The sequence below is a fragment of the Hemiscyllium ocellatum genome, chromosome 20 (assembly GCF_020745735.1).
Source record: "Hemiscyllium ocellatum isolate sHemOce1 chromosome 20, sHemOce1.pat.X.cur, whole genome shotgun sequence".
NCBI classification, from domain to species: domain Eukaryota; kingdom Metazoa; phylum Chordata; class Chondrichthyes; order Orectolobiformes; family Hemiscylliidae; genus Hemiscyllium; species Hemiscyllium ocellatum.
Window position 1 is genome coordinate 20497756 of NC_083420.1, and position 72089 is coordinate 20569844.

General features: G+C 41.1%; 1 protein-coding gene across 2 annotated transcripts; it reads left to right on the plus strand.

Moving 5' to 3' along the window:
• The first annotated feature begins 2625 nt into the window (after nt 1-2625).
• LOC132825167 (platelet-derived growth factor subunit A-like) lies at nt 2626-39534 on the plus strand. Of its 2 annotated transcripts, XM_060840191.1 has the most exons (7): nt 2626-3505; nt 4576-4672; nt 11184-11288; nt 21158-21345; nt 34689-34812; nt 36228-36357; nt 38684-39534. In XM_060840191.1, exons 1-6 carry the CDS (start codon nt 3446-3448, stop codon nt 36335-36337), a joined length of 684 nt encoding a protein of 227 aa, XP_060696174.1. In that variant the 5' UTR covers nt 2626-3445; the 3' UTR covers nt 36338-36357; nt 38684-39534. The 2 variants fall into 2 exon arrangements, with proteins under 2 accessions (XP_060696174.1, XP_060696175.1); XM_060840192.1 differs by lacking the exon at nt 36228-36357 and having other exon boundaries at nt 2638-3505; nt 38684-39530.
• The last annotated feature ends 32555 nt before the right edge of the window (nt 39535-72089 follow it).

The window sequence follows — 72089 nt, forward strand, 5'->3', positions numbered from 1 at the left end:
TGTCAAACGGGACAGTGGCTTCACTAGTTTGCAGGTGCTCACCACTTTGGCTTCGAGCGCTTGCAGCTTCCGCACATCCCGGGAGCCGCACGTGACACGGCCGGCGGGGGCATCCCCTGACGTCACTGCCCCGCGCTGGAGGGTGGGAGCGGCTCTGATTGGCTACTCACTGCGGCACGTCCCACGAGGTGGGCATGCGCAGCGGGGCTCGCGGCTCTTCAAACGGCCGTTTAACCCTGCGTCGCCAGCAGAGGGAGTATTTCGGGGATGGGGATTAAAAAGGGGTGAGGAGGTAAATAAGGGGTAAATAGGGACAAGGGGAGGGGCTGGAGGGGGAAGCAGGTGGGTTGGGGTTGGAGAGGGGAGGGGAGGTACTGGGGAAGGGGAGGAATGGAGATGGCGACAGTGGGGGCGAAGGAAATTGGGAAGGAGCAAGGAGGAGGGACAACTGTGGAGGAGATATGGGAGGTGGAGGAAATGGGGTAATTGGGGGAGGGGAAATTGAGGTGGGAGGAGGAGAGATGGGATGGGAGTAGGGGAGAGGGAAAAAGGAAGAGAATGGGAAATGGGGTGGGAAATGGCGAGGAGAAGAAGGGGATATGGGGTGATGGGGAAATTACAGGAGGGGGAAAGAGGTGAGGTGTAAAGGGGAAGGGATAGAGGGAGGAGGAAAGTGTGAGGGGAAATGGAATGGGGTGGAAAGAAATTTGGAGGAACGTGGGGAAGTGCGAAGGCATGAAGGTAGAGCATAGGGGTGGGGTTAGTGAGGTGGAGGTGTCAAGGCCTTGGAGACAAGGGGAAATTTCAGGAAGGGGTTATGGGTTCCAGGGGACTTGGTTGAGGAGAATAGACAATTCCAGTCCAATCATGATTAACCCCGAAGCTTGTTTTCACCCACCTCTGGGCAAATACAGATGGGTACAGGTCAGAATTCTATTGTGTTTTCCATTGTTTAAAATTATGAGGAAGAGTCACCCAACCCAAAATGTTAACACTGATTTCTGTCCATATACACTACCAAATTCAGCAATTTCTGTTTTTGTTTCTGATTTACAACATCCGCAGTTCTTTCAGTTTTTATTAAGAAATGTGGAAAACAGGAATACTATGGGAGTAGAACAATACTTTGCCCAAGGAGAATTTTTTTAGTAATATTTCTCCCACACCCTTCCACATTGTAATCGTGTGAAGTGAAGAACTGTGGGAAATGATATGTATGGAAAATGAACAGAGGCATTGACTAGATAGGCCAAGTGGCCTAGTTTTTCATTATAATTTCATTCTTCTGCTGTCATCTTTCTTTCCATTCCCTGGTTTTGCTGTCTCTTCTTCCTTCCCTTTACATTCTGGCCATCTATTCTCAAGTTTCTTGCCCCATTGCACCTTCTCCCTCCTTCCCATATTGCTCCTCCTCTCCACTATCTCCCACTTAATTCCTTTCCCCATTTCTCCTGCATCCATTATCTCCCTCCACGTTTCCATCACCTACTCTCATGTTCTTCCATCGCTTCTGACTGTCACTCCACATTGTCCTTCAGGCCCACACTTTCTGAACCTTCTTCCTCCACCTCCATTTCTCTCCATCCTGTCTTGCTTTCAAAGCCATCCTTGTCCTGACACCTCTCACTACTCCATATCCACCATCTCCTCCACCCTCTCTAATTTTTCAGCCACTTTCTGCCCTACCATTTTCCACTCTCCTGTCCACCTCCTCTTGCTGTCTCCACATTCTATCCGTGTAAAAAGTGAGGTCTGCAGATGCTGGAGAGCAGAGCTGAAAATGTGCTGCTGGTTAAAGCACAGCAGGTCAGGCAGCATCCAAGGAACAGGAAATTCGACGTTTCGGGCCAGAGCCCTTCATCAGGAATGAGGAGAGGGTGCCAGGCAGGCTAAGATAAAAGGTAGGGAGGAGGGACTTGGGGGAGGGGCGATGGAGATGCGATAGGTGGAAGGAGGTCAAGGTGAGGGTGATAGGTCGGAGTGGGGTGGGGGCGGAGAGGTTAGGAAGAGGATTGCAGGTTAGGAGGGCGGTGCTGAGTTCAAGGGAATCGACTCCACATTCTATCCCCCAATCCCATCTCAACCCTTCATCTACCTCTACCACTACCCAATTCACACCATCCCTCCCCCCCATCCCTTCCTGTACCACCTCAACTCTACCACATCCACCATCTTCTCACCCACTTGCTCCACCCACTGCTCCTCACTTCCTCACCCATTATCCCCTCCCCAATCTCTCCCTCCCACCTCCTCCCCTACTGCCCTCATTCATCCCCCTCACCCATTTACCACATTCTATATTCCCATTTCCCCCTTACCCATCTCCCCCACCCATCCACTCCCCTATTCCTCCATACCCATCCACGCCTCCCCTATTCCTCCTCACCAGCCATCCTCATCCTTATTTCCACCCATCCCCCTAATTCGGTCTATTCCCCAAATGTACCCATTCTTTCCCCCCCGGTCACCCACTACCCTCTCCGGGATTAGGAACCTAAATTCTCTGCTGGCCATGTACAAGTGAGTGGAAAGGCGGAGCTGGGTTTCCAGGCTTGCAGGGACCGGGCCGGGTCAGAGTGAGTCCGCCGCGCATTGCAGTGAGCTCAGCGTGTGCCCAAGGACAGCAGCCGCGGGCCGTAAGAAACTCCTGCCTGGGCGGTGACCGTGTGCGAGAGCCGCCTCTCGCTGCCCTCATCAGTCGCCAGTCGGCGGCTCGATGTGAAGCTGCCTCAGTCTGAAGCCCTTTCCAAGGTTGGAGCTGGGGGAGGGGGGTATGAGGAGCTCCACAATTAGCCTCTGTTCCTGTGTAAGAGTGGGACCATCCAAGGCGCTTCTGCACCGGCTCCAGCATTTTCCATCCGAAGTAGCAGAAATTTCTGAACCCTTTCTCCTTGGCGGACCGCCTGAACTTCAGCCGCGACCCTATAAACTGCAGGAATTAACACCTTGACCCCCAAGTGAATTCAGAATTAAATTGGGGGGAAACCCCAAGGAAAAAACTTTGCCAGATTTTGAGTTCTCTCTTAATCTGGGTCTTTAAGTGGGATCGTCCAAGGGGTGAACTTTCAAAGGAACGGGAATAAGTCGGATTTTATGATAAATTCTCTCTCATACAGAGTGTGTGTCCCATCCCCTTTTTTTGTGAGCAGCCAGACAGGTGATGGGCGTATCAGTCCGGTGCAGTGTTGACTCATGGGTTTTTCAGTTTGGTCTGATCTGAACAAATATGCAGATCTACCGGCTGGTCTGCTGCTGATGCCAGAGAGAGAGAGAGAGGGGGGACGGCAAGGAAACGTACAAATCCAATGTGAAACAGGGAAAAAAAAATCCTCACACTCTTAGTGACTTTTCCGAGGGATGGTACTGATTTTTTCTGCGACAGGGGCGCCGCTGAAGCTCCTAAATGATCGATTCTCGCTACAGGACAAACTTGAAGTGAAACGAAATGAGAGCCACGGTTTATTTCATGCTCAGCTTTTGTTACCTGACCTGTACATGTACAGAGGTAAGGTATTTCTTCACAGCACAGTAACTGTTAGCCTCCTCACGGGCTCCCTGCTAGCCATGCTCTCTGTATTTATGTTGAGTGATAGCGGATGGTTCTTCTGCTGTTTTCTTTGAGCTTTTGTGTGTGTGTGTGTGTGTGTTTTGAACGAGCCGTGCTTTTGTTAACCCAGTCTCTGTGCACTAGCAACTCGGCAAACTCTGCGCCGGGTTTTCCACCAAATGTGCTTGCAAATATTCCCCTCCGTTAAAATTGATCAAACGGTTCTGTTGCTTTTTGTTTTTTTAAAAAAAATTCCCTCAGGGAATGGATATTTGTGCTTTGCACTAACTTGGTGCATGACAGCATTTTTTTTTGCGGCAGGTCTTGGCTTGTGCTTCGAAACGCCTCGGTGTTCTTTAAGTGGGGTGGAGAGAGAGAAAAAATAAGGCAAAACAATCGTGAGCGGCCAGAATATGGTGACTTTTATTCCCTTCTTGCCGAAAGACACCAGATCTGGAAGGGAGGGAGAGCAGCCCAACAAATTATTGTTATCGCTGGAAGGCTGGGTTTGCGGGTACAGTGGCTGAGGTGCCTTGTTAGAGCGTGTGTGTGTCTCTCTCTCTGATCAAAGTCTCAGCCTGTGCGAGAGTTACAAGGAAACACAACACCAGGTGCTCCACACCGAGCCCACTAACTTTCTGGTGCGCTTGATTTAGCACTGCTACATTTTACTCGGCGGCTGACTGCGAATCAGTGAGAACGAGCGCAATGGTGGTTTGCAAAGTGATCTTGCTCCCTGTCGGTCACTTCAGAGCTGTTTACTGCGGGAAGCTGGGGCTGAGCATTCGACCTGAAGGCGACATGCTCACAAACTCAAGTGCGCTCTGGTTTTTCTCGGCCCCTTTTACACAGAGCGGGTCAGCTCTGCACTCACTCAAATGACTTATAAAGTTTCCAAATAACTTGGAGAGTTTACTCTTTTTCTTTAAAATTAAAACTTTTAATCGAGGAGGAGGATGCGTCATTTGTTTAGTCGATTATTCTATTTTTATGCCTATTTTCGCTTATTTGCCTCATTTACTTCCAAGGAAGCTGAATTTCCCCCCGAATTGCTTGAGAAACTGGCACACAGTGATATTACCAGCATCCGCGATCTTCAGCGCCTCCTGGAGATTGAATCCGTAGGTAAATTATGTTTATATGTATATATTACCTTCTTTGTCTCGCACATGGGACCACGTTATTGCCTTGTAATAGTAAACCGCACATTTCCCGCTGGCTGTCATGTTTATCAATTGTTTCTCGTGTAATGAAATGAGGTCTGTGAGGTTCAGAGTCCAGTTTTAAAACATTAATGCAGACAGGCTGCAAAGCAGCTAGCGACCGCTGTAACATTACAGCCCATGTGTGTGAACCGGGGCACTCCACTTTAAAACCCCTCCTCCCCACATACCCACGAAAATAAATTGTGATGGGCCTGGAACTGCATTTTAGGAGTCAGCTCGCGTTGGCACGGCGCGTCCGCCGTCCCACACCAAGCCAGGGTACATGATATTTAAGGCATTTATAGTGCAAAGACGGAACGGCTCTATATTTGCACAGTTGGGTTGTTGTATGTCATGTGAATTACAAGCGCCAAGACTGACAGCAAGCGCTTGAGACGCCCTCAGTAATGAAGATCAGCACATTGATCCGTTTAACCAGAGAAAGCATTGTTGTCCTTGATGCAGAGTATTAGTATTAAATACGCCTTCGATGTAGACAGCACCCCCTAACAACTATCCCGAGCGAGCTATTTGTGGAGATCATTCAGAAAATGTTAGGTGTTAGTCATAACACAGAAGCACTTGCAGACAGCTCAACTTCAAGTATATTTCTTGGTTGAACGTTTGATTTGAATTACTGTATAATGGAAGACGTGACATACTGCAATTAAAAGCTTCTAAATGTATCAAACCGTGTTCCAGTAATGAGGATAGACCTAGAAGGTATTCCATTTTAGTGGAAAACGGTGGAGTGAGTTATTGAAGTCCACCGTATTCTTGAGGCAGAACCGACTTGATCATTGAGTATTTAACGCATTCTGGCATTCCATGGGCTGTTTCCTTTCTAAAATAAAAGGCCATCAGAAGCTTAACAACCACTGATTCTTTTCAAAGCTTTTGGTCAATTTACAGCGATTGGACACTGAAGACAACTTTTGAAAAATATTTGAGCAAGGAAGAAAAGCATAATATTAATGTAGCACTTCACATCCATGGGGATATTCCGAAGGATCTCGCAGTCACCAAAGAACCTTTTCACTTCGATTGCAATATGGTATCCAATTTGTGTAGGGCAAAATCCCACAATAGTAATTACCAGATAGTTTGTTTTAATGATGTGGTTTGAGTGAAATTGCATCAAGGCATCCTGCTCTCTTTTAAATAGTTCCATGAAATATATCTGAGAGGGCAAGTATAAGATCTCTGTCTGAAAGACAGATGAGATGTTGCCACAGTGTTAGGATGGTAAATTAAAAGCCTACGTCAACAGAGCTAAGAATTCATGCCATACTCTGTGCTGACGTTGTAAATTAATTCATATGTCTGACAACATAGTTTGCAAAATTGAAAACATTATTAGCAATTCATTTTTTAAAAGTGCATGATCATGGCTTCACAAAGAGTCATACAGGAAGGTATTATACTATTATAATACATATTCCCAATGAAGGAGTTTTGCCCCGAAACACCGATTTTCCTGCTCCTGAGATGCTGCCTGACCCATTGTGCTTTTCCAGCACCACACTCTCCACTATCATAATACATAGTGTGTTCTTTCTCTCAAAGGGAGAGAGTGTGGTGGAGGTACCCAGCTTAGATACATTATCTGTGCAATAAAACATTCATAAAGAGGTCACCTGTTCCATCAAAATCCTCTTTCTAGTCATTGCATTTGTTGGTAAACAACAAAAACTGGCTTCTCAGTTTTTATTTTCCTTTTGTGGTCCGAATGACTTCAGACTGAATACAAACAGACCTGAACACCTGAGCAGGAGCCACATGACCTCCGTGCAGGTTTTGACAGGTCAGTGAGTTGCAGGCTTGTGATGACTGATTTTTGAAGTAATCCGTTGCATGGTGGCCAGAAGCAAGTCAAAAAAGCTGCAACACAAGTAACACATCTGATTGGATATAAACAAAACCCTGATATACTTTGATATGTGCATTGTAGTTATTGCCAACATCTACATACACAAAATGTAATGTTAACACAAGCAGTAACAGTATTTGCAAGTTAGTAAAATTCAGGCACACAGAAACCCTTAGAACAAGTAGATTAAATAAACAATGACTTCCATAAATGGGACTGGGGTAAGAAAACAGATTAACGTATTATTCATACAACTGCTAAATCAGAAAAATAAATGTAGAGGAAATTTTCGGAGTCTTTATCTGTTCAGACAGCAGTAGAATTGTTGCACCATACCTAAACTTTTCACCAAACCTCCACCAGTTCCCCCTCAAATAAAACCAAATAGCCCAGGTTTGAAAGGAGAAAACTCTCCCAGGATTTCTAGCTTGGTCTTGGTCCAGCAACTGCTTTTGAAGGGTAAGGGATGACAGACTCAACATTGAATTTTTTTCCCCAATAAGAGAATGGGAACTGAAAATAGCATTTTCAAGTTTCCGAGATATTAAAAAGTAAATTATGTGAATTTGCCTGCTACATAATTTAAGTGTCATACAACAACTGTGACCATTTAAGTTTTAGTAAGCTCCACAATGGCACATTTTTTAATTCATAAATTTATATTGGCTAAATGTGGTGAAGAATTGTAGCAGATAATACTGCTCTAGTGCTGTTCATTTGATGAGTTGGTAGGTACTTACATTCCCTGGAGTGGCACTGGCCTTACCAATTTAGGAAAAAACCCTCTGTTTTAATTGGACTCTGGTGGGTTCATTGATCTTAACTGTGACAATGGCCAAGATATTACAATAGGACTGTGTGTTCTCTGGTTAGGGCAGTGAGGTTTGTGTTTCTATGTTGGACAAGGCCAAGTTATGTTCTGCTGTGACTTATTCACCTTCACTATAGTAAAGCCAGCTGCAAATACTTGCTGTCAAAATTAAAAATGCTTGGACAAGGTACTGGTGGGTGCCAATGCCTATAGATTACAACCCAGCAAATAACAACAATTTGTACTTGTATTAGGCTTTTTAAGGTAATAAAATATTCCAAGGTGCTTCAAAGATGTTCTATAATATAAATATGTCACTAAGATATTTAAGGAGATATTAGGTCAGAATACTGAAGGCTTGGACAAAGGTAGGTTTTAAGGATTACTTTAAAAGTCAGAAAGCGAGGTAGAGAGATGTATAGGTAGGGAATTCCAGAACTTGGGGCCAAGATAATTGAAGGTGCAGTCACCAGTAGTGGAGTGATTAAAATTGGGGATACTCAAAAGGTCAGAATTAGTCTGCAGATACCTCAAATAGTTGTGGGGCTGAAGTGGATTGAACCAAAAGGGAGGAGTGAGGCCATAGAAGGATTTGAAGACCAGAATAAGAATTTTTAACATCAAAATTTAGCTTGACTGGGAGTTAGTGTAAGTTAGTCAGTCCAGTAGCGAGAGGTGAACAGGACTTGGTGTGAGTTAAGACATATGTAACATGGTTTTAAATGGTCTCAGGTTTACAGATGAGCATAATTGGAAGACCAGCCTGCAGTGTAGTAGATTGCTGGATTCTTGAGTTAATGAAAGTCATAGTCATAGTCAGAAAGTATGAGAGAAATGAGAGTTTCAATGTTACTAAGGTAGACTTAGAAATGGTGTAAATACGAGGTCGAAGGTTCACCTCAGGAGTAAAATATGACACCAAGGTTACAAACAAATCGGCTTGATCTTGGATTGTTGCCAAGGGCAAAGATGGAGCAGGTAGCTAGGAAATGGGATATTAAGTCAATGCACCTGAGAGGGAGGTTTCTAAACCTCCTTTGTACCTACTTAGTATTTTCTTTGACTTTCCTAAATAATTTTGTTCTTGTGTTCAGATGTCACTTTTCTCCTCGCTGAAATGTTCACTTATTTATTGAACACTTCTTAAATCTTTGTATTTTTATCCTGTTTTGCCAATTCCACTTTCAGCTCAGTTTATTTTATTATTTTGAGTTTCCTCTATTATTGTTGTTAATTTTTAAGTAATTGTCTACTTCTGCATGTTGAAAGCATTTTGAGTGCTTTCTGAAATGAGAACTGAAAAACTGTAGAAATTTTGGTGATTTGGGCCTTATTCTGGATCTGTAGGAGTTTAATTCACTGGGTTTATCATATTCCCAGCAAATGAGGAGCAAACTCAAAAATCCCTGTAATTCAGACAGCTTCAATAACTCTAACATCTGTCACATGTTGGTACATCTTGCAGTAGTCTTTAACTGGGGACTGACTTACTAATTATAAACAGACAGTGTAGCATGGCATCGTCAAGCTGCCAGTTCCCAGGTTGTGGGATATTGACAGAGGTGGCAGCAAGCTTTGTGTTGTTATTAAACCTGAGATAGTCTACTGAAAAAAAGATGTAATTAATTGCCTTGTTGGTTAAGCTTGTGTTATCATTCCTTCTCAGCAATAATTACTGGTTGGTGATTACTTATTCACATTATTATTTTGATGAGATTACCTACAGTGTGGAAACAGGCCCTTTGGCCCAACAAGTCCACACCAATCCTCCAAAGAGTAACCCACCCAGACTCATTTCCCTCTGACTGACACACCTGACCTACAGGCAATTTTGCATGGCCAATTCGCTTGACCTGCACATCTTAGGATTTCCTCCGGAGCACCCAGAGGAAACCCACACAGATACAGGGAGAACATGCAATTCCCACACAGACAGTTGCCCGAGGCTGGAATCGAACCTGGAACCCTGGTGTTGTGAGGCAGCAGTGCTAACCACTGAGCCACCATGCCACCCCTTGTAGGGTGTGTTGTTTTAAATTTAAAATACAGTAATGCTGTTCGTGTTAAACATGATCAATAAATGCTTATATTCACTTCTTAACTTTGATTACAAATTTGATATTTAGTACAAAGACAAAGTGAAATGTGTAAAGAGATCTGTTAAAGAAATACTGTAACTTTTCACCGAGTAATGTTTTGAAGTTCTATGCCATCACAATTTAAGGACAAAACAGATCTAAGTATCGAGAAATATTCTTGCTTGCTGTCTCACTATGGGCCTGTGGTTCCACATCTGCTGGATACCTTCCAGTGTTACATTTCAAAGTCCAATCTTCTAAGTGTGAACCCGAGCATGGAACCTTTAATACAGTTAAACCTGTTACATGCCCTTACTGATTGACCACACTTGCAACCTTTCTAAACATGGAAAAATGATCAAGCGTGGGACTCTCTGCCCCAGCATCAGTTTGTGAAATTAACTGTGGTACTCCTGCCTGCTGTTTTAGTTGAAATCATTATTTTAGCACACATGAGTAAATGAAATTGGAACTTTCTAGTTTCTGTGGCTCAATGCCACATTATCCTTAATCTTAAATATAAACTCCCCAAACTGTTCTCAGATATCACTTTGTTGTTTCAGGAAAACATTGAACAAGGTTCATGCATGGAAGAAAGTTTGTGTGGAGGATTGCAGTTTTACTAACCTGTCCAGTTTTTCTCTGTGCCATACCTATGTGGTTGATTTATTTCCAGATTTGTGAAACTTAACTGATCTCATGTGAGGTTGGTGGTGGGGATACTCAGAATGGCTGCAGCATCCCTACGACAATGAAGGGAAGAATCAATTAAGTTTTTCATTTGATTATTATCCAGCGACCCCTTCTGGAAATGTTCAGGTAGATGCCAGGATTACCAATGAAAGCTATTTTCCTTCTCCCACCTCAGCACACTAACATGGTACAAATGTGAAATTAGGCTAGTTGTTCATGTACAACTGGGAGTGGAACTCTTAAATGCTCAGAAATTAAGGAAAATGGGGGAGAAAAGTATTTTTAAATGTAACAATAATGATCACTGTGTGGAGAAAATAATTAATTGTATATTGTTAACAAAATACAACATGGGTGGGACTGGATCCCTGACTTTTATTTCTTATACAATGTCTGTGTTGATGAATGACTATTTTCGTGATTGGTATAATTATAGTAACATTTAACTTGTATCTCACAGTAGTTGTTGTACTTTGAATTAGCACAAATTGACACTCTGAGAGTCCTCAAGGGCGAATAGTGCATTTAACAGTATTCATATGTTTTATGCACTTTGCCATTAAAAAAAATTGTAGCTGTCATGAAAACTTACTGGATAAATGTACAATTTAATCTAGTACTGAGGGAAACATGCCTGGTGGATTGATTTCCATCTTTGGTAACTGTTACATCCTTGGTTTTCATGAGGACAAGGAATAGGTTCACTATACTTAACCTTAGAATCCATGGCTTTCAGCTTGGAACATCAGCATGTGCTTGGCTGTGATGATTCATGTAGCTAAATAGTATGCTAACTTGTGCTATGCTTTGAATTGAGATTGGATTATCTGTGAAATACAAATTATATTCTTTGGGTTTGATTGCAGGAATGATGACAGTCAACATAAAATATTGAAATGCGCATTTAATGTTAACATTGTACTTGTGTATCAAATGATATGGCTAGTTCTCATATATACAATTTATCCTTATATCACAGGGGATGATGATCACACAGAAGCTAATTTAAGGTCTCACAGTATTAATGCAGTAAAACATGAGTATACAAAGCGTTCAGCACCTATACGCAGAAGGCGAAGTATTGGTAAGTGTAGTTTTACCATTTTATTTTGTAACAGTATCTTTTAAGTATTGTATAACTTTATTTTTGTTATGCCGTAGTACCTATTTTGGATACATCAAGCAGTTTATGAGAGAGATTTACCAGGTCTAACAACATTGTGAAGATGGAAGTGATTACAATCTGAATTATTTAAAATTCTTTTGTATTAGACAATTATTTCAATATCACAGAATCTTATGGTGATACTGTAATCCTGACTTTGACTTAGAAATCAGTTGAGGATCAGATCAGATGTCATTTTATTTGGATGATTTCAGTGTGACAAGGAGTTTGCTCACTTTTAAAGTAATACTGATTGTCAGCTCATGTTCTCCTTATTGGTGATTTGAGGTGAGATGTACTATTCCTTTATATCATGCAGCGGTATAGATATGTCCTATTATTGTGTAGTTCATGTAATAAGACTGTTGAAACTAGCAAACTGTGTTCTGCCCCCGCCCAAACCATACAGAAATGGACTTGAGCAGCTCTGCACCTGTAAATGTTATCTTGAATAGCTCCAACTGTAGCTTGGCTCAAAGACATAGCACACCTTGCAGTTGACTTAATATTGACAAAGTGTTTAGATTTCTTGCTGTTTATTCTGTTACCTGAATTCCTTGATGTTACTGCCCTGTGATATGCTCTATGTAATTTCAGTAAAACTAATATAACAAGAAGGCCATAGTGAAAGGACTACACAATGTGGATTTTCTTTCAAATTCTTTTCTCTCTTGGTAGGATTCCACCCATCCCAGTAAATCTTCACGTGACTATTTCTCACATGCAAAATCAGATGGGAATTGTTGGCAAGCCATACAAACATTTTGTTAGGTGATTCTGCCACACTCAATGTTTCTATGGCTTGAACTTTTAACAGGGTACCTAGATAGCAAATAGCGACCTGGCTGATTTTGCTTGCATCTTCTCTTAGCCAGGACTGAACTAAGTTGTAAACCAATCAACTGAGCTATCAGAGCATTGTTTGCAGGTGACTGGGAACCTGCATACACTGTGCCGCTAGTCTTTAATTGTTGCAGGTCCATTTAGAAATATTGACATAGACCCTCTAACTTCCTCAAAGACAGTGGGGCAAACACATCAAAGCTGTGTACCCAGAGCAGGGCTTCATTAAATGGAGGCACAAAGTTATAAACTTTATAAAACTGATACTTTCTGGAACTGGCAAGGCTCTGTCTGTTACCCATGGAAAAACAATACTCTCATTACAAAAAAAATTGTGAATAAATAACATAAATATATTGTGCTAGAAAGTCAATAGGTACAGAATATGTGCCTGCTTATAGACTCCTATTTACCAATTCATAACTTTGTATCACTGCCAAACTTACAAAAACATACAATGCCAACTAGATAGAATATACTTAATAGCTTTAAATGTTGATTAATACTTAAATTAGAAAACATCTTATGTTTTCACTTTTGTTTACCCTGAGGTGTGCTACTTTGTCACTTTGTCTCCTCTAAATTGCTTAATATTGTATCTTTTGGAATTATTTCTGAATTATTGTAGTGATTCTATAATTTGTGGAGCCTCTACTCACAAGTAGGAAGGCATCAAAGAATTAGGAAGAAATGATAACATCTTTATTGTTGACCTTGCATAATTTTCCTGGGAGTCTGGTGGAGGCTTGTTGAATCAGCATTTGAAGATAAGTAATATAAATAACAGGCTGCTATAGGTGTAACATGTAAGTTACTGAATGTCAGGACCTGTCAGCCTGTTTTCTACTTCAAACAAATAGTTAGGTGAAGTTTTGGTTAGAGAGTGTGTCATTTTAGTTCATCTTAGCTGTCAGCTGAGGAGGAGCATTGGTCGAGGACTAAACAAGCTGCCTCTTCATATGGGAAGACTTTATTGTCCCAGAGCACTAAGGGATATAGATAATGTAAATTAGCCTAAAACTCTGATAAAGAAAGAAAAGCAAAGTTGACTTTGTTATGTGTTCATATTGTGAATTCAGATTAACTTGATGTTATACCTGGGCATTATTCTCACTGTCACTGTTTATGATCCCACCTGAGCCTGATCTTGACTTCTTTTTTGTGATGAACATCCAGGCATCAATTAATGTACATATAAGCATGGGTTCTTTTTCTCAGCAAATGTTGCAATTCAACATGTGAAATAAATAGCTTGGTACTAAGATGTTTTTAAAAAAGTAAGCAAAAGCAATATTCTGTGGATGCTGGAAATTTGAAATGAAAATGCTGGAAGTAGTCAGCAGGTTTGGCTGGATCTGTGGAGACAACATCAAGTATTTTGGTCAAATCTTAATGATCAACCTTAATGATTTTTATTTGAAAAAAATGGTCATTTAGAAATAGAATTGCCTGTAGGTATCTAATATTCACCATGTGCTTCTTAAAATTGTTCTACCAATTAAATCTTGTTATCCTTTCCTCTGTTCAAAGGATGAGATATGGTTCTATGCATGCTGGGTTTCCTCTGAAAGCCAGTCTTCATGTGCTAAACTGTCTTCGGTTTAATCAGTGTGTAACAGCAGGATATTTGATAAGTATCACAACTGAACCTGATCCATTCGTTGCCCAGTATTTACATGATTCCTCCTAGCAAACATCATTGGACAGTGATTAGGAGCAAGTATCCTGCTCATTCTCCCTCTTCTAGACTCTTGTAGTCAACTCTTGCCTTATAACTTACCATAGCAAGTTCAGACAACTTTTCACAGACCAGAGATTGAATGTGGGGATTATGTCAGTATAATTCAATTCCAGTTTAGCTAGTAGGTTTACTAATTGAGTAGGTTACACCAGCCTTGTAGTGTTTTTTTTTACACATTTGTTTACCTTAAATCAAAATGTAGCACTAATTATCTAAAACCCTGACAACTGTAGATTAGTACATTCAGACTGCTGAATATGTCATGGTCTATCCTTGAAATTTGTTGGCTCATGATTTAATCAAACCTTTTTTTATGAGCAAATTGGCAAAATAGCAAAATATTAGTCATTGTGTTAGTAAAATGAACTTAATCCTGTTATAGAGTTGTAATTCCAAATTACAGATTTCAAATCCTCATTTAAATCTCTAGATTTTCAAAATCCTGTTTAAAATCTAATACATTTGTGCTGATAGCTTGTGTAACTGTTGTTTATGTCAACCCTCTGTTAATCATACGGGCAATGACTGTTATGTTGCACAAAGCACAGTATTTCACTACTGATTCCCAGTAATGTACTATGAATTTTAAAGGTACATGAAATTAAATGGTCATTTATTAATATATTTTCCCTTTGACATTTTCTTTCTAAAGTGTTGTTGTTTGTACAGTTGAAACATACTGTGGAAAATCCTCATATAAGCAAACCTGCCCCAATACATTCTTTAAATTCAAATTCATGCCCCAACCTGTTGCAGAGAAGCTGAAGACACATTGTACTGCTGCAAAACGTGTTTATATCTGCATCAATATACCTAGAACAGTCAAATAACATGAGACTGTTTTCTGTCAGCTATAAAGATTTTCGCTCGTTACGTCTGACTTGAGCTGCATGGGTAGACAAAACTGGGATAGACTCCCACCCTGGCTGATGATCAACTGGAATAGAGACTAAACTGCTATGACATTTAATACATCCATGTATACTAGAACAGTCCGAAGAGCATTTGTTATACATAGGTAGTGTGTGATTTTTTTTGAAGTCCTGAATAATCGAACAAAAGTTGGAACAGGCATTTTCATATTCCATATCGATACTGAAGTTGTTTTTCACTGGCTTTTCATTTGGTCAGAAAGTGGAAACTTAACACCAAAGAGCAAATTTTGTTCTACAGAGCTTCACAATTCTGGGTAGCTGTAACAATGATTGAAAAGAAGCCTATAAAAATGGGCAGACTGCTTCAACCTGCACAAAGTCATGTCTGGTTGTGGCCTGGCTTGGGGAGTCATGTGAGAGAGAAAGAAATAATGGTGATATACAATAGCGCACAAAGTGTTGTACTGATTTTGTACATCTAGATGTCACTATTGTGCCTCTAAATAGTGGGAGTGTTTCTGAAGTTAGTGACATCCAATAGCAAGGAAAGAATCTTTAAATTAATATATTCTGCTGTTTCACTAATATTCAGGTGAATGGATCATTAACAGAGGAATTGGAATGTTCCTTGTTAGTTTTACCTCACTTGTTCCTCCTTATTCCTGCCACTTTTCACTCTTCCTGCCCTAAGTGCTACTTAGGGAGTACAATTTCTTGATGTGTAATGTTGACTCATGACCATTCTTTATGTGTGCGTCTGCGTATGTGCGTGTGTTCATGACTGGTTGTGGGGTTGGTGATAGAGTGAGGACAATCCTACCATTATCAAAGTACACTTTGCAGCAAGATCCATCAAATAGTAATTAGCAATGTAAACCTTAATCAATTTTTAAAAATTCTTTCCTTTCCAGTTGACCATAGAATTGGTCAACTCAGTTCACTTAACTTAAGCCAGACACCTCCAAACAATTGACTCAACCTGACTACGAACTTTTCTGCTTCGATGCTTTCTGATCTCAACTTTGATCAAAGGCAAATTGGACATCTGTTATCACCCATTATAGTAGTCTGGATTTCAAATATTTACTTTGTTATTTGCAGCTTCTAAAATTTAATATAAACATACTAGTTAGTAGCTGAAGTAGGCCATTTGGCCCCTTGAACTGTTCTGCCATTCAATAAAATTTTGACTGATCTAAGTGTTCTTTCCTTACCACCCTGATACCCTTAACTTTCTTCTCCAAAATGGAGAGATATACTTTCAGCATCCACCTATTTAAGTCCCATCAGGATCAATAAGGTCACCTCTCATTCTTTTAAACAGTGTGGATACAGATCCAACTTTTCCAACCTTCATAAGATAACCCTTTCATATTGGGAAACAATCATGTGAGTTTTTTCTGAACTGTTTCTCATGGAACTATGTCCTTTTTTAAATAATTGATACTTTGAATTATTTTGTCTTACTAAAGTTGAGGATGACACAAGGATACCAAAGGGATAGGTTCAGGTTAAATGAATTAGCAAAAATTATCAGATGGAGTATGTCAGAAAATGTGATGTTCTGCACTTTGGTAGGGAGAATAGAAGAGCTAAATATTATTTGAAAAGGGAAAGACTGCAGAAAGCTTCAGCACAGAGGGGTTTATGGATTCTCGTGCATGAATCTCAAAAAGCTAGCGGCCAAATTCAGTGGCTCATAGAGAAGGCACATGAACTGTTGACCTTTAGATAAAAGAGAATGGAGTATAAAAGTAGAGATTCTTGATTGTAGGGGATCAAGGATTTCGGGAGAAGCCAAGAGAATGGGTTTGAGAAACTCCAGAGCCATAGTCGAATGGTGGAGCAAACTCGATAGCCTCATTGCTAATGTATCTAAGGGTCTTATGGAAGTCTTGCTAAAACTAAAGCACAATTAGACCTCATTTGGAATACTGTGAACCATTTTGGTCCTCATCTCTAATGGCACATAAGTGGAGGCAGTCCGGAGAAAGTTCACTAGGGTATGCTAGCATGGAGGAATTTTATTATGGGAAGAGGCAGAGGAGAGTAGGTTGAGTTTGTCTTTATTGATGATAAGAGTGAGAGGAGACCTTGTTGAAACGCAATATTCATAAGGGGCTTTACAAGATCAAGAGATGTATCCCCTGGGGGGATAATCTCAGACTAAGAGGATGCCTATTTAAGACTGAGATGAAGTGGATTTTTTTCTGAGGGTCGACAATCTATGGAATGTTTACCAAAGAAGGCTGACAAGGATTGGTCATTAAGCATATGTGAAGCTGAGATAGACAGACAGGTTTCTAATCTGTAAAGGAATCAAGAGTTATGGGAGAAAAGGCAGGAACGTGGAGTTGAGTATTGTCAGATCAACTGTGATCTTGTTGAATGGCTGAATACTTCTGCTTGTACACCTTATGGTGTAAGTACATGGACTTCTCTTAGGCCTCATGTAGAGTCACTTCCATTGGCCCTTCTGTTGTGGACTTCTTCTGCACTGAAAGAAAGATATAGAATTAGAAATTCTGGTTGTTCAGAAGTATCAGTGGCAATGATGAATGTGTAAAATAGGAGCTGAAAGAGATCATGTAGCACGTTGAGACTGCTCTTTCATTCAATAAGTTCATGACTGATTTGTGTTTCAAATTCAAGTCCAAGTTTTCACCATCATTTGAGATAGGATTCCAAAATTGTGCAATCCTCATCTCTGTTCTTAAAGAATGACCCCTAATTTTAAAAGTGCCCCCTGGTTCTGGATGACATGCAAAAAGAAACATAGTTCCTATGTTTGTCTCAATAAGATCATTCAGGGTCTTGGACCTAGTCACCCCTCACTCCAGTGGACACTAATCCAGCCTGTCCAACCATCTCAATAGGCATCCTGCTTATTCCATGGATCAATGTAGTAACCTCTGTTTATCTATCTACAATACATTTACATGCTTAAACAGGGAGACAAAATTTCACAATATATTTGAGGTACGGTTTCAACAGTGCTCTGTATAACAGTAGCATACCACCAATTTTGGTTTCATTTGCAAGCTTACTAACCACACTTTCTGTATTCACATCCAAATCATTTATTAAAATGATAAAAGCGGTGGACCCAGCACCGATTCTTGTGGCACACCGCTGGTCACAGGCCTCCAGTCCAACTCTCCCCTGGCTCCCTCTGTCTCCTACCTTCAAGCCAATTTTGTATTCAGATGGCTAGTTCTCCTTATATTCCATGTGATCTAATCTTGCTAACCAATCTACCATGCAGAGTCATGTCGAATGCCTTGCTGGAGTCCACATGGACAATGTCTACCACTCTGCCTTCATAATCTTCTCTGTTACATCTTCAAAAAAAAACTCATCCAAGTCGGTGAGTCATGATTTCCCACATACAAAGTCATGTTGACTATCCCTAATCGGTCCTTACCTTTCCAAATACATGTAAAACCTGTGCCTCAGAATTCTCTCTAAGACATCACTGATGTCAGGCTCACTGGTTTGTAGTTCCCTGGCTTTTCCTTACCACATTTCTTAAATAATGGCACCGTGTTAGCTAACCTCCAGTCTTCTGGCACCTCACCTTTGGCTACTGATGATACAAATATCTCAGCAAGGGGTCCGGTAATCGCTTCTCTAGCTTCCCATAAAGTTCTGGGGTACATCTGATCAGGACCCAGGGATTTATCCACCTTCATGCGTTTTAAGAAAAGCACCACCACCTCTGTAATATTGACACTTTCCAAGATTCAATATTGTTTGTGGTGCATTTTTCCTGGCAGTACATCATTTCAAAATCTTCTAAAGAAAGAATGTGTCACATTTATATAGCAACTTTCATGATTTTAGATTGTACCAAAGCGCTTTAGTTAATTAAGTGTTTGAAAAGTGTAGCTACTGTTATAATATGGGAAATAAGACAGCCATTTTAGGCACACCAAGGTGTTACGAACTGAAACATGATAATGACCACATCACCTGTATTTGTGTTGACTGAATGTATATTGTTGACAAGGACACAAGAGATAACATGCCGAAATACCGATAGAACCTCTTGAATGGAATTGTGTGGGTTCTCCTTTGACAGCAGTTTTGGGCAAGATCCAACTCCTCTTTAATCCCCATATTGTATAAATAGAGTATGTTATTTAGCAAATAAATCCAAATAACATGAAGTCATTCATATAAAGCTTTCAAAGGGCATGTAAAACATAGTGCATCCTCACCTAGTTGTTCATGTTGTCACTATGCTACAGTATGGATTTTCTACATAGAGTACTGTGTAATCTGTGTCTTTCGTGTTCTGGGCTCTTAAGTTCCTTTGCTTATAAAGAAAATGTATTCTTGAAAAAAATATCTGGAAAAAGTAGATAAGTAGTGAAACTTGGGTATGGTTACAGAGTATTATGATAAAGAAGAGGCCCTTTGGCCCATCAAGTCATTTCTGGCCTCTCTACACTAATCCCATTTTCCAGAACTTGGCCAATTGTCTTGAATGTTAGGTGTCCAGTTATAAGTCTGTATTTGGTGCTGAAGGCAGGCAATGAGAAAATGGAATGACTCCCACACTTAAAAGTTGGATTGGTTAACATGCTACCTCATGCGGTAGTGAGAGATATAGATTAGAAATCTCTAAACTTTTATTCATGTTCTGTACTCTTAGTCCTCAAGCCAAGAACAGTTGGGTTATTCAGTTGGCTTCTGTATTTCAGGCCAGTCAAAGGAAACAGATCAGGCAAGGTGCCTGCTTCCAATTATTTCCACATGACCTGCACAATGGGAAAATACCGACTTGTGAATGAGTTTGATCTGCTAGTGTTTATAATACTATTTAAGTAGTAATTTATACCTTCAGAGTAGGAAGAATAACGTCATTTTAAAAAATGTAAAGAGAGGAACACGTTAGGGAGAGGGGAAAAGGTAGATTGGAAAGTAATCTGTGCACAACTGCAGTGTTGTAAGCCACTGGAATGAAAGCAGAGCTTCTCTGACCACATGTGTGTGGTGCTAGTTATGAATGGCACACTTCCATTGTATGGTTTCTGGGTGTGATTGTAGTGGTATGCAAGCAAGTGCAATGTACACATCCCTGCTGGCTGAATCAGAAGGTAATGATTAATGCATTTTAAAGTTTTTTTGTGTAATAATAGATATATCAGGGGACTTTATACCTGACCATTGCCTACTATTCAGTCTATAAATGACAAGATCTTAGAACAAATAACATTTTTTCCCCTGCAATTGTTTATTAGGTTCCTTGTGTAATTTTGTTTTGACCATTTAACATGTTCATGATATGCTTTCTTCAGCTAATGTCATTCTATTAAACAGAGACCAGTGTACTTTAATTGCAATTAGTTAAGATACTGAGACTAAAGGATGAATTTCAGAAGGGTTTAGGTGCTGTGCTTGATTTGGGCTTAAATGAGCACATTAGGCACAATGCCAACTCACCTTAGGCCCACTTCTGTATGGTGTTTGTTAGTTTCCTTTACCATTGGGATATTGGCAACAAACACTTTTAATGTTAATCACTGTTAATTGCATATGTAACTCCATGAGAAGCTGCACTGTTTTGCATGCTACTGACCTCTATAATATATTAAAGTGTGGCTGGTTCAATAGAAAATGCACTGTTGTGTGTGGTAGTGCCATATAATTACAAAGGTCCAAGGTTTAATTGCTAATTCATATTGAGTTAACTGAAGCAGGAACATGTTGCAATGGACCCACATGGTGCTTTTCAGGTTAAACTATTTTTCTTCATTAATCTGTTCAGAGATGGTATTACACAACTTTGGCGCAGGTTGGACTTGAATGTGGGCCTCCTGATCCAGGGGTAGGGATGCTACCACTGTACCGCAAGAGGATCCCCTTTAGGTGAAAGAAAGAAAGGATTAAGCAAAACTCCTTCTATTGATCTCTTTCAAATAACCCCTGGTGGAATGTATGGATGTCAACAGTTGGCAAGGTAGTTGAATAAATTGCTGACGCTCACCATGAGACTCATATGTGACTGGTTAGTTACATACCAGATGGTTGTTTTTGCTGTTGAATCTATACCTTCAGCAAGCCAATCTGCAGGAATGTAAAATAAAAACCCGGAAAATGCATTTATAACGAGGATGAAAAGTCCTGACTGTTTTTCTAAATATGTTTGCCAAGCAAAATTTCCCCTTTGTGCTTTAAGTTACTTTTTTTCTGACAGTAAATACATTTATTGACTCGAATGCTTTGTCTATTTTGAAACATATCTTACGAGTTCAAAAGAAATTGTTTTTCATACATAAAATATTTGAACCAATACTCAAAGTTACTTTGTTGAAATTTTTCAGAAGAAGCTGTTCCTGCAGTGTGTAAAACAAGGACTGTCATTTATGAAATACCTCGCAGTCAGATAGATCCCACCTCTGCCAACTTCCTGATATGGCCTGCTTGTGTGGAGGTCAGACGCTGCACAGGCTGCTGCAACACTGGCAGCGTCAAATGCCAGCCCTCTCGGATACATCATCGAAGTGTCAAGGTGAGGAAAAAGAACTTAACAGACTGGGTTACAATTGAATCTCACTCATCCATAATCTCATCCTATTCTTTAGAGGAGTGGGTGGAAGGGGGAGGTTGGAGGGAGTCCATGTTGGCATGCGTTGTGTGAAAAATAACTTGATATCATCTTATCCATCGTTTAATAAGCCTTAAAGTGATTTTAATTGGTTCTTTTAGGATCTGGAGAATACATTTTTGAAAAGAAAATAAACAATGATATGGTCTGTCTGTTCTTGGCACAAACTGAAGTAAATGGAAAAATAGCTCATTTATATCCTACAGTAGCTTAGCTGTTTTGGGGTGGGTGCAAAAAACTTCATTTTGACCAATGACTTTATATATTTTACTAGGAGCTAACTGCACTTCAGGCCATTATTAACAAAATTGAACTAGTATTGGAATAAAAGATTCAATATTTTGTGATCCTGTAGTCAAAATTAATGAATTATTGTGGCAAAGCTGTTATATTAATGTGGACTGCTGATGATGTTGAGGATCTGAAAATGACATATTTTATTCCTTTTAATATGAAGTAACAAGTATATTAAAGGCCAGCTTTAGAACACAAAACCCATTATGGGTGTTTCAAACAGACCTCATTGTTTTAATGGAAATGACAGGATGGGGAGTGTTTATTTGTTTTTTTCTGAATTGATATCGCCACATGGCCTTTGATGTAACTAATTGTGTTCACATTTGAATGGAACCATTTTGGTTTTTGGAAATGTATCTTTCAGTGAATGCTGGGGTTTATCAGAACTGGATGATTATTGTCTCAGTGCAATGCGGAGGTAATTTCCATGGCACGTGACTCATAAACAGATGAAGATGCATATGTTGGCAATTCTTGGAATGTAAACTGAGTTCTCCTTCAGTGACCAAATTGTGACAGCCAATTTCTTCAAGTGGGGAGAGTGTCCTTTTCTGTAATTTAAATTATGAGAAGACTCAATTTATCAACAAAAAGTTAGTGACTTATGCTGGATCAGAGTAATCCAGATAAAATGCCAGAGAATGCCAAACTGGTGACAAACTTGTTTTGATGCTAACTGAATTTTTTGTCCAGCTGTGAATTTGATGTGGGTTGTAGCTTTTAATCACTGAAAAATGTAACAAATAATTCATCTGATCATTGTGTGAACTAAGTAATCTCAGGCAACACATGTTGTCTAGCTGTGTTTTGAAAAGGAAACTAGAAATTGCTTGTCAATCATATTGTCTGTAATTCCAGGATACTTGGAAGTTACTTTGTTGAGCTAGCTTTATCTGCCTGTTAAAATAGCTTCAGCTCTATACTATTTATACAATTTTTATCACGTGCTAAATAAAGAAACACACATTTGGCTAAATACAAACTAGGAGGTCTTCAGTAAGTGCTCAGATGTTTTAATGGGAATTAACATTGGCCCTGGTAGACTATACTAAGAAAACCCTGTGATCCTGGTGGGTTAATTGTTTGTGGGTGATGTTCTTAGTAGGATTGTTACATGCATTAGCAGCTTTGGGCTAATGGGGGAAATAACCCAGCAAGGGCCTTTGTGTCTGACCTATTGCTGAAGCACTTATTGATTTGGATATTTTGAGACTTCATTCTGATTTTGTTAGCACTTGTTGGTTCAACTCATGCATGAAGAATAACCACTTTAGTGAGGCAAATGAATGAGACTGAAACTCTGAATCATTATTAGTTGGTATCATCTGATGAAGAGCAGAGAAGCTGGAGAGGCAAAGTTTCACAATCTTGAAAAAAAGTCCTTTTATAAAGTTTCTGTCTTTTTTGTGAAATGCAAAGCCAAGAAATAAAATATCTGGTGCAAAATTTGATCTTTTTATTGATACCACACTTTTAGTCTAGAGAAGAGCAATGCAGAGTCAAGCTTAGAGTGGTGCTGGAAAAGCACAGCAGGTCAGGCAGCATCCGAGATGCAGAAAAATCAACGTTTCGGACAATACAGATCCTATCGAGAATTGAATTTGTAGATTGGTGCTAATGTAAATAGCTCACTAATATGCATGTTGTCTGAGAAACACTTCATGGAATATAGAATAAATATATGGCAAGTTTATGGGATTCTCCTCATAACTGCATATTTTCCCATGGAATCTAAGGATCTTCCATGTTACAATGAGAGTTTTACTTCATTTTCTTAAAGTTTTGTCTGCATATGATAACATTTTTCAGCCTGTTGGTACAAGGACCTAATCATATGTACCGTGTACATGATTAGAACCTTTCTAGATAAAGATCTCAAAGCTTTGCCTGTTCATTGACTGACTGTAAAAAAAATTTGGACCAATGATGACTTCAGTTGTTAATTATAGTCTCCATTGCAGCAGCAGGTGTTTCAAGGGACACATTTCAAGAATTTTATTGTGTTTTGCTGTGCTTTGACTTGTAAAATGAACTGTCTGAAGTTCTATATAAATCTTCTTCTCCAAAACCTATTTGCCTAAAGGGTCTGCAAGTATCTCTGTTTTCAGTTATAGGCTGAGCAGGAGACATCTCTTGACTAACAGGATTCTTGCACTCTCACCTGAACAGTGTGAACAGATACAAGGTCATTTTTAAAAAAACTGTTAAAAGGACAAACATGTAGTTTTTGCCAGTGAGGTCAATTATCAAGCTATACAGAGATAACATGAGATGAAACTTCACACATTACTACGGTGCGAGCTCGACCAAATGGTTTTGTTAATTAGAAGCACAAATACAAAATTAAGCATCCCTTGATAAACAATGATTGTCTTAGACTTTAGGGAATCTATTCCATGTTTGCCCCTTTTGCAAGTGTATTCATGCTCCAAGTAACCATAAGGGTCATTTAATTGTTTAGTTATTCCTGATTTTAGAGGCTGAAAGGTAAGTACCATAGGTTGAAACAACTAAAAGGGGAAAACTATATTAATTAGCTGTGATTGTTTGTTTTAAAATCCTGAAGATTGTTGAAGGGAGGAAAGACTCAAGAAGATTAGCATTTTTGAAATTCTATGGGTGAGGGTGGGGGAGGGGGAACAGCAAGTTGAAGTGTAAGATTGTGATACATCCAAAAGTGAAAGGGTATTAGGCTAGAAAAAAACAAGATAAAAACATCCTGGAAACAATGACCATATGTAATATAATTTTACTTTATTCTGGCAAATAAATTCTAACTCCCGTACTACTTTCCATTATTGCTGTAACAGTAAACTAATTTTCAATTTCCTGAAGCTGAAAATTTGTAGAATTTGAAGAAACTTGAAGCCAAATACTATAAAATTGAGATCCAGCAAACCCAAACATTTGCATGTGCAGATGCACCAAATCAGCAATACATATAGATAGCTGTAGTAATACTGAGATACTGTGGATGAGTTTGTGCTTTCATTTGGTCAACTCCAGCAGCAGCAGCAGGTTTAGGACTTGAGAGGCAAAATAAAGGGAAGAATTCACAAAAAGCAAAAACTAATGCAACAGCTGTAACCTAAAAGACCTCAGAGTTAAACCTCAGACAATTGCCTAAACCATTAACAGCTTAAAGACTACTCAACTGCTTAAGGCTATTTCAAAAGTAAATGGGTGTGCTGTGGAGAATACAAGAAAGTGCTGAATACCTTCTGAATTTTTCTGAACTAAAGATTACACCATCAGGCGCACATCTTTTAATTTACACAACCCACTCACTGCCTCATTTTAAGCTTCTGGGATTCAACTGTTTAATAGTTTTGTAACACTTAAACGTTGGAGCCAAATCAATCTCACATTGAACCAGGGGATGTTTCTTTTTAGACTTTTATTAAGACATTGTGACAGGTATATTCTATTATGTGAAGAAAATATCAATGCAAAAAGCCTGTGCAACAAAATAAAGAGCCTTTCAACTTGTCTATTAAGTGTCTTGCAAGCACAAAGTCTTAGTAGACATGGACACAGGCTGGAAACATGCCTGAAATGTTGTAGTTCTTGATTTGCAAACCCGTGTTTGAAGATAATGAGGTTCAATGGCAGTAGCAAAGTATCACCGTATACACACAGAACTGAATACAAGTCATATTGGACTCAAAGTATTGACTATGTTTCTCTCTTCCCCACAGATGTTTTCAGAACTGTTGAGTTTCTCCAGCCCTGTCTGTTTTTAAATCACAGTATTACGTGTGCCGTAAGCACAACTTGGTTGAAATTGGAAAGTGATATTGGTAACACATACATTTGCAAGTTTAAATAAAATTCTTCTATCCACCATTTTCATCTAAAAGTGCTTAGGTAGTGCAGAGGGGTTTCATATGTTCAATTAGACCTTGTTAAATCTTAACTACATTTACTGGCTAATATTGTATTTATACCATTCGATTGTATTATCACAACTAGCCCCAGCCATCAATTTCCTGCGATCTGAATGAGACATTATCATATCAACTTATTATTGTGATTCCCATCATACATTGATCTAAAAACAAATTATACCATAGGATGAATGAGTTAATGAGCAGACTGTTTTGTGCTGGAGATGACAGAGGGAGTAATGAATTGCTACAGAAGATTAATTCCTTTTGTTTTAAGATTGTTTAATAGCTGGAGTATGTGCAGTATGGTAATCTTATTTAAGGAAGGATGAAAACACATTGAAAGCAGTTCAGAGAAACTTACGAGACTAATACCTGGATAAGTGGATCTGTCTTATGAGGAAATGTTGGACTGGTTAGACTTGAATGAAATACATAAGATCCTAAGGCATGGTAGATATGGAGAGGACATTTCTGTTTATGGGAAAAACCTAGAACTGGGGGTCACCCATTGTAACAGAGACGAGGTAATTTGTTTTCGTTGAAGGTCCTGTACTTTGCTGAAAGCAGAGACTTTGATTATTTGTTAGAGGTGAATAGGTTCTTGCTAAAGGTAAAATGGTCTCTTGGGTAGGTAGGTATATACAATCAGAATAGCCGTGGTTAATAAATGGCAGGGCAGGCTTGGAAGGCTGAATGGCTTGCTCCTGCTTCTTGTTCCTGTGAAATCTGACATACATTGTTTTAGTGAACCTGATTTCCAATTAATGACATTTAGTTAATGGTCTGTCCTGAATCATTTGGCAATTATGCTAAATCCACAACTAAACTAATTGGACTTTTAACAAACTCTTGAAAATGGCAGGATTAATTCATTCTTCATGTTTTTGACATGGTTCTGGGTCTTGATTTGTCATGGGAAACTTGCAAACTTGTTGAAACATTGTAGGATAGTTATAAGTAGAATTGGAAAAAAAATCACTGGACTTGGTTGAAAGGACAGGTATGATGGTTTTAATTTTGTAAACATTACATCCAAAGAAAGCGTGAGTATTTTTCATCTCCCTTTTGTTTCAGCTGTCGAGATTAGTTAGGGCTCCACCATTTGATCTACTGGTTCAGGACAGAGCAAATACCCATCCCAGATGACAATTGTTTGCATAGCTCTTTAATTTTGATAATGTCATTTCTTCTGTAAGGCTAATTGTCCTTTAAATTACATCACATTAGTGTTGCTGATCCTGAATTCAGTCAGAACTACAGTATCAATGTAAAAAGTTTGGACTGAATGGGGGTTGTGAAGAGGTGTGGTGCTGTTGTTAGGTTTGCATTTAGTGCCACATCTCAGTTTTTCAGGCTGCTGTCAAATTGCAGATAGGCCAAGATTCTGATGAAAGATCGCAGACCCAAAATATTAAATTTGTTTTGCACTCCATTGATGCTGCCAGATTGCAATTATTGTAGTGGTTTTGTCTTTATTTCAATATTTGCAGATTAACATTACTTTTCCATTGCTGAACTACCTAAATCTTTCACAATTGAAGGAGAGAGCAAACTTGAATCACTATTAGAACTTGAAAGCAACTACATATTCAAAAGTGCAACCTTGGTTCTTTGAATTAAATGTAAATGGCCGTAGGAGAGAGCATCATCTATTGCAAAGAGAAGTTAATGTAAATGTGTCATAGCACCCATCTAGGGAGTGGTCTATATTCACCTTTGTTGGTTTTCTTTGTCTTTGTTCATGCTGTCTGGTCCTGTTGGTGCCTTAGATGAATCCTGTCACTGTGGCAGAATTCATCTAAGGTACCAACTGTAGGTGTTCTTTGTTCGTTTTTCACAATAGAAGTGATTTGCCTTTTGAAGTTTTCCTTCTCACACTGAATTTGAGTTTTGTCATGCTAAGAACATTACCATTATCACCTATTTTTGTCATCCAGAGAGGTGACTTTCCAGCAAGGGTTTCAGCCATAAAAATATTTCAATGTGTGAGTGTGTGTATATGTCTACTAATGACAAATGAAGCTTGTTTCTGTTCCTTGCTGAGAGATTCACCAGTGATTCTATAGGCCATAAAGATAGTTTGCAGAGGACTAATGCAATAAAATAGCAGAATACCTTTTAATAGCTTTAAACTGAATTCTGCAGCTCTATATATCTCTATATATTTTAAAATATGTTTTGAGAGTGACTTTACATATCTGCACTGCCAGCTTGAAAGCAACATATCAGAAATCCAAGCATGTGTTACTGAATGACTTTGTTTCCACTATTGAAAATAATTTTATTTTATTTATATTATTGCCTTTATATTTTATAAAGTCTTTTATTTATATATTGTATTTAGTTAGATATTTTCATCCAAGCTAAAGGCCAGACAATAATTTTCCAAAATATGTCTGGATTAGATTTTCCTAAAATGTTGAATATATTTCTTTTGAACAGGAATACAGTAATGATAGACTAAAGTTGTACACAGGCACAAGAAAGAGCCTCTTAGTTCTCTCGTTGTGTTTTATGGGGAGCTGCTAAATGGGCAAAAAGAACTAAAATTATTCATTGGATGTATGTAATCCTAGATTTATTGCCCAGCCCATAGTGATTGTATAACTTTATGATAAACTGGACTGTTAGTCTACCAAATCCAGTAGACTCGCACTTAAACAATATTGAATGGGGATAATGGGTTTCCTTCTGCAAACAGTAATAGAAGGCCTTTTGGTTTATTTTTATGATGCCTCAGAATCTTTCAATGTAACTTTTCTCCTTTAATTATGAATTGCTAAATGGAAGTCAAATTTTTTAGCTTTGTGTAGTGTGATTATCGCCTGCTAATTCATTATCAGAATCATTATAGTGGCAACAACTTGCATTCACATAATTCCCTCAGTATAGTAAAGTATCCCAGGAGGCTGGGGAGATGGGAACTGGAATGATGTGTGTATTCTCTGCAGTTAATTTATAAGAGGGAATTATTGATATTCACGATCTAGACATCTTCTGAAATATAAACGTTTTGTCAGCTCAAACTTTTTTAGCTGGGGGAAATCAGCAGGTCTGGCAGCATAGACTCATGGTCATAGAGATGTACAACACGGAAACAGATCCTTCAGTCCAACTTGTTCATGCTGACCAGCTATTCCAACCTAATCTAGTCCCATTTGCCAGCACTTGGCCCATATCCCTCTAAACCCTTAATATTCATATACCCATCCAGATGCGTTTTAAATGTTGTAATTGTACCAGCCTCTACCACTTCCTCTGGCAGCTCTTTCCATACATGCACTGCCCTCTGTGTGAAACAGTTGTCCCTTAGGTCCCTTTTATATCCTTCCCTCCTCAGCCGAAACCTATGCTCTCTAGTTCTGGACCCCAACCCACCCCAGGGAAAAAGCATTGTCTATTTATCCTATCCATGCCCCTCATGATTTTATAAACCTCTGAGGTCACCCCTTAGCCTCCGATGCTCAAGGGAAACAGCCCCAGCCTGTTCAGCCTCTCCCTATGTCCCAAATCTTCCAAACCTGGCAAAATCCTTGTAAATCTTTTCTGAACCTTTTCAAGTTTCACACCATTCTTCCGATAGGAAGGAGAACAGAATTGCATGCAATATTCCAAAAATGGCCTAACCAATGTCCTGTACAGCTTCAACGTGACCTCCCAACTCCTGTACTCAATACTCTGACCAATAAAGGAGAGTATACTAAATGCCTTCTTCATTATCCTATCTATGTGCAACTCGTATTTTCAAGGAGCTATGAACCTGCACTCCAAGGTCTCTTTGTTCAGCAACACTCCCTTGGACCTTACCATTAAGTGTATAAGTCGTGCTAAGATTTGTGTTCCCAAAATGCAGCACCTCGCATTTATCTGAATTAAACTCCATCTGCCACTCGTCAGCTCATTGACCCATCTGATCAAGATCCCATTGTAATCTGAGGTAACCTTCTTTGCTGTTCACTACACCTCCAATTTTGGTGTCATCTGCAAACTTACTAACTATACCTCTTACACTCACATCCAAATCATTTATATAAATGACAAAAAGAAATGGACCTCGTAGAGATGTATAGCACGTAAACAGACCCTTCAGTGCAACTTGTCCATGCTGACCAGATATCCTAACCTAATCTAGTCCAATTTACCAGCACTTGGCCCATATCCCTCCAAACCCTTCTTACTCATATACCCACCAGATGCCTTTTAAATGTTGTAATTGTACCAGCTTCCATCACTTCCTCTAGCAGTTCATTCCACACACGCACCACTCGCTGTGTGAAAAAGCTGCCCCATCGGAGGGTCAGTGTGGACTTGTTGGGCCAAAGGGCCTGGTTCCACACTGTAAGTAATCTAATCTAATCTAATCTCCTACTAGATTTTCCCACCCCAGGGAAAAGAGCTTGTCCATTTATCCTATCCATGCCCTTGATAATTTTATAAACCTCTATAAGGTAACACCTCACTTTCCGACACTCCAAGGAAAATAGCCCTGCTCTATTCAGCCTCTCCCTATAGCTAAAATCCTCCAATCCTGGCAACATCCTCGTAAATCTTTTCTGAATCCTTTCAAGTTTCACAACATACTTCCAATAGGAAGGAGACCGCAACATGACCTCCCAACTCCTATACTCAGTGCTCTGACCAATAAAGGAAAGCTTACCAAATGCCTTCTTCACTATTCTATCTACCGGTGATTCTACTTTCAAGGAGATATGAAGCTGCACTCCAAGGTCTCTTTGTTCAGTACTCCTTAGGACCTTCCCATTAACTGTATAAGTCCTGGTCTGGTTTGCTTTTCCAAAATGCAGCACCTCGCATTTATCTAAATTATCTCCTGAGCCCAATGGCCCATCTCCTATGTTCACATCCAAATCATTTATATAAATGATGAAAAGCATTGGACCCAGCATCACTACTTGTGGCATACCACAGGTCACAGGCCTCCAGTCTGAAAAGCAATCATCCATCACCATCCTCTGTCTTCTACCTTTGAGCCAGTTCTGTATCCAGATGGCTAATTCTCCATGTATTTTATGAAATCTCACCTTGCTAACGAGTCTCCCATGGGGAACGCCTTACTGAAGTCCATGTAGATTATGTTGACAGCTCTGCTGTCATCAATCCTCTTTAGTTAGTTCTTCAAAAAATTAAATCAAGTTTGTGAGACATGATTTCCAATGCTCAAAGCCATGCTGACTATCCTTAATCACTCCTTGCCTTTCCAAATACATGTAAATCCTGTCCCTCAGGATTCCTTTGAACGTCTTGCCCACCATCGATGTCAGGTTCACCGGTCTATAGTTCCCTGGCTTTTCCTTACCACCTTGCGTAAATAGTGGCACCATATTTACCACATCAACCTTCTGTGTTCTGGCACCTCACCTGTGACTATTGATGATATAAATATCTCAGAAAAGGGTCCAGTAATCACTTCCCTAGCTTCACACAGAGTTCTAGGGTACACCTGATCAGGTCCTGGGGATTTATCCACTTTTCTGCATTTCGAGACATCCAGCACTTCCTCCTCTGTAATATGGACATTTTTCAATATGTCAGCATCTATTTTCCTACAGTCTATATCTTCCATGTCCTTCTCCACAGTAAACATTGATGCAAGATACTCATTTAGTATCTCCCACTTCTTCCTCGGCTCCACACATAAGCTGCCTTGCTGATCTTTGAGGGGCCCTATTCTCTCCCTAGTTACCCTTTTGTCCTTAATGTATTTATAAAATCCCTTTGGATTCTCCTTAACCCTATTTCTGCCAAAGCTGTCTCATGTCCCCTTTTTGCCCTCATGATTTCCCTCTTAAGTATACTCCTACTGCGTTTATACTTTTCTAAGGATTCGTTCAATCTCTTCAGTCTATACTTGATGTATGCTTCCTTCTTTTTCTTAACCCAACCCTCAATTTCTCTAGTCATCCAGCATTCCCTATACTTACCAGCCTTTCCTTTCACCCTAAAAGGAATATACTGTCTCTTTTCTCTTGTTATCTTCTTTCTGAAGGCTTCCCATTTTCCAGCTGTCCCTGTACCTGTGAGCATCTGCCGCCAGTTCTTGCCTACTATCGTCAAAATTAGCCTTTGTCCAATGTAGAACTTCATCTTTTAGATCTGGTCTCTCTTTTTCCATCACTATTTTAAATCTAATAGAATTATGGTCGCTGGCCCCAAAGTGCTCCCCCACTGACACCTCAGTCACCTGCCCTGCCTTATTTCCCAAGAGTAGGTCAAGTTTTGCACCTTCTCTAGTAGGTACCTCCAAGTACTGAATCAGAAAATTTTCTTGTACACACTTAACGAATTCCTCTCCATCTAAACCCGTAACACTATGCCAATCCCAGTCTGAGTTTGGAAAATTAAAATCCCCTACCATAACCATCCTATTATTCTTACAGATAACTGAAATCTCCATACAAATTTGTTTCTCAATTTTCCTCTTGACTATTAGGGGGTTCTATAATACAATCCCAATAAGGTGATCATCCCTTTCTTATTTCTCAGTTCTACACAAATAACTTCCCTGGACATATTCCCAGGAATATCCTCCGTCAGTATAGCAGTAATGCTGTCTCTTGGAACATTAAGTTGCCAGTCCTGACCATCTCTGGGCTAAGTTTCTGTGATTGCAATGATATCCCAGTCCCATGTTCCTAACCATGCCCTGAGTTAATTTGCCTTACTTGTTAGGCTTCTTGCATTGAAGTAAATGCAGTTTAATTTATCAGTCCTACCTTGTTCTCTGCTTTGTTGCTGCCTGTCTTGCCTGTTTGACTCGCTCCCTTTCCCAACTATACCAGTCTCAGATTGATGTCTTTCCTCACTATTTTCCTGACTCCCACTCCCCCACCTTACTAGTTTAAATTATCCAAAGGACCTCTAGCAAATCTCCCTGCCAGTATATTAGTCCACTTCCAATTCAAGTTCAATCCGTTCTCCTTGCACAGATCACTTCTACCATATAAGAGATTCCAATTATCCAAAAATGTAAACCCTTCTCCCCTGCGCCAGTTCCTCAGTCATGCATTCATCTGCTCTATCCTCCTATTCTTACCCTCACTAGCTCATAGCACTGGGAGTAATCCAGATATTACTACCCTCAAGGACCTTTTTTTTTAAATTCCTGCCTAACTTTTTATATTGTCCCTTCAGAATCATATCCTTTTCCCTTCCTATGCCATTCGTTCCAATGTGCACAATGGCCTCCTGCTGGTCTCTCTCCCCTTTGAGAACATTCTGCACCCTCTTTGTGACATCCTTGATCCTGCCACCAGGGAAGCAACACACATTCTGTTTTTTAACTGTTGGCCGCAGAAACCTCTATCTGTGCCTCGGACTAGGAAGTCCCCTATTACAGTTGATTGCTTGGAATACAACATACTCCTCATTACTTTGGAGTCAGTCTCGATAGCAAAAACTTGGCTGTATGTGCTACATGCCCCTGAGAGTCCATCACCCCCTAAATTTTCCAAAATAGCATGCTTTTCTGAAATGGGGATAACCACAGAAAACTCCTCCTACCTTTTTTTGCAGTTAACCCATCTATCTGATTGTATCTGTAGCTTTTCTGCCTTCCTATAACTGCCATCCATCATACTCCCTAGCTCTTGTAAATTCCTCTCAATGTCACTCAAATCAATCCATGTGATCTGACAGGATTTGCAACCAAAGACACTTCCTGCAGACATAATCATCAGTAACATGGAAATTCTCCCTAAACCTCCACATCCAACAGGAAGAGCACATCACTTTACTAAAGGCCAACTTTCCTTCTTCACAATCTACAGACCCAGAAGATAGCACTATTGTTTTGCTCTAAAAAAGTGTTCCTTTAATTTTTGCGGTTTGTATTTTTAAAATATAATCAAGAGACAGATCTCACTAAAACATATAATCAAGAAAGGACCCACTCTACTCACTATTGGAGACTTACAACAAAGCTTAAAAACTATGCATGTATCTGTTCCTGTGCTGTGAGCTCTCCCACACAGATTCTTCCAAGGTCAGCTGTGAATTTCGCTGTTTGTTAATTTTTTCTAGATGCACTCCAATGTCCAGAGATACATGAACTCAAACAGCAAAGGAAGTAACTGTGCAGATTAACTGCTGTCAGTTAGCAGTGTAGGTTTCTTTTTCTCTCTCCCTCACTGACCATGTGGTTGCAGCCTTTTGTCTGTCTTTCTCCTTTTAAAAGTGCTGTTGTTTTGATCTTTCTCCCCCAAAGTTCCCAAACAAAGCAACTGCATATAAAACAGTAGTTACTGCTCCTCGGATTGAAGAAAATCACCTCCAACAACTGAAATTCCTCAAAAAAGGAGCAGCTCTTACCCCATGAGCTTTATCCCATGATCCAACTTGGATTGTGAATTGCACTTGCTGACTAATACCTGTGTGAGAATACAAACTGATCTTCTTTTATAATCTGCAGATCATGAAAAGCTGTCTGCTTTGAACAGGTAGAAATTTAGTGTTGATGCAGAGAAGAGGCCCAGTGGAATAGCATTTAAAGGTTTATATCACATGTACTGTCTAAACTTTGCTTTACAGTATTGCTGTTTTTTGCATTTACAATTTTTTTATGACTTAAAACTGAACTTATACATTTGACTGTAGATTTTAATCTATTCTTATTCACACAATATTAGTGCTTTGGAAAACTTTATTGTAAAGCTGCTTTAAGTGCTAGATTAATACAATTGACTAGAAGAGGTTAATGACTGTGTTCGAACAGTGGACATATTCCACTATTGGAGGGAAGTGCTGTATTGATTGATTTTCATTGGGGTACTGTTGTAGGTGATACTTTTTTTTGGTTTCTGTACTTTCATCTCAGTAACCCTAAATCCAATATTGTATTTGTTGTTCCTACAGTTTGCCCATGGAAACACAAGATAGTTTTGATCTGTTTTTAAATATGAGGTACATTACATAAATTATGTTGGAAATATTGAATCCATAATAGTGAATGTTTTAATTCCCATGAACTGAATTCATTCTCTCCATTATATCATGTAGTAACTATAGGATAAGACTATTAACATACTTTTTGTTGATTTACAGGTTGCAAAAGTGGAGTATATAAGGCGCAAGCCCAGATTAAAGGAGGTTATAGTGAGGTTAGAAGAGCACCTGGAATGTATGTGCACATTACTACATTCTAATTCAGAACACAGAGAACATGAAGGTACTTGACTGCATCTAAAGTGCTTTGGTTTATCTGTGTTTAGTGTTATTGTGAAAATGCCTTAGGATGTTTTGCTATGTTAAAGGTGCTTTTTAAAGAGATGTTGTTGTTAAACTATTTCACATTATTAAACAGTACATTTGGCAATATTAAAATATAATTTGCAGTTTCTTCAGCAGATGCATTCTAACATTGTTAAGTTCTTACTGATAGAGTTGCTACAATTGGATGACCAGACTACTTAGTTTTGAAGGTCTGTCTTGCAATTGCTAAATTGTAAACCAGATAGTAGGTCTTAATTTTTAGTATGGAGATCTACAAATCATCCCTCATTTGATCATCTTAGCAAAAATTTGGAAGTTGAAGCCTTGAAATTGGAATGATATTTTGTGATATCACTAGCAGACATTAATGTGTTTGAGTATTATTAGTATGCTGTTTTAATGAGGACTAAAGTTAAACAGAATCAATATCTTTGAAATAAGTTTTTTGCAGTTATTTTGATCAACCATGTTAGCACATTTCCAGAGCTGAAAATGTGTTGCTGGTTAAAGCACAGCAGGTTAGGCAGCATCCAAGGGACAGGAAATTCGACGTTTCGGGCCAGAGCCCTTCATCAGCCCTTCCTGATGAAGGGCTCTGGCCCGAAACGTCGAATTTCCTGTCCCTTGGATGCTGCCTAACCTGCTGTGCTTTAACCAGCAACACATTTTCAGCTCTGATCTCCAGCATCTGCAGACCTCACTTTTTACTAGGACATTTCCAGAGCAGGTTGATCTTGAATCAAGACCTTCTAGCCCAGAGTAAGAGGTTTTGTAAGAACAAGTTAATATTTGAAGCATTAAGCTTCTTATTATCCACAAAAACTGATGCAGGAACAGGACTGGTCGCTTCAGCCAGTTGAGAACTTTTGTCAACCAACTTTTTAATCCCCATTCCTGCCCATGTACTTTGATAATCATACTCCCTTTTGATATTACACTGACTTTCTGAGTCACTGTATTTCACATTTTTCTAACTCTAAAGTTTTTTGATCCAGACCTGCTTTTAGCCAGCTTAGTTCAAGACTTAACCATTGCTGATAGTTAAAAGGCTTATTGAACAAAGTAAGTAAGATAGGAAAATGATAAAATTGATTTTTTAAAAATTGAACTTCTTAAAATTGAGTTGAATAACTGAGCTACTGTACACGTGCACTAATTCTCTTGTTGAAATTATTCTTTCTTCCGATAAGTCAAACCTCCTGCCCCTTCATCAGTTTGAGACTGAACAAAAAGATGATATCCCTGCATTTAGTGGTCAATGAAGTATGATAAAGCTGCTGAGTTAGTAAGATTGTGATCTGTTTTTGGCTAGAAACAGCTCCAGTACTTGTTGATATCTGTATAAATTCCAACACAAGTGCATTTTCTTAGGGCCTTTCACCAGCCCAAAGCGCTTTAAAGGAAGAAATAGTGAAAAAATTAAAAAACGGAAGCGTAAAAAGTTAATACTGGCACCTGACAAGGATGTGTTTCCAACATAAAAGCTCTGGGATGCATTCAGGTAGGACCTGCTGTGCTGATAACTGATATCAGCCTGCATAAATCATCAGCAAAAATTAATAAATAGATGCTATAATTTAACACAATCACATTCCAGTTTGTAGCACATATCACCTTGAGATTGGGTAGAAATAATTTTTTGATGGGCTTGATTGATTCTGCCTTTGGGGAGTTATGCTTCCTGGAGCTGATCACTGCTGGATGTTTCACACCTTCACTGCTTATTTTACCTTTCACTGATTTGAAGGGCATGCACCTGCACAATCCTAGCCTGACCTTTTCCTGCACTATTGCTGATTGTTGACTGCTTGATTTCTTGTACAAATCTCAATGACTTGCCCTGTGTGAATTGATTTTGTGTGAAATGACTGCATTTTTATAACTTTGTTTGTTTATAAATGCATTTTGTGTTCATGGTTAGATCAAACGAAATATTTTGTCGGAATAAGTAAGGTTCCTCGGTTGTTCTCACCTCACACTACCCTTACTCATTTATTTACTGTTATCTTCTTATTTATGATTCCGTTTTTGGCTACTTCAGCCAATGTTAGGTAGTGGTTGGCCTGTTTACATGAAGGATATAACAGGCAAGTTTCAATCTGTTCCCATTTCCTTTCAGTATGTAAGAGGGCCCTTTGGATAACAGTCAGGTCAGAAATGGAAACGTAAGTTCCTCTCAACACTTTAGCCCAGAAACACAGGAGCAGTTTGTAATGCTGTGCTACTCTGACTAAACTGAGCACTGGCAAGGAAGTTTCAGGGCTATGTGATTTAATACATTGAACGGTGCCTTTATCCACTGGAGAATTGGGAATGCTACTGAGCAATCCATATGCGGAAGTGATGATTGTGGACTGAATGGAATGCTCAGTTGCTGAGGCGATGATTACCAAACACCATTTAGAGCCGAGCTTGATAATTGGCTGCTCTGCAAATCTTTGTTTTAAAATAAATCTTGTATCTGTGCAGTGTCGTGCTGCAGTTGCCTTTCCTCCAGTTACTTGATTGGACACTGTTCCTTTAACCATTTACTTCTCAGCATTACTGTTTTGAACTCCAGTGTCACTAATATTGTGCTATTTTTGATTATGACATTTTAGTCCCAAAAATGTCACCGGTTTTAAGCTGTACCTCACAGTATTCACCCCAACCCAAACTATCCCAAATGTTATTCTGGATCTTGCGTGAGCCAGTCTTAACAGGGCTGATATCTTCTCAGTCCGTCCTTGCATTGGACAGAGGAAATTCTGCAGGATTGTGGGGTTTTTTTGTTATTTATTCCTGGGATGTGGGTATTGCTGGCTAGACCAGCATTTGTTGCCCATTCTTTGAGGAGCATTTAAGAATCAACCACATTTTAGTGTATCGGAAATCATATGTAGACTAGACTAGACCAGATAAGGAGCATTAGTGAAACAGATGAGTTTTTACAACAATTAGCAGGGGTTACATGTTCGCAAACTTCTTATTCCATGATTTTTATTGAATTCAAGTTTCACTATCTATGTGGTATGATTCAAACCAATGTTCCCTGAACTTGAACCTGATGTTCTTGTTTACAAGTTCAGAGACATTATCACTTTTCCACGACTTCTCCAAGATAGTGTTTCGACCTAAGTCCCCTCTATGATTTTTTTTCCTGCATGGACCTCCGAGGTTCCTGGGTGTCAGCAACGGAAATCAATATATTGGCACGTCGATAGATGTGTGCAGACCCTCAGAGCAACTGCACAGTGTAGTCCCGACCACTAGTCAGGGATTACTGCTTAAAATTATATGTTCGGAAATTGAGCAGGGATAGAATTTGTCTCAACTGAATAGGTCCTTAATGGTGAATTGATGACAGCAGTTTGCTTTTTTCTAACTATACACAGCTGAAAGACCTATTTGGAACAGGAGTTGGAAGCAAATTGAGTGGAAAGGAACAGTTACACACTCGTGTTGGTTTAATGTTGATATCCAAAAAGCACATATCTGTGCACAATCCTTCAGCTATGTACGTTTGATTGCAGACAAAAGAAGCTTGCTAATTATATTTTTAAACAAGTGGTTGAAACTTACAACATGATCTGCTGTTAACTGATTGTTATGTTTGCGATCATCAAATTCCTTTACTACAATGCCGACACATGTGGGCTTGAATGAGTGTCTTGCCAAGAAAACATTAGCAAAGACTTTGACATTAAGATGTCACTCTCGATTTAATAAACCACAATGTACACTAGACCCATTTCATACTGTGCTCAAAAAAGGATTGATTGTTTGCTTGCTATTTACTCAAGATGCAGTAATGGTCTTATTTATGTTTAATCTTCCTTCTCTTGCAGATGTGAGGTGAAAATAAGCTACATGAGGACTTACAGTGGGGGGCATGCACGTACATCTCTTTTGTTACATGCCAAAAGCCTATTGCCAAAGGTGCTTTTTCTCGACTGTTATTTTCCTTTGCCCTCATTAGAACTGTTTTCCCAGCAAATTGAAAATGGACAAAAAAAACTGTCTTAATTCCAAGGCAATCAGGAGGAATATTGTGGAATGAGACTGCTCAGTGAACTGACGGGAGGCATCTTGATGTTTTATATACATTGAAAAAAAAGGCATTCAAATAGATGGCAAGAATGTCTAAAATGCTGCTGAAAGGACATGGTTTCAAGTGAATGGAGAACATATAATGAAGAACTTTAAAAATGGTGCTGTTGATTAATAGGCTGTGTCTCCCTAAAGCCTCAATGGGACTTAACACAAATGAGAGGCACGGACCATTTGAGAAGCCTCTGCCAGTACTTTCTTTTCCAGAGCTTATCCACAAGACTGTGGGGCAATCTTGCACATTGTTCTTGTTTTCATATGAACTACGCAGTTCCTTCAGAGGGGATCGGGTGGGGAGCCTTGAAGACGGATGTTGAGTTTATTCTCACACCATTGAGCGTATATTAAGCTTGCTTCTACTGTATTCTTTTTAATGTTTTATTATTCTGTGGACTACTTGTATATTTTATTGCATTTAGGAGACTGCAGGTATGTCTTTCCAGCATATCATTGATTTATTTTACTGGAAGAATATGATCTTTAACCAAGCTGTTCAGAAAATTGCGTTCTTGTAAAATAAAATCCCAGTCTTTTCAATATGTTCCTTTCTTTCCCCTCCTTTCTAATTTAAAGCATTTTAAGTAAAATTATTTTGCATTAATAAATGATACAAAAAGCTGGAAAATAACATTTATTTCTGGTCTGTACAGTCTGAAAATGTTTTTTTTGCCTGTTAGTAATAGCACATTTTTGTGAATTCCATCTTTTGAAGGAAAAGCATTTTCTAACTTTTATTTCACATGTGTGATTGTCTGAAATGATCAAGAGTATATATGGCAATGAGAACCATAAAAATATGGACAGTGAGCTCTACAAGAAAACCTGATGTTCTACCAGAAAACCTGATCTTTTTTAAAATATGTGGTCACAATAATAATTAAACTTCTGAATATATTCAAGAAAGTAGTGCTGTGATTTACAAAAAAGACTATTGGTCATTCACTTAATAGGGGCTTCCATTATTCCACTTTGGTCATGCTTTACAATTTATCTTTCCATTAGGTCATTTCATTGGCTGCTACTGAGCCAAACCCCTAAATTCAAACCATCCCCATTCCTGTTCTGCTGATTTAACAATAGCAAGGGTATGCTGGCTGTCCATGTCTCCTGTTCTTCTTTATCGACCATTCGACCTAAATGTCTACTGCTCAGCTTTGATTTGGGCAGTTGTACGGTTGTGACACGGAATGAGGCTAGGGGTGAACTTAGCTTTGCTGATGTCTTCAATCCTCACACTATCTTGACTTGTTACTATGTCACCATTCCTTTACTATTGCTAGGTCACAATCCTGGAACACCCTTCCTAATAGCGTTGTAACTCCATACTTCTCCTGGACTGCAATGGTTCAAGAAAGCAGTCTAGCACCACTCTATGCAGGATGTTTTGAGATGGACATCGAATATTAACCTAGCCAATAATGCCCATATCCAATGTATGAATAAAAAAAACCTCTTAGACATCCTATTCCCTGGTGCAGTTAACACACAAACAATATGGATACGGTTGTATAAGTTGTTATTGGAATAATGATTCCGAGGGCAAGATTCCATCATAGTAATCTGAGAATTTTAATTCAATCTTGAAGGTCTGCAAATAAAATAATTTAATAAAACTGCCAGGTTGTTTTTAGAAACATTCATTAGTTCATGAAAGCCCTTGAGGGAAGTGAAACCTGCTGGTCTGGTCTGTTGTGATTGGAGTCCTACAGCATCATCTTTAGCTTTTAACTGGCATTTGAAATGACTTCAGAAGGTGCTCCACCAGCTCCTTTTCAAGCCAGCCACGGATGGGTAATAAATGCCAATCTTGCCAGCAATACCCACACAGAGAATGTTTTAAAAAATTTGGACTTTGAGGTATTGGAGGCGTTTGCTGCCAAGGGTACTGTAATTAGTAGAACCTAGTATATTAAATAGCTGCTATTTTTTGCATAGTTTGTCATTTATCTCTGTGCATCGCAAAAGCCTAATGATAATTTCTGTTCAAGAATTATAAGATTCTGCAGGGCAGAACCTTATATTATTCATACAAATAGTGATTGCTTCTTTGAATTATATTTGCCTGTAATTCTAAAGTTTTAATATATCAATGCATGACATCAATCACATTCTTGATTTTTCACATTTGATCTGTAAAATATTCAATATTGTTTCAAATTATGTTTCCAAGCAGCAGAAACCCAAAGTTGCTTTTATTAAATGTTATTGATGTCTTTCTGGTCATTTCTTATTGGATGATATTTACCATGGCACTCTTGGGTATCTTGCCAACGTGTTCATCATTTTGAGCTATTTGACTGAATGCTGCATCATGATAAAGCCCAATTCTAACATTTACCCATTCACATTTTCAATGATCAATATCAGGGGCCATTTTCTTTAGTGAGTTCCAGCTGAAATAAGCAAGTCTAAAAGGGAGATTATTGAGCCCCTGGCAATTGTCTGCTTCACCCTACCACCATTCAAAAGTCTTGGAGGTATAGTGAAAGTTTCTTTTGAAATTGCTGTTATATTCTTCTTCTAAATTGTGACAAGAAAATACTTGAATTTCTAGGATGCCTTTCACAATCTCAGAACATCCAAAATGTTTCAGATCCACCAAGAACATAAGTATTAGGAGAGGGACGAGATCATTCTGCCTCATGATTCTCCTTTGCCATTCAGTAAGATCACTGCTGACTTATCTCGTTTCCATCTCCCCAACCAAGTTGTTTATCCTTTGGTTTCCCCTTGGGTCTTAAAAATCTATTTCACTCCTGAATTTACTTTGCTGAGCGTCCACAGCGGAGGAATTGGAGGATTCCAAAGATTTATAACATTCTAGGTGAGTCGTTGCCTTTCCTTCTATGTTTTAAATGATCCACCCTTTTATGCTGAAATCATATCCCCTTGTTCTAGACTATCTATCCTGTGAAATCTGGGTATCAATCCTTAGACAAGGGGAGCAATATAATTTAGCAGATCTGGTCTCACCAAGCCCTCTATTTGGTGGCAAGGCTTCCTCTTGCAATAAAAGTAAATAACATTTGCCCTCCTAACTGCTTGCTATACGTGCAAGATAACATTCTGGCAGAACTTTCAGGTCCTGCCAATGACTGGAATAGAGACAGGTGGGATCTTTAAGAATCCAGCATTGACTCGAGTATGAGTTTCTTGCCTCTGGTCCTGGTCCCAGCCATTTTAGGGAAGGCAGATTCAGGAAACTGACTAATCAGCCAGAGTGGACTGCCAATTAGACTCGTTTTAAGCCTTTTTAATGGCACTTATTGGGGGGGGGGCAGGGGGGGTGACCGGAACTTCTAGTTGATCTCCAGTTGCCAATTGTAACAGGCAATTTAGTGGGGGTGGAGTGGGCGGGGGAGTAGAACCATCTGTACTGATGGGCCTTTCACGTCTGACTAGTTAAGGGTACAGGTAAAGGACACCCTGGAGAGTGTTTTCCCCTCACCTCATAGCGATGGCCTGATTGCCATTTCTAATTTCACTAAACTTTTTAAGAGTTGAGAGTGCGCCTCCATGTTGAAGTTCTGTTAATTATCCTTCACCACAACCTATTGTTGATCAAAAGCTGGAAGATAAATGATAAATAATTTCAGCCGATGGCCCCTGCCCACCACCCTTAATTTGACAGGGAGCCCACATTTAATAAAAACAACTTTGGGTTTCTGCTGCTTTGAACCAGAATTTGAAAAAAAATATTTTCCAGATTACAATGTAGTCCTGTGAAAACTCAGGTCACTAACTACCCCACCACCCTATTAGATTTGGGTTGTGAAACCTCAGCCTTTGAAGGGAAAATTCTGCTTACAAGTGTCCCTCCATAAGGACGCCCAATTTTGCTGGCACTTTGAAGTTTCTCATTGTTTTATAAAATATTGTGTTTGTAGTTCTTCCTGCAATATTTTCCTGCATTTAGACCCATTTGCTGCCTTATTGCCCAGTCTCTTTATTTTTCGGTGTGCCTTTGCTTCATTTTGTATTGTCATCAAACTTAATGAATTACTCCTTGTCTGTTCTACATGAGAACCTTTGAATTGCATTAACTGTGGGAAATACATGGTAATAGTTGGATGATGAGATTTTTAGTGATGTTACTTGAGAGATATGAACTGGCTGGAACACGGGAGAATATCCTTCTTCAACAATGTACCATAAGACCTTTTACATTCACATAAGAGAATGGCTTTGATGTTAAATGAAAGTTTCATCTGAAAGAGAGCACATCCAACAGTACTGCAGTAATTTCAATTCCACCCCCGGTGGAGTTTGCACATTCTTCCCGTGTCTGTGTGGGTTTCCTCCCAACAATTCAAATATGTGCATGTTAGGTGAATTGGAGTCAAAAAGTGTCGCGTTGGAAAAACACAGCAGGCCAGGCAGCATCCGAGGAGCAAGAGAGTTGAAGTTTTGAGTGTAAGCATGAAGAGCTTATGCTCGAAACGTTGACTCTCCTTCTCTTCGGATGTTGTCTGAGTGGCTGCGCTTTTCCAGTGCTACACTATTTGACTCTGATCTCCAGCATCTGCAGTCCTCACTTTCTCCAGGTTAGGTGGATTGGCCATGCTAGATTACCCATAGTGTTCAGGAATGTATAGGTTAGGTGTGTTAGCCATGGGAAATGCAGGTTTTCTGGGATAGGGTAGGGGGATGGGTCTGAGTGGGAAGATCTTTGGAAGGTCGAAATGGACTTGTTGGGCTGAATGGCCTGTTTTCACATAGTAGGGCTTCGAAGGATAATGAGGAAATCATCCTGGTCTTATACTGGGAACTGGAGAGGAGGCTTATACACAGATTCTTCTGATGTGTTTGTTGCATTTCTAACTTTCCAATACTTAATATGGAAATACGTGACATTTTGTTTGATGAGTGCAGCCATTTATACTTTATTTTGCTTTGATCTTCAATACATTGATGTGGCTGAATTTCCCCAGCTTTATCCTCATTACCCATTGTAACCTGCAATGGAAAATAAACAGAAGCCAGGAGCCTCCACTGTGGTTACATAATCGCAAAAAAACCTGATTAAGAATTCAGGAGAAAGGTCATACCCAGAATGCGATGATACTACAAACCGCATCACCAGACTTGTTGAAGTGACTAGCTTGGATGCATTTAAAGACAAGTTGAATGGAGGAGAAAGTAATATAAAGATACGTCACTGGGCGATGCTTGCTGGTGTGATCTATAAATACCAGCATAGACCAAATGGGCTGAATACCCAGTTTTGGTACTGTTACTTATGCTAAGGTATAAGCTGTGCCTTGGGTCAGTGTAGTTCATTTTAATTAACGTATTTTGAACAGATTTTGGGCAATGTTACTAGCAAACCATACAGCCTTGAAAACTGAGGGATTTTTTTCAGATGTTTTAAGATACTTCTCATACAGTAGAGAAAGTAAACCTGGACCAATTGTTACACATACATCAGAACAAGGCATTGATTGAAGATTTTGCAAGGCATGTGCAGGGGTGAAAAATGGATTTCTTCACAGCAATTGGTGATTGGAATAGGTAGCTAAAAAGCAAATAAGGTTGGTTGAGATGTAAACCATTTAAACCACGTTAAAAACCACACAACACCAGGTTATAGTCCAATAGGTTTAATTGGAAGCACTAGCTTTCGGAGCACTGCTCCTTCTCAGCACTCCGAAAGCTAGTGCTTCCAATTAAACCTATTGGACTATAACCTGGTGTTGTGTAATTTTTAACTTTGGACACCCCAGTCCAACACTGGCATCTTCAAATCACTTAAACCACAGCTGACTTCACTCATGGTAATGTGTGGTTGATACTCTGGAAGGATAAGATCAAATGGGCTGAACACTCATCTTCACTCAAATCTATCATATACCCAGTTTGGTATGAATTATTTTTATCTTGATATATATGGAACATGTTTTCTTAGTTTTACTAATTTTAAAATGGGTGTTCCCCACTTTGTACTCATGTCTACTTGAAAATGGAGGAGAATATGTCCCTATAATTTTTACATGTACTTTGAACATGCACTCCCCCTAATTTTCCTTCTGCTTTGAACTGTATATAATTATTGGGTTTTCTTTCTTTACCTGGATGAGGCACGGCACTTCAATTATTGGCTGCTGTAAAGTTAAATTCCATCATACAGTCATTGCATTACAACAGAGTCTTTATCTGGGGTGCACAGGCATATGTTTTAATCTTTAAACTAAAATAGAAGTAAAAATTGTAGGGCCTCGAAGCAGGAATTAAACATTCATCTCCAGGAAACTATTGAGGAAAACTATGAGGAAGTATCATTGGGAAATTTAACATAAAGAACAGTTTCTTTATTATTTTATTGGTTGAAAAACACAAGAGTTAAGGTTAGATTCCCCACAGTACAGAAACAGGCCATTCAGTCCAACAAGTCCAAACTGACCCTCTGAAGAGTAACCCACCCAGACCCTTTCCCCTGACTAATGCACCTAACACTATGGGCAATTTAGCGTGGCCAATTCACCTAACCTGCACATCTTTGGATTGTGGGAGGAAACCCACACAAACACAGAGAGAATGCTTAAACACCACACAGACAGTTGCCCAAGACTGGTCCCTGGTGCTGTGAAGCAGCAGTGCTAACCACTGAACCATCCCTTAAGGTGTTGCATATACTGGTCAGACAAGTATCATCAATTGGGATAGTGAAGAGCTTTTGCTTTCCAATTGGCTGTGAACAGGCAATGGATATGCAGTACTGGACAACCAATGGGGCTGGAATGAGTGTGGGACAAGTGGGGGGAAGCCATCAGAAGCAATATCATGAGATAAACCTTTGGAAATCGATCCAATCACAGTTAGCAACCGTAGGTCATCGTGTGCACTTGGATTTAAACCTGCGTGTCAGTTGAAGACCCCTAGCTTCTGACAGTAACAGGTTATACAAAGACAAAGTTGTAACAAGCAGCAGCATGTTTCCCAGATAGCTATGATAGCTGTTAAGTAGTAACAGCTGCTAGTTTGTGCTGTACAAGATTCCTGGTCCTTTTGCTGTTCATTATATAATCCTACTTCTAATGTGGTGGGCTGGAAATAAGCTTTTCTTGAAAATCCAAGACCTGATTTGAAAAGAAACTCAGCATTTTTTGGCTCAATAACGTAACTTATTTCAATCATATATTGGCAAGAAAGAAAAGTAGCCCTAACATAACATTTTTCATCACTGGGTGATGTCCCAAAGAGCTTTACAGCCAATGAAGTCTTGTTGAAATGTTGTCCCTGTTGGAATGCAGGAGATGCAACATAAATTTTCATGCAACAAACATCCACAAACAGTAATGTGATAATGAGCAGTTAAGTCTTTTTCAGTAAGGTTGATTGAGTACCATGAAATCTTCTATGTCCATTTTAGAGGACAGAAAGGAGAGCTGATTAATATCTCATACAAAAAAATGCAATCTCCAAGAATGTAGCACTTTGTTCTCACAGACACCAGAATTATAGCCTGGATTTTTTGTTCAATCCTCTGGAAAAGGGCATTAACTCTAGACTACCCATAGTTGGATTGAAAAGTGCTGCCAAATGATTAACAGAAATGTAATTTTGCGATTCTGCCGCTGTGGATTGTTAATGGGTAGATGAGGAGCATTGTAAATGTTAACAGATCCGGCAGTGCTAGAATTAATGAAGTTGCAACAAACCAGTTTTGTAGTACGTCCCATCAGAGTAGGCCAGTGTTGGCAGGACAACTATTTTCATTCTCTTTTTTTCCCACAAGTGGTGGATTGGGAGATGTATGCTCTGTGTATTGTACAACATGCGCATATGTCAGTATATGCCCTTCCTGTCCTTGAATATAGTAAAACCAAATGTAAGATCACAATCTGCTGATTGGAAGCTATTTCTATGTGGCACATTTTGCACAGGGCACAGGTTGGGCATCATCTCATGCCAGGGTTTTGAATGTAAGCTTGTTGTTATGCTGCTAAAAGATGAAAATCTGTGAATCTTAATATGAAAAACTACCTTTGACAAAAAAAAGGATGAGAATTCCTTTTGTATCCATCTGCTACATGCCAGGAATACATATCATAAACTGCTCCTGAATTCTAAACCCAAAATAATCTCAGGGAAAGTACAATTTTGTCATTATCGGTTCCTGATGCGGCCTAGGAAGAGGTGTGTCAGATTATTTATCCAAATATCCACAGTGTTTTTTTAAGAAAAGGTACAGGCAGGTAAAGCACCAACCGGCCTAATTAATGGCCACTTCAAAGTTTGCTTCCACCCCTCCATGTGTGCCTGGAGAAGATGGAATACAGAGGCTAGTCTGCTACTTTAACATTTCAGGAGAAAAGGTGCAAAGGAAAAATGTCGCCTGCTTTTATGTAGGAAAGGGTAACCTGTGTGCACCAGGGGCACCCTGCCACCCCATCCCCCACCCACGGGATGTTACCCTCTGTGCCTCCAAAACCCAAAGTGCACCCAGCGCTCCCATTTGTGGGAGTCCCTGTCCTCCCCTGAAAGAGAACACTGAGCTCATCTCAAAATCCATATTATCTTCTCCTGAGGGCTGCTGGGACTTGCCGGCAGCTCCCAAGGGTAGCACTTGCCTCAAATGCTATGTTAAGGCTATTCTCGGAGGTATAGGGCAGCCTTTTGTAAGGCGCTTTAGTTGCTGGGCTTACAACTACTGTTTCAACTGGGCCGGGGGAGATTGCTGTACGCCCCAGCCCTTACCCCCTACCCCACCACCAATAAAACTCAGCCCTGAAAGGAGGTCACTGCTGGAGTCCAAACTAAAGATGTCAGGTGGAATCTCGCACCCTAATCTGTGGTGAGTTCAGTGCGGTGTACCCAATCCAAAATTTGGAACAGATAATGTAACCCAGGGTACCTACACTCCCACCAGACAGTGTAGGAGAAAGCTATTAAGAGTAGACACCAGGAACAAAATGGATAGATTGATCTCAGTGGTGGAAGTGGGTACTGCAGATGCTGGAGACTCAAGTCAAGCTTAGAGTGGTGCTGGAAAAGCACAGCAGGTCCAGCAGCATCCAAGGAGCAGGAAAATCGACGTTTCAGGAAATCATGGAAGAATCCAGCATAGGAGGGCATTCTGCCCATTGTGCCAGTGCTGGCTCTGGAAGAGTCAATTAGTCCCACTTTCTTGCTAATGATATGAATCATTAAAACTTACAGCTCAGAAGGAAGTCAGTGAATGCATGATGTATCTAACATTTTAAGGGTTGTATCCACTTTAATCCAAAAGTAAAATACTGTAGATGCTCAGAATCCAAATTAAAAATTAAATTTTATGGGTGACAGCCCAGTGGTTAACACTACTGCCTCACAGGGCCAGGGACCTGGGTTTGATTCCAGCCTCAGCTGACTGTCTGTGTGGAATTTGCATATTCTTCCTGGGACTGTGTGGGTTTCCTCTGGATGTTCCAGTTTCCTCCCACAGATGTACATGTTAGGTGAATTGGTCGTGCTAAATTGCCCACAGTGTTCAAGGATTTGTAGGTTAGGTGCATTAGTTAGGGGCGAATGTAAAGTAATAGGGTAGTGTAATGGGTCTGTGTGGATTACTCTTTGGAGAGTGAGTGTGGACTTGTTGGGCTGAATGGCCTGTTTCCACACTGTAGGGATTCTGTGATTTCTATCAGCAAATGGAAATGCTTGTAATTGGTGACAGAGTTAACATTTCAGGTTTGTATTTCTGGATTCTGATGAAAGATCTTAGTATTTATATCATTTTTGGATCTACTTTAATCCAGCTTTATTACCCTCACCCTCATATCCCTGATGTTGATTTTACTGATTGATAAACATTGGTTTCTCTTCTTGCACACACCCCTTCCCAGATTTACTACGTGATTGCAAATTTTGCCTGAGATATGGCTTGACATAGATAATTCTTTCGGTTCCATGATCTCAGATTGACATTATGATAACTGCAGTTAATTATGTAATGTTTATCTACTGGTCCTTCCCAGCCTTGGAGCAAGGACATTATTGAATTCCAATCCCTTGGTATAACATTGCTTTGTTATTTATCTGTCACATTATCTCAGATGTTGATGCAAAGGGAGTTTATTTTTCTCACCTCAGATTCCATAGTTGTTGTCCCACTCTCTCCCTCTCTTAGGTTTTTGATTCTGCTTGATAATGTGAGTCATATCTTTGATTTGGTTGCTGTCCACACCTCCACGCACCAAGCGAAAGCATTTCTGGAATGCCCAGCACCGTTTGATCCAGTGGGTTTATTGACATTACAAAGAATTCTCTTCTGAAGGATATATTGATAAGTAACAGTTTGTGGAGTTACAGAATCATAGAATGATCAACAAAGGAAGGCAAACAGTCCGTCAAATCTATGCCAGCTGTTCGAAAAAAAATTGCATTGATATAGCACTTTCAATGATTGCAGAACATCTCAACATGTTTTTCAGCCAATTAAATGCTTTGAAGTGAGTTACTGTTGTAATATAGGAAACACAGTACTCAATTTGTACACAGCAAACTCATCAAAGGTAATGATCAGATAACCTGTTTTTGTGATGTTGATTGAGAGGTGAACTGGTCAGAACATGAGGGAGAGTAGCAGCAAGTGTTAGGCACAGAGGGGGTTAGTATTAGTGTTAGGGTTAGAGTTCTTAGTGTAAGGGGGGTCGCAATTTTAAGACTGAGTTGGACATAGAACATAGAAATAGGAGCAGAAATAAGCCACTCGCACCACTTCCCCCCCCACCCCCGCCATCGACCACCCCAACCCCCCAAGCTCCCCCACCCTCCCCACCCTCCCCTCCACCTTAAGCCTGCCATTAAATGATATGTTCCAGGCCTCAGCTCCTCTCTTGTGCCAGTTCAGCATAGCTGTCAACTCCCTGATATTCTAAAAGTCTATCTATATCCTGTTTAAATAGTTTTGGTGATTCATCCTCCACAATTCTCTGGGGTAGAGAACTCCAAACATGCACTTCCCTATGGGAAAAGAAATTCCTTCACAACTCTGTTAATTGAGTGTTCCGTTATTCTGTAATGATGTCCCCAGTTTGAAATTCCCTCACTAGTGAAAACATCGTCTCAACATTTACTCTGTCAAACCTCCCTCAGAATCTTAAATGTTTCCCCTCATTCTTCTAATGAACAAAGGCCTACCCTGTTTGACTGTTCTTCATGAAGTCAATCCTTTCATGTCAGAATAAGCCTAATGAACCTCTCTTGAGCTGCCTCCATTGTTATTATGTCCTTTGTTAAATGCATGGACCAAAACAGTTGCTGTATTCCAGATCCAGCCTCGATAATGCCCTGTACAGTGATAACAAGGATTCCCTAATTTTAAACTCCAACTCCCGACCATTAAAGGGTAAAATTCCAAACACGTTCTTGATTATTTGCTGCACATTCATGCTTACATTTCCCGTTTCATGCACAGCGTATCCTAATCCTTCTGTGTTGCAGACTCTCTTACCACTTAAATAATTGACTCTGCCTCCCAAAGTGCATGACCCCACATTTTCCTGCATTAAACTCTAACTGCTAAGTTTTTGCATACTCATTCAAACATTCTATGTCCCCTTGCCAATTCCTTATGTCCTTATCACAATATACCTTCCCTCCTATTTTTGTACCCTCAGCAAATCTGGATACATTACACTCTGCCCCCTCCTCCATATTTTTAACCTAGACAATAAATAATTGAAGGAAAGTGAGGACTGTAGATGCTGGAGAGTCAGAGTCAAAAAGGGTGGGGCTGGAAAAGCACAGCAGGTCAGGCAGCATCAGAGGGGCAGGAGAATTGACGTTTCGGGCATAAGCTCATGAGGAATGTGGTGATGGGGGGGGAAATGGGGGTGCTGAGAGATAAGTAGGAGGGTGGGAGTGGGGCTGGGGGCAAGGTAGCTGAGAAGGTGTTAGGTGGATGCAGATGGGGGATGATTGTGGTAGGTTAGTGGGGAGAGTCCAGGAGATCGGTGCGAAGGAAGATGGACAAGTGGGACTGGTCAAGAAGGTGGTGCCGAGTTGGAGGGCTGGATCTAGGGTGAGATGGGGGAGGGGAGATAAGGAAACTGGTGAACTCGACATTGATGCCATGTGGTTGAAGGGTCCTAAGGCAGAAGATAAGGTGTTCCTCCTCCAAGTGAGAATTCGCTTGGATTTGGTGGTGGAAGAGGCTCAGGTGGAGTGGGAGGGGGAATTGAATTGGTTGGCCGTAGGGTGGTGGGGTTGTTGTTGCATGTGTCCCAGAGATGGTCCCTGAAACATTCAGCAAGTTGGTGTCCTGTTTCTCCAATGTAGAGGAGACAATGGATGAGATGTTTGGATGTGCAAGGAAATCTCTGCCTGATGTAGAAGGATCCTTTGGGGCCTTGGATGGAAGTGTGGGAGCAGGTTTTATATCTCTTGCGGTGGCAAGCGAAGGTGCTGAGAGTGGAGGGTTGTGGACCTAATGAGGGAGTCGCAGATGGAATGGTCTCTGCGACACACAAATAGGGATGGGGAGGGAAATGTATCTCTGGTGGTAGGGTCTGATTGTAGGTGGCGGAAGTGACAGAGGATAATGTACTGGATCCAGAGATTGAATGGATGCAGGTCCTTGGACTCCTCCATCGCCAGACCATAGCAACAAGACGGCTGGAGGAAGAGTGCCTCATCTTTCGCCCAGGAACCCTCCAACCTCAAGGGATGAACTCAGACTTCTCCAGTTTCCTAATTTCCCCTCCCCCCACCTTGTCTCAGTCCCAACCCTCGAACTCAGTGCCACCTTCCTAACCTGCAATCTTCTTCCTGACCTCACGCTCCCACCCCCATTCCGGCCTATTACCCTCACCTTAACCTCCTTCCACCTATCGCATTTCCAATGCCCTTCCCCCAAGTCCCTCCTCCCTACCTTTTATCTTAGCCTGCTTGGCACACTCTCCTCTTTCCTGAAGAAGGGCTCATGCCCGAAACGTCGACTCTCCTGTTCCTTGGATGCTGCCTGACCTGCTGCGCTTTTCCAGCAACACATTTTCAGCTCTGATCTCCAGCCTCTGCAGTCCTCACTTTCTCTTGGATCCAGAGATTGGTGGGGTGAAAGGTGAGGGCCAGGGGGATTTATCCTTGTTGCAGTTGGAGGGGTCGGCGACAAGGGCAGAGGTGTGGAAATTGGAGTAGATGTCCTGATGGGCATTGTGGGAGGTGAAATTGCAATCTTGAAAATAGGAGGCCATCTGGGATGTCCTGGAGTGAAATTGCTCCTTCTGGGAGCAGATGCTGTGAAGGGAGAGGAATTGGGAGGAAGGGGCAGCGTGTTTACAGTGAGCAGCATATGTTGGGAGGAGGTGTAGTCCAGGTAGCTGTGGGAGTCGATGGGCTTGAAATAGATATCTGTGTTAAGTCTGTCACTAGACATGGAGATGGAGAGGTCCAGGAAGGGGGGGGGAGGTGTCCGAGATGGTGCAGGTGAACTTGAGGTCGGGGTGGAAGGTGTTCGTGAAGTTGATGAACTGTTCCACCTCCTCGTGGGAGTACGAGGTAGTGGAGGAAAAGGTAGGGAATGGTGCCAGTGTAACTATCGAAGATGGACTGTTCCATGTACCTGAAGAAGAGGCAGGCATAACTGGGGTCCATGGCTCCCCCTTTGGTCTGAAGAAAGTGGGAGGATTCGAAGGAGAAGTTAAGGGTGAGGACCCGTTCAGCCATTGAATGTGTGTGTCAGTGGAGGGGTACTGGTTGGGTCGGAGGGAGAGGAAGAAATGGAGGGCTTGGAGGCCTTCGTCATAGTGGATGGACATGTACGGGGACTGGACGTCCACGGTGAAGATGAGGCTTTGGGAGCTGGGGAACACTTTTATGTGACACTTTATTGATTGCTTTCTGAAATTTAAATGTACCACATCCACAAGTTCCCCTCTGTCAACTCTCCAAGGAACTTCAGCACATTTTTCAAACATGATTTCTCTTTCACACAACTGTATTAATTTCAATTGATTGCTTTCTGCTTTTCTAAATGCTCTACTATTCCTTCCTTAATAATAGACTTTAGTATTTTGTCAACTGGCCTATAGTTTCCTGCTTCCATTCTCAAACAGAAACTGAGAAAGATTTTTTTCTGTCAGGGGGCAGTCAATCTGTGGTAGGTAGTTATTGAGGTTGGGTCATTCAGTATTTCACGGCTGAAATAGACAAGCTTTAATCAGTAAGGGAATCAAGCAAAGGCAGGCGGGTCAGCCATGATCTAACTGAATGAGGTAGCAGACTAAATGGGTCAAATGATCTACTTCTGGTTCCACATTTAATGGTCAATGTTATAAGGGAAATTGCTCTTTTGATTTGTTTTCGTTTCCCCTCCTAAATTCAAATTCCATTATCTTACACATTCCTTCCATCTTGAATTCCACACTGTAGTAAATTAAAATTCCAGTTTTTGAATTTCTTATGTACTCATGCATGATGTCAAGATGCTGCAATATCATCAACATACTCCTCCAACTTCAATCTCCACCCTTTTATATCATAAGCTTGGCATCATCTAGTTACATTTTCTACCTTGCACCTTTTCCCATCTCTATCATCAGCCATTCTCACCTTTTCTTACTTGTATTTCTAAGGCACCACAGCATTATCACAAATATTTCAGGCTTTATTTTAATTCCTTCCATGCAGCTCAGGAGGTAACACACATTCCTGTGTCTGGACTTCCTTGATTCAATCTCCAAGTCAGGGCTTTCAGCATTGGATTTAAACTCTGTGCAGTGCTGAGGCTATGTTCATTATTGAAGAGGTTGTCTTTTAGATGATATGTTAAAATAAGGCAATGTATGTCTCTCAAAAATATCCCACAATACCATTTGAACATGTATAGACATATTCTCATTGTTGCTTTCACCAGCATTCATTTTTCAAACAATATCACTTATAAAACAACAGCTTATCAGGCTATCTCATCAGTGTTTACAAATGGACTGCAATGTTTTATTACATTATAGCATTAACTGAACTTTCAAAGTTCTGATGACAAGTTATCAACATGAAATATTAACTCTATTTCTCCCTCCACAGACTCTAACAGACCTGAAGATTATTCCCAGCCTTTTTTTTGTTTTTATTTAAGACTGACCAGCACATTGCTTCTGAATTCTGTTTTTGTTAAAAGCACTTAATTGGCCATGAAGTGCTTTGGGATGTCCGGTGTTTGTGAAATAGACTATAAAGTCAGAAGCACTTTCTTTAATTTTGATTAATATTGCTGTTGAAGTTCCCATCCTGCGCACCCCACCCCCTGCCACCCAGCCCTCCACCTCCCATCTCACTTGTAACAGAACGATCAGGGATTTCATTAACAGGATAACATCTGAAGTCATTTCTCAGCTTCTGGCCAAATGAGTCAGTTCCAAGTTATTTTTTACAGCAGTTTTATCTGTAGGAAACATTTATTGTTTTCATTGCTTGGTGACATGAGTCATTGCATTACCCGTTGACAGAGTCACCACACAAAACGTTCTTTCGTAGTTTAACAGTAGCAATATGTGTGGGAGTCTGTTCGTTAGATTGATACTTCAACCAGCATGAATCAAATTAACGACAGAAAGTAATTGATCACAACACCAGGCCTTGTGGATTTCACTTGCAACAATAATAGCTCACTGCCAACCCCACTCTGCATGTTACTGTGGTTGGATTGTTTCACAATTGACTGGTCAACATGTCAATAAGCTTGAAAGGCTGCTGTGAGTCACCGTGAGGCCTCTGCTCACCAATAAAGGAAGCGCCATATTTCAGATGAAACATTAAACAAGGGATCACCCTGCTCCCTCAAATAGATGTTAAAGATTCCATGGCACTATTTCAAATAAGAGACGAGGAGTTATCTCTGAGGTTCTGGCCAATATTTATTCCCTCAATTACTAAAGCAAATTATCTGGGGCATTGTTGTACTGCTATTTCTGGGAGATTGTTGTGTCGCAGTTTAAAACCACATTTCCTACAATGCAACCATGATTACACTTCAAAAGTACTTCCCCAATTGTAAAAATGCTTTGGAAGGTCCTGAGGCTGCTGGAAATGCACATCTTTCTTCCATCAACAGGAGACATGATAAAAGGGAAATACAAAAACAGCAGAAACACAAAGAGCACAGGATTAAACGTCAAGAGGTGGTGGGGTCGGGGATGGTGTTGATGGAGGGCCAGAGAATGGAAAGGGAGGTCTATCTAGGTACCAGCTTCTGATTACTGGGCAGTGACACTTTCTGGAACGGGTTTTCATAGGAATGTCAAAAGAGGCAGGTTTGAATTTAGCTCTGCTGCATTCTCCTTCACTCTGACAGCCAATCGACACTTGCACAAAGATGCACAGTTGAATAACATAATAATAATAAGCACCTAGAGCCAGCATGGGTCTACCTTTTCCGTAGAGAATGGGAGGAACAAAGAGCTGTCTGGATGGTTTCAGGTGCAATCCTACTGAGGAAAATAAACACTTGAGAGTGGATATGGAGAGAGAAGCTGAAGAAAATGTTGGAGGGGTAGGGTTTACAATTAAATGAGAGAAAGTGCAGAAAAAGCCAGTCAGGATAGGCTTGGCAAGAGAAGGCTTTCGGGCCTGATGCTATAGTGGACTAAAGAAAAAGACCTTCACGTGAACCCATGAATAATGCCTTGGAAATTGTATTGATCTCTATCTGTGACCAAGCAATTATTCATGGCTAATACAGCTGGAATCTTAACAGGTGAAAGAAGTAAGCTGGAACTTCACATTGGGATAAAGTACCTGCCTTTTACCATCTGTGAGAAAAGCTTTTAGAATCTACTTACAGTTATAATATTGAGGGGTTATAGGTCTTCTCAGGTTTATAGAAACCATGAAAGAGAAATAAATGCTTGCATTCATATAGTGCCTTCTACAACCACAGGACATCACTATACAATTTTGCATACTTTAAAAGGCTGGCTACTGTTGTAATACAATTAATTTGCCGCAATTAATTTGTGCACAGCGAACTCTCGTGAGCAGCAAAGTGATAATGACCAGCTAATCTGTTGTTGGTTCTGTGGATAACTGCCTCGCATTCTAATGAACAATGTCTATGACTATCTATGTCATGGAATATTTTGTGCCCGGCTGACAGAGCAGTTTAACGGCATCCAAAAGGGAGCACAGCACTACTTCAGTCCAGCGTTAGAGCATCAGCATCAATGACTGTGCCCAAGAGTAAGATTTAAACAATTTAAGCAATAGCTGACAGTCATGATGGTGAGATAACAAATGGACCAGAATTTGGTGACAAAATATCAGGAAATTTAACAGCAGATAGCATTATTAGTTGTGAAAATAAGCCCGCAATTAGTGACAAGGTATTAATACACCATGACTTTTGAACATGCCATACCATCAATTGATTGTATCATTCTTTACGTTCTGTTATGGCAAAGTCCTAACCCTAACACCAAACCTGACACTAACCCTAACCCTAACTCTGACCCTTACTGCAACCCTAACCCTAAACCTGGCACCGACCTTAACCCTAACCCTAAACCTTGACCCTAACCCTAACCCTGACCCCGACCCCGACCCTAACCCTAAACCTAAACCTAATCTTAACCCTAACCCTAACCCTGATCCTAACCCTAACCCTAACCCTGATCCTAACTCTAGCCCTAACCCTAACCCTGATCCTGACTCTAACCTTAACCGTAACCCTGATCATAACCCTAACCCTAACCCTAACCCTGTTGCTAACGCTAATCTTAATCCTAACCCTGATCCTACCCCTAACCCTAAACCTAGCCCTAAACCCAACCCTGACCCTAACCCTAACTCTAAGCCGAACCCTAACCCTAACCCTGATCCTGACCCAAAACCTAACCCTAACCCTAATCCTGACACTAACCCTAACCCTAATCCTGAACCCCACCCAAAACCGAACCCTAACCTTGACCTGACCGCAAACCTAACCCGAACCCTGACCCTAACCCTGACCCTAACCATAACCCAGATCCTGACCCTAAGCCTAACCATAACCCTAACCCTAACCATGATCCTGACCCTAACCCTAACACAAAGCCTGAACCCCACCCAAAACTTAACCCTAACCTTGACCTGACCGCAACCCTAACTCTTCACCCTGACCCAAACCCTAACTGCAAACCTAACCCAAAACCTAACGCAACCCTGACCCTAACAGCAACTCTAACCTTAACCATAACCCTGATCCTAACCCTAACCGCAACACTAACCCTAACTGCAACCCTAACCCTGATCCTAACCCTAACTCTAACACTGATTCTAAACATAGCCCTAACCCTAACCCTAACCCTGATCCTGACCCTGACCCCAACCTTAACCCTAACCTTGATCTGAACCCTAGCCCTAACCCTGATCCTGACCCTAACCCTAGCCCTAACCCTGACCCTAAACCTAACGCTAACCTTACCCAAATCCTGACCCTAACCCTAACACTAACCCTAACCCTAACTCTGACCCTAACCCTAACCCTGATCCTAACACTGACCCTAACCCTAACCTTAACCCTGATCCTGACCCTAACCCAAACCCTAACCCTAACCCTAACCCTAACCCTGATCCTGATCCTAAGCCTAACCCTAACCCTGAATCCCACCCTAACCCTAACCCTGACCCTGACCCCATCCCGAACACTATCCCTGACCCTAACCGCAACCCAAACGCTAACACTAACCCTAATCCTGACCCTAACCCGAAACCTAACCCTAAACCAGACCCTAACTGCAACCCTAACCACAGCCCTAACCGCAACCCTAACTGTAACCCTAACCATATCTGCAAACCTAACCTAACCCTAACCCTAATCCGGACCCTAACCCTAACCCTAATCCAGAACCCCACCCAAAACCGAACCCTAACCTTGACCTGACAGCAAACCTAACCCTAACCATGACCCTAATCACAACCCTAACCCTAACACTAACCCTAATCCTGACCCTAGCCCGATACCTAATCCTAAACCAGACCCTAACTTCAACCCTAACCACAGCCCTAACCGCAACGCAAACCTTAACTCTAACCCTATCTGCAAACCTAACCCTAATCCTGATCCCAAGCCTAACCCAAACCCTAACCCTAACCCTGACCCTCAACCTAAACCTAACCCTAACCCTAACCCGAACCCTGACCCTAACCCTGACCCTAACCATAACCCAGATCCTGACCCTAAGCCTAACCATAACCCTAACCCTAACCCTGATCCAGACCCTAACCCTAAAACAAACCCTGAATCCTACCAAAACCTTAACCCTAACCTTGACCTGACCGCAACCCTAACTCTTCACCCTGACCCAGATCCTAACTGCAAACCTAACCCAAAACCTAACGCAACCCTGACCATAACAGCAATCCTAACCTTAACCATAACCCTGACCCTAACACTAACCGCAACACTAACCCTAACTGCAACGTAACCCTAACCCTTAACCCTAACCCTACCCCTAACCCGATCGCAACTCTAACCCTAACTGCAACCCTAACCCTGACCCTAACCCTAACCTAACTCTAACCCTAACCCTGATCCTAACCCTAACTCTAACACTGATTCTAACCATAGCCCTAACCCTAACCCTAACCCTGATCATGACCCCAACCTTAACCCTAACCCTGATCCGAACCCTAACCCTAACCCTGATCCTGACCCTAACCCGAGCCCTAACCCTACCCTAAACCTAACCCTAAACTTACCCAAATCTTGACCCTAACCCTAACACTAACCCTAACCCTAACCCTGATCCTAACCCTAACCATAACCCTAACCCTGATCCTAACCCTGACCCCAACCGTAACCCTAACCCTGATCCTGACCCTAACCCAAAACCTAACCTTAACCCTAACCCTGATCCTGATCCTAAGCCTAACCCTAACCCTGAACCCCACCCTATCCCTAACCCCGACCCTGACCCTATCCTGAACACTATCTCTGACCCTAACCGCAACCCTAACGCTAACACTAACCCTAATCCTGACCCTAACCCGAAACCTAACCCTAAACCAGACCCTAACTGCAACCCTAACCATAGCCCTAACCACAACCTGAACCGTAACCCTAACCCTATCTGCAAACCTAACCCTAACCCTGACCCTAACCCTGACCCTAACCCTAACCCTAACCCTGACCCTAACCCTTACTCTAAACCTGATCCTGACCCTGATCCTAACCCTAACCCTAACCCTAACCCTGATCCTGACCCTAAACCTAACCCTAACCCTTACCCTAACCCTGATCCTGACCCTAACTTTGACCCTAACCCTGACCCCAACTGTGACCATAACCCTAACACCAACCCTAACTCCCTCCTGAGAAGCACTGTGGGGCCATTATGGATGATAGCATTTCAGAACGCAGCTGACCAGCAACTTCTCAAGGACCACTGGGGGATGGGGGGTGCTGGGTGGAAAGAGGAGAAGGGGAGGTCAGCAAATCATGGCCTCACCAGCGACAGCCCCATCTCGTAGCTGAAGAACAAGAATGGATAATTAAGTCATGTTTTTTTAACTTATTGATGGCGAGGAGGATTTGGAAAATGCCCATTCCTCCTTCGGTTGAAATTACCTTTCTGTGCTCTGTCTGCTCCAAATGTCAAGAGAAACAAAATTGTATTCAGATGATCTGAGAAGAACCCAGCAATAATCATGTTAAATGAAAGAGATTCTGACTGTCATCAATGATTCTGCTGCACAAAGCTTCTGCGGATCGACACAGATTGGAAGAGCAAATGGGGCATTATGTCAATGCACATAAAAAGACCTATCCTGTTTTCCATGGTGCTATTGACATTATCTGAATGGGGAGCCATGGGTGTTGGCTGAGTGACCCTCACACACAGACACTTGTTATAAATTTCAGCTGCCAGCTCCTGGGATAAGTAAGGTGCTTCCCATCACTCAAGGCATCATTTGACTTTTTGTTTATTCATGGATTGTGTCAATCCACTCAACACTCAGATCTGGGCTATTGTGGGTTCTTGACAAACGTTACCTCACATGAAATCCAGACAAGTAAAGGAAGTGAAGCTTTGCTCGGCCAGAACATTTTTCTTACCCATTATTTACTTTTATCACCAGCACAGTCTCTCTCTTTGTCTTCTCGTCCTATCAAGGCCATTGAGCTACATTCATCATTGCCCCAGTCAGGAAGATAGGGGCAGTAGGTCACGGACTCTGAGTGACTACTAATGCCAAAGCCGTTTCTTGCTCTTCCTTGGCGCGTGACCTTTAATGATAAGTGCATTTTTAATCTCTATGTTTGTTTGAAGAAAGACGCTATTCTTTCTTGTCCTTTGACCTCTGCTGTCATGAAGCTCCAGCTCAGGAAAAGGGCAAACTATTGTCACCTTTGCAAACACTGTGCTGGATCTCAGATCTGCCAGTAGGAGGCAATACATTGCCTGAAGAAGACTTACAGTCCTCATCAAAGAAACAAGTGACAACTTGGCCTGATGAGTGCAATGGTATAGTAATTATTTCATTAGGCTAATGATTGAATAAGACACGTGTTCAAATCCAGGGTAGTTTAGGAATTTAAATTAATTTTAAATAAGCACAAAACTGATCAAAATGGGTTGTAGTGAAAACACAGCGGGTTCAGTAATGTTTTATTGTTTAGGGGAGGAAACCTTGTCATGCTTATTTGGCCTGGCTGATGTCCCACGCCAACTTAATTGACTCTTAACAGTAATCTGAAGTGGCCTAGCAAGTCACTCAGTTGTTGTAACTATGGATCCCTTACCACTGACGTTAATATTATAATGAAGAATAATTAAAGAAAAACAACATGGTTGAGAACTGATGGATGCTGCCAACAGGGCAATATTGGTACGTAACTGAAACTCTAAACCTATCTTCAAAGATTTAGGAGATAAATTGTTTGGCGTTGCACTGTCCTTTCACTAAAGTATTGTTTCTTCCAGTGTTAGAGATTGCTGCTTCAGGGAACAACAGACATGGGTTCAATCCAGTGTCAACATCAACAGTAGCATTACTTGCATTCAGTCAAAGTGTATTTTGATTCAGATTCAAAAATGGAAGCCTGTGAATACATTCAGGATGATCTTAGCATCAGCGCCAGGGTGCACGATGGCAGAGATTACTGAATTAAAGTTGGGAACATCCCATTTCCCATTCAACTATTTTGCAACACAGTTTTCTTTGGCTTGATTCTTGTTGATGCATGATGCTGCACAACAGTAATTCCTCCCCTGGCAGTGCAACAGTTCATGTTCAAGACATTTTCACATCGAATGGAGTTGGGGTTTAACTGCTGCTTGCATGCCAAGATTAAAATAACCTTAATTCCTCTTGGTAGCAACTCATGCCATATGTGCCTGGCTTGCATCTGTGATGGCTTGTGAATGGATATTCTCCACTCTTCCCAAAAGTTGTCTATCCAATTTGGAAACCTCTGCTGTTATTGAAAATGGCGTCATTAAATCTTTTATGAGGCAGAACAGGGCTCAGTTTAAAATCTCATCTGAAAGATGGCATCTCAGACTGAGCAGCACTCTGTCAGGTCTGCATGGGGAGTGTCAAAGTAGACACGAATAGTTCAACAGGAGGCCTTGAACCCAATGGGCCTGATTTTAAAACTGGCGAAACCCAAAAGGGATTTGAATGAACTCAAACCTTTCCCGAAGGAAGAATATTTGTCCTAATTGTGAAAGTGTTTCAGTTCTGGTGGATGATGACTTAAAGTGAGGCATATTTGGATGGGGCCACTCTCAGCAAAAGGTTTGCTGCATTTCCACCTCTCTTCCATGATAGTAAAGTCCCATTTTGGGAGTTTTCAAAAGGAAGGTCATAGTGTTTGAGGTTTACAGCAGCCATCTGGAATTTCTAAACACACAGCCACTAGGAACCCACTTCAATCAGATTTCTGGGTTCTTTCTTGGCTCATTCAACCCAAATGTTCTGTCCACATGAAGCACAGCTACAAACCTAACCGAAACTCAAAACAGTTGTGCTACTCCTCACTCAGCAATAACTCAGGGGTTACATGACAGCCACTTGCAGCTTTAGAGTCCAAACTCAAAGCAGCAGCCCTCACAAAGCAACTCTGTGAAACTGAACTCCAGCAATTATTCATTGAGATCAGCCTGCTGAATTATGGAAGTCCCACTGTTATGATCATCTATAATCCACCAAGCTCACCTGTCAGCACACTTATTAACAGTCCAGCCAGCATTGCTGACTCACTCATTATCCCAAAACAGTCATTTCATTATAACCAGTGAAACAAACATAAATTTGTTCAACACACGCGAAGGGAACTTCTCTAGAAGTGGCATTAAATTACCTCTGATTACACTCATTATTATACCAGATCAGAAGAAAAATGCATGAAAGCCAAACCATAATTGATCATTACACTGTGCCAAAAGAACTTATATCTGAATCTTTGTCAGTCACCTGCTTCTACCATGATTTCCTGTCTGCTCTGTTGTGGCTAGAGATTCACTGATTAAAGTGGCTTGACCAACGACTTTTGTGTCTGCCCAGTGAGGTGAACATTTAGAGGGTCGTGCCATTGCCATGGAGCTGGTTAGGTATGGCCAGTCACAGGCTACCACTGTGCAGAAAACTCAAGCCTCTTCCAAAATGATCTTTACAGCAGGGCTCCATCATCAAGAACTCATTAAGCAGTCACAACATCAAAAGGATCACTCAAGAAAGTGGAGTCGCGCCCCGTAAAAATTGAAGCCAGTCAAGAAGGTTGCAGAGACAGGGAGGGATGAGATCATGGAGGGCCGGAGATTTAAACTTGTTGGATGAGGGGATGGCAATGTCAGTCAGCAAGGTCAGAGGGTGACAGACGCACAAGATTTGCCTATAAGTCAGTCCATGAGGTTCAGAACAACCCATAGAGGGTGGAAAATGAGACCCTGACCAGGAGAAGCTTGGAATGATACTCCCTAGTACCTAATAGCTAAAATAATGGGTGCTATTTGAAATGGACTGACAAGACAGTTGTTAAAAATAGTGCACTTGTTTGAACTAAATTAGAGTAAAAAGACACGCTTGATCGAGCTTTGAACTGGCTGCTCTCATGCCATAGCCCATCTCTCTTGGTTGTTGGCTCCAGCCTCACTCCACAACAGGAGCCTGTGGCTTTGGTGCAGATAGAGTCTGCCACACTGTGGGATGTTGTGCTCTCAGATTCACACATTAAACTGAACTGCAGCTTCCTGGATAGGTGGATGTTAAGGATCCCAGACTTCTGTTTGATAAGGGGTGGGAGGTTTTCACATTCACTAACTTTACATTCCTGCCTCAGTCAATAAAAAATAGATGATCTTTGTGGAAGCATGACCCTAAGCTGCTAGCCATCTCAGTTTTTAATTTTCCAACTTGGTACCACTCTGAGCTTGCTCTCAACGGTGTTCCAGTAGATCTTGAGGTAAGCTTGAGGGTCTGCACCTCAACTTTTGATTAAACATTTTACAGGCTTCCAGACTCAACATCAAGTTCAGCAATGTCAGACTTTGTCGTGTTTTGGTTTCCTTTCTCTTTTGCTTATTTTGCTTTTTATCTTCTTTTAGGATGGCAGCTATTCAGGAGTCCACCAATCACACCTCCTCATTAATGGATACCATTAATGTACACCAGCTATAGCATGAGAGCAGCCAGTTCAAAGCTCTTTCACACATGTCTTTTTACTCCACTTTAGTTCAAACAAGTGCACCATTTTTAACATTTGTCTCACTAGTCCTTTTCAATTAGTATCCTCGGTTTCTTGTCCCATTACCAGGGGCAAGGGCAGGCACAGAAATCAAGTGCAGCTCCTGGCCTGGTGTCCCTGCATGCCTCAACCCGGAAACAGCGACCCAGCCCTGTTCTGATCCCAGCAACACCCCAAGAAGCCCAGCTACTGGGCCCTGATCTATCTGCCTGTGCTGAGACCCGGCCCATTACCACTCCCTTTGACCCTGCACATCAATCCTGTGGTGATTTGTTCTCATCTGCTATCCTTCCTATCATGTGCTGCCTTTCAGCTCCTTACCTCATCTCCACTTTCCCTACTTTCATTGTTTCTCTTGGGTCTGACGGAAGACTGCTCCACTTGAAATGTTAACTTTGTTCCTCTCTCCATAGATACTGCCTGTTACCAGCAAATTTCTATTCAGATCTGTAGCATCCTCTCAGGATGCACTGACTATTTGTTTCCCTGGTGGTTTTGGGTGTCATCTGAGTGCCTGTGACAGTCACCTACACAACAACTGCTTTTCAGAATGGCTTTTTCAGTGCGTTGGAAAGTTCTGAGGGAAATATGTGAGAAGGTGCCGTATAAATGCCATTTCTTTCTTACTCATGTGTCCATGTCTTTGACATGGTTTCGAAAGTAGTACCCTGATGTGTAATTTCTTCTTTCATTCTATGGTTTTGGCATCAACTTGGCAAAGGGACAACACACACTACAAGAATTCAGCAGAGGAACACCTCAAGCACAGAGCAAACAAAAGAAACAGAGGGGTATCCATCAGAAAGTTGCAGATAATAATATTTCTCAATGCATATTGCTCTTTAAACCAGTGGCGGTGTCAATCAGGTCACGCAATAACACCCATCGCAAACAATATTTATGAGACTAATTCCATTCCTTATATGGGCCACAGCTGTTTCCCATTCATCTATCTCCTGAAGAAAATCCTGTCTCAAACTATAAACGTTGCTGAGGCAACCACAACAACAATGACAAAATCAATGATTTTATTCACTGGTTTGCAAACGTTGCCCTCTTCATGATGTTACACCACCATATTTGGCATAAGCCTATTTAAAATTATGCATGTTCCCACCCTTCTCATGTGTCTTTATTTCTATTCATTTCCAACTACATATGGATGTAATTGTTTGTCAGGTATTATACCTGGTTGAGCCCACCAATTGCATAGTTCGACCTGGTATGTATCTCATATGGAGTAGGCAAACTCTTGCTGAGGAGGCATGGTTCTCCTCAGCTGCTGGACAGCTCGAAAAGATCTGCACTAATTGCTTCAGTCAAGGCCTGTCCAACCTGATGTCAAACAGGCATCACCGAGGCAACCTATAGAATGTTGCTGGGAACCACGACCCCAAGGTGAAAGTCTTGCTAGTGAGAGCTGCTGGCCAATCAGAGGCCTGTGCTCAGCAGTGCCATAGAGGAAGCAGTGGCAGCCACTGGAAGACTGCCTGGATCACAGAGCAGCCAGACCAAGGTAAGTAATTTAGTGACGGGGTGACATAGAGGGTGATTCAGGAGTTGGGGGTTGTGGAGAGGGGGGAACAAGGGAGTTTGGGAAAGAGGCAGAGGTTGGCTCATAGCAGACACAGCCTACCTGCCACCTCCCCATCCCGGTTAACAACCTGTATCAGACTATTGCATGAAGAGGGGGTGGCAAGGCGGCCCAGTGGTTAGCACTGCTGCCTCACAGCACCAGGGTCCCAGGTTTGATTCTAGCCTCAGGTGGCTGTTTGTGTGGAGTTTGCACATTCTCCCCGTGTCTGTGTGGGTTTCCTCTGGGTGTTCCAGTTTCCTCCCACTGTCCAAAGATGCACAGGACAGGTGAATTGGCCATGCTAAATTGCCCGTAGTGTTAGGTGCATTAGTCAGAGGGAAATGGGTCTGGGTGGGTTACTCTTCAGAGGGTTGGTGTGGACTGGTTGGGCTGAAGGGCCTGTTTCCACACTGTAGGGAGTCTAATCTAACTGGATTAAGCCTAGTGATGGCAGGCTGAGACATTTAAATGGTCCTTGATTGGTCACTTTAGACCCCTCCATTGACATCAGGGAGGGGAAAATTAATTGCTGGCCTTCCTACCTAAGGAGACAGGATGTAGGAAGGGGTTGAACATGATCCACCTGGTCTAATGAAGTCCTATTTCCACCTCCAAGCTCCCCAGGAACACAAGTTTCTTGCACTGTCATGACGTGGAGGTGCCAGTGTTGGACTGGGGTGTACAAAGTTAAAAATCACGTAACACCAGGTTATAGTCCAACAGGTTTAATTGGAAGCACATTTGTGCGCAACCACCTGATGAAGGAACAGCGCTCCGAAAGCTAGTGCTTCCAAATAAACATGTCGAACTATAACCTGGTGTTGTGTGATTTTTAACTTCTTGCACTGTCTGAGACTAAACCAAACTGTCACAACCTGGATATCCGATTGGACCCTATGATGATGTTCTCACCCTCACCGTCCCCAAGATTACTATCCCCATCTCTGCGGTGTTGTCCCTGTTCCACTGTTGTTTTTGATCATCTGATGTTGAAAGCCTTTTGCATGCCTTTGCTTTCTTTGTTACTCCTAAATAGTGAAAAACAAAGTGAGAAATTTGCATAATATCAAAGAACCTTACAATGTGGGAGACAGCTAATTGGTCATCTGTGTCTGAACAGGCGAGCAGTTCCCTATATTCTTTCCTTATTGTTATAGAGTCATAGAGACACAGAGATGCACAGCATGGAAACAGACTCTTCTGTCCAACTCGTCCATACCGACCAGATATCCCAACCCAATCTAGTCCCACCTGCCAGCACCTGGCCTATGTCCCTCCAAACCCTTCCTATTCATATACCCATCCAGATGTCTTTTAAATGTTGCAATTGTACCAGCCTCCACCACTTCCTCTGGCAGCTCATTCCATACACCCTCTGTGTGAAAATGTTGCCCCTAAGGTCCCTTTTATATCTTTTCCCTCTCACCTTAAGTCAATGCCCTCGGGTTCTGGACTCCCCCACCCCAGGGAAAAGCTTGTTATTTATCCTATCCACGCCCCTCATAATTTTGTAAACCTCTATAAGATCACTCCTCAGCCTCTGACACTCCAGGGAAAACAGCCCCAGCCTGTTCAGCCTCTCCCTGTCGTTCAAATCCTCCAACCCTGGCAATGTCTTTGTAAATTTATTCTGAACCCTCTCAAGTTTCACAATATCTTTCCGATAGGAAGGAGACCAGAATTGCACACAATATTCCAACAGAGGCCTGACCAATGTCCTGTACAGCCGCAACATGACCTCCCAACTCCTGTACTCAATACTCTGACCAATAAAAGAAAGCATACCAAATGCCTTCTTCACTATCCTATCTACCTATGACTGCACTTTCAAGGAGCTATGAACCTGCACTCTAAGGTCTCTTTATTCAGCAACACTCTCTCGGACCCTCCCATTAAGTGTATAAGTCTGCTAAGATTTGCTTTCCCAAAATGCAGCACCTCGCATTTATCTGAATTAAATTCCATCTACCACTATCAGCCCATTGGCCCATCTGATCAAGATCCTGTTGTAATCTGAGGTAATCCTTTTCGCCGTCCGCTACACCTCCAATTTTGGCGTCATCTGCAAACTTACTTGCATCCAAATCATTTATGGAAATGACAAAAAGTAGAGGACCCAACACCGATCCTTGTGGCACTCCACTGATCACAGGCCTCCAGCCTGAAAAAACAACCCTCCACCACCACCCTCTGTTTTCTACCTTTGAGCCATTTCTGTATTCAAATGGCTAGTTCTCCCTTTTTGCAGTGAGAGCTAACCTTGCTAAATATTCTCCCATGGGGAATCTTGTCGATCGCCTTACTGAAGTCCATATAGATCACATCTACCCTCTACCCTCATCAATCCTCTTTGTTATTTCTTCAAAAAACTCAATCAAATTTTTGAGACATGATTTCCCACGCACAAAGCCATGTTGACTATCCCTAATCAGTCTTTGCCTTTCCAAATACATGTGCATCCTGTCCCTCAGGATTCCCTCCAACAACTTGCCCACCACCGAGGTCAGGCTTACTGGTCTAGTTCCTGGCTTGTCCTTACCACCCTTCTTCAACAGTGGCACCACGTTTGTCAACCTCCAGTCTTCGAGCACCTCACTTGTGACTATCGATGATGCAAATATCTCAGCAAGAGGCCTAGCAATCACTTCTCTAGCTTCCCACAGAGTTCTCGGGTACACCTGATCAGGTCCTGGGGATTTATTCACCTTTATGCGTTTCAAGACATCCAGCACATCCTCCTCTGTAATCTGGACATTTTGCAAGATGTCACCATCTATTTCCCTACAGTCTATATCTTCCATATCCTTTTCCACAGTAAGTACTGATGCAAAATACTCGTTTAGTATCTCCCCCATTTTCTGCGGCTCCACACAAAGGCTGCCTTACTGATCTTTGAGGGGCCCTATTCTCTTCCTAGTTATCCTCTTGTCCTTAATGTATTTGTAAAAACCCTTTGGATTCTCCTTAATCCTATTTGCCAAAGCTATCTCATGTCCCCTTTTTGCCCTCCTGATTTCCCTCTTAAGTATACTCCTACTTCCTTTATACTCTTCTAAGGATTCACTCGATCTATCCTGTCTATACCTTACATATGCTTCTTTCTTTTTCTTAACCAAGCCCTCAATTTCTTTAGTCATCCACTATTCCCTATACCTACCAGCCTTCCCTTTCACCCTGACAGGAATACACTTTCTCTGGATTCTCGTTATCTCATTTCTGAAGGTTCCCATTTTCCAGCCGTCCCTTTACCTGCAAACATCTGCCTCCAATCAGCTTTCGAAAGTTCTTGCCTAATACCATCAAAATTGGTCTTCCTCCAATTTAGAACTTCAACTCTTAGGTCTGGTCTATTCTTTTCCATCACTATTTTAAATCTAATAAAATTATGGTCGCTGGCCCCAAAGTGCTTCCCATTGACGCCTCAGTCACCTGCCCTGCCTTATTTCCCAAGAGTAGATCAAGTTTTGCACCTTTTCTAGTAGGTACATCCACATACTGAATCTGAAATTTTTCTTCTACACACTTAACAAATTCCTCTCCATCTAAACCCTTAACATATGGCAGTCCCAGTCTACGTTTGGAAAGTTAAAATCCCTTACCATAACCACCCTATTATTCTTACAGATAGCTGATATCTACTTACAAATTTGTTTCTCAATTTCCCTCTGACTATTAGGGGGTCTATAATACAATCCCAATAAGGTGACCATCCATTTCTTATTTCTCAGTTCCATCCAAAAAACTTCCCTGGATGTATTTCCAGGAATATCCTCCCTCAGCACAGCTGTAATGCTATCCCTTATCAAAAATGCCACCCCCTCTCCTCACTTGCCTCCCTTTCTATTCTTCCTGTAGCATTTGTATCCTGGAACATTAAGTTGTCAGTCCTGCCCATCTCTGAACCATGTTTCTGTAATTGCCATGATATCCCAGTCCCATGTTCCTAACCATGCCCTGAGTTCACCTGCCTTCCCTGTTAGGCCCCTTGCATTGAAATAATTGCAGTTTAATTTATTTGTCCTACCTTGTCCCTGCCTGTCCTGACTGTTTGACTCGCTTCTGTTCTCAACTGTACCCGTCTCAGATTGATCTCTTTCCTCACTATCTCCCCAGGTCCCACCCCCCCACCTTACTAGTTTAAATCCTCCCGAGTAGCTCTCGCAAATTTCCCTGCCAGTATATTAGTCTCTTTCCAATTTAGGTGCAATCCGTCCTTCTTGTACAGGTCACTTCTACCCCAAAACAGATTCCAGTGATCCAAAAATGTGAATCCTTCTCCCATACACCAGCTCCTCAGCCATGCATTCATCTGCGCTATCCTCCTATTTCCGCCCTCACTAGCTCGTAGCACTGGGAGTAGTCCAGATATTACTATTTTCGAGGACCTCCTTTTTAAATTTCTGCCTAACTCTCTGTAATCTCCCTTCAGAATCTCAACCTTTTCCCTTCCCATGTCGTTGGCTCCAATGTGGACAATGACCTCTTGCTGACCCTCTTCCCCGTGAGAACATTCTGCACCCTCTCTGAGACATCCTTGATCCTGGTACCAGGGAAGCAACACACCATTCTGATGTTTCGCTGCTGGCCACAGAAACGTCTGTCTGTACCTTGGACTAGAGAGTCCCCTAACACAATTGATCTCTTGGACCCCAACATGCCCATCTTTGCAATAGAGCCAGACTCAATACCAAAACCTTGGCTGTTAGTGCTACATTCCCCTGAAAATCCATCACCCCCTACATTTTCCAAAACACCTTGCTTGTTTGAAATGGATTTAGACACAGAAGGTTCCTGCACTACCTGCCTACCTCTCTTACCTTTCCTGGAGTTAACCCATCTATGTGACTATATCTGAGACTTTCTCCCTTCCTATAACTGCCATTCATCACATACTGTTGCTGTTGCAAACTCCTCATTGCTTCTAACTATCTCTCCAACCAATCCATTCAATCTGATAAGATTTGCAATCAACAACATTTATTGCATATATAATCCACAGTAACCCTTAAACTCTCTTTAAACTCTAACATCTGACAAAAAGTACATATCACTCTACCAAAGACCATTTTTGCTCCTTCACAATCTACAGACCCAGAAAATAACACCTTCTTATTCATCTATAAAATTCTTCCCCAGGTTAAATTAATAGTTATGGCTTATAGTTCAAGTTTAATCAAAAGACATATCTCAAAAATCATATAATCAAGAAAGAACCCAATCTACTCACTACTGCAAACTTTCTGTAGGTCCCACTTAAAAACAATACACTTATCTGCTTCTGTGCTGTGAACTTCACCAAAACAGTTCCTCCAAGATGAGTTGTGAATTTCACTGTTTGTTCATTTTCCCAGACTCACTCCAATGTCCAGCGATAGATGAATTCAAACAACAAAGGTTCACTGCTGTATCAGTTTCTTTCTCTCTCTCTCTCTCCTGCACTGACCTCACCATGTGCTTCCTTTGTCTGTGCTTCTCCCTTTTAAAACTGCCGTTCTGCAAATTATTTATTTTTTCAGATATATACGCTGTTTCCTTTGAAAATTTACTCTTGAATCTGTTCACATTTCCTGTACCTTTCAGACTGTGAATTCCAGATCAGAAGAACTGTTTTTTTCTATCATTATTTACATCAAAAATAAAACTTATCCATAAAATGTATAAAATTATATCACATGACAACCATTCAAATTTGACATAAATACAAAATATATCGGTTACTTATAACACTGGCTACCCATTCATCGGTTTTACAATTACAGTATTTACAATGTTTATTACATATCAAACACAGAGGCCAGCAGCTTTTTCACAGTTTCAGTCCCTTGGCTAAAGGGCTTTAGATAGTGACTTTCCACATTGCACCTCTGCAGCAGCGGCCCAGGCTTTAGTGGTCCCTCAGTACCTGGTCCTAGACCTTGGAATGTGCCAGTCTGCAAAACACGGTCAATAGGGTTAGAAAACATTGCACGGGAAGCTCAGCACAATGAGAAACATCATTTTGTTAATGGTTCTCCAGATGATGTTTTTTGTCAGTGTACATCCTAGCAACCCTCTGTACAGAACAGAGGCTTGCATTATGGAGATGCTCAGGAGAGCCACTGCTTTGATTTCCAGACCAACTTTGGAAAGGTACATTTCACAATCGTGTCTTCCCCAATGCAGCTACTTTGAGGATAACAGGAGAAATGAGTGAGACTCCAACTGTTCAGGACGGATCTGATGGGAGAGTCTTTCTCACCACCAGCCAGACTGTGTCTTGGTACTTGTTCGAAAGTTCAGATGATGAGGCATATTGCCAAACAACTTTTGACAGGCTGCTCGGGGAGCCATATGACAGGATTTACCATCTCATTTAGTTTAGGATATCTGGTCGGCATGGACAAGTTGGTCCGAGGGGTCTATTTCTGTGCTGTGCATCTCCATGACTCTATCTATGACTCTATTTTTCACAGGGCCTTGAGGATGTTACTCGTAGGCCACCTGGAACTCTTGGAAAAAGGTTGTTTTCCTGCATACGCTTCTTCACAAGGGACTGGTGGCATGGCAGAGTTCAGCAGAATGGAACCTTCCATGGCATTGTGTCCAGACACATTCTTCACAACATTGTGGATAGGTCTAACCTTCAGCATGTAGCAACGCTTGGAATTAACTAAGGACCCATGTGCAGCTTGATGTAAGTGACCATCAGGATGAGGGTGATTTTGGGTAAGAATATCCCCCCTTTATTGAGAGGTTTGTACATCATAATCTCTGTGAACCCCATTCATTTCCAACCTCCAGGAAAACAGGAAGTGGCTCAGATGATGCAGGACCAGATTTAGGTCAGACTGTGCTATGTCAGGCAACACTGAGGGCACCTCACACCTGATGAGCAGGTCTTTACCTGCAACGGAGAGAAACTATTGCTCCTTGACTGGCCCAG

Bases quoted from the DNA above. Each gene is read 5' to 3' on its own strand.
- LOC132825167 (XM_060840191.1), top strand. From the start codon at position 3,446: ATGAGAGCCACGGTTTATTTCATGCTCAGCTTTTGTTACCTGACCTGT. The intron at 3,506-4,575 runs GTAAGGTATTTC...TTTACTTCCAAG, and splicing joins TGACCTGTACATGTACAGAG to GAAGCTGAATTTCCCCCCGA. The intron at 4,673-11,183 runs GTAAATTATGTT...CTTATATCACAG, and splicing joins CCTGGAGATTGAATCCGTAG to GGGATGATGATCACACAGAA.